Source organism: Scophthalmus maximus, chromosome 11 (genome assembly GCF_022379125.1).
Source record: "Scophthalmus maximus strain ysfricsl-2021 chromosome 11, ASM2237912v1, whole genome shotgun sequence".
Taxonomy (NCBI): Eukaryota; Metazoa; Chordata; class Actinopteri; order Pleuronectiformes; family Scophthalmidae; genus Scophthalmus; species Scophthalmus maximus.
Window position 1 is genome coordinate 13,001,721 of NC_061525.1, and position 69,178 is coordinate 13,070,898.

Below are 69,178 nucleotides of genomic sequence, written 5' to 3' on the forward strand. Positions count from 1 at the left end.
ACTCATTACAGAGTCACTGACTTCCAAACAAAAGGCCAAATGTCGGATTGAATGTCTTCTCTTAAAAAATGTGTCTTTATTTGTATTGGAGCACAGCGCCACTGTGTGGCCACGGGAGCTTGCATTTCTGTCTGGTGATTGGTTATCAATTGTGTCAATCTACTGGTAAGTGGGCGTCCCCAGAGCTCTTATTCGTTACGCTGGAAAACACAATTGGTCAAGCTCGTTCGCTCCCTGATGTGATTGGTGCTTGTGCAGTGTGCTGGCGGATAGAACGTTCCAGAGCTGGGCGTATCAGGAAGTGCTGTTGTAATTTTCAAAGCACTCGCCGAGGCCAGTTTTACCATCGTCACTGGGGTTTTTTTACGCAAAAGTAACGGATTCATCAGGTTCAACTGACTCACTGACAAGCCAACGTTCTTTGAATATCACCGAAGAAAACGCACAGGTTTGTGAGTAAGTATTGCAAACTTCCGTCGCGCCGAGCGCCCTCAGTGTGTCTCCATTGACGATCCAACGTGACTGTTGTGCTGCGAACCGCCTCCCAAACAGCTAACGCAGCCTGTGGCTAACACAAACCAGCCAGCTAGGATAAGGGAACGTGTTGTGAAACTTGAAGGACCACAGCTCGTAGATTGTATAAACGTAAGAGATAAAAAAAAGATATGGCAAACGTCACCACTGATTTCAAAGCTCGGTAGAACATGCGTAGTAGTGACAGAACAATGAAACTTCAACACCAGCTATTACAACCATCTACTGGTTGAAAGCAGGCGTAGTTTCTATTGTTGTGGGTCGTCACAGAGACTTTAAAATGCTAATAAACACATTGAATCAAAGTATAATCATGTATTTATCAGGGATTATATATATGTGTGTAAGACTAAGATGATGCGTCAGTCCTATAGTTCGGTGTGTCACATTATTTGTCTTCCCTTCTCAGTTTTTGACCAACAGCCTGCACGATGGAGGGCCAAATGACAGTAGTGACCAATCCCACTGTGAATGTGCGCCTAACGAGCATCATCTCCTCCTTCGAGGTGCAGCGAAGGTTCAACAGGGGGATCGTTATTGCAGAACTGAAGGTGAGCCTCATCCTGCAACAACTCACACGTTACACACCTTGAAAGATGCACGATTCGACCGCACAATACTTTATAATGACATCATTACTTGTTTCTGCCTTCCTTACGTTATCACAGACCCCCTCGATATCTAAAAATGTTATTTAATGGCGTGTACTATTTTGTTTTTACTGTTATTAGGGAAAGTTGGAGATGATTGTGGGCGCACCTGCCTCCAGCATGGACCTGGAGTTATACAGTGTCTCAGACAAGTTCCTGCAGAAAATGGACGACAATGAAGCTTTGCTGGGCTCCTATCCTGTGGATGATGACTGTAGGATACATGTATGTAGCTGACTATTGTCATTTTGTAGTTACATATATGTAGGCGCCGGGCTGCTGATGGGTCCCTGGATCCAAATCTGATTCTGTTTTTATGTGGGCAAGAAGAAAATAGCCTCAGATATGATGATATACATTCTTAATCTAACAGATTGTGTGAAATTTATTTCATGTGTTTACAAAACAGGTGCCAGTCGAGTTCATGTATTTGTCTTTGAGTTTGCACTTCAACATTCTGCATTAACTTGGTGAACGTAATGAATATTACATTTAACTCATTGTACTGCATGTGATGAAGGTACTGGTAATGTGTAATTTGTTTCATTGAACTGGTGGCTTGAATGTGAGTTTGAATCTGCTGTGTAGATGGTGGATAGTGGATTCATAACACTTATAACTATACTTATAACATTTTAGCACTTCTAAGCTTTTCATTTTGTAAACAAGCAAGAGTCTTGATAATAGTTGCTCCTTACAGCTTTGTCAATTTAATTCAGGGCCAAATCACAACATGCATTATCCCAAGGCACTTTTTATAATAAGGTCGAGACCCCACAATATTACAGAGAAGCCCAACAGTTCCCACAATGAGCAAGCACTTGGCGGATGTGGGGGGGAAAACTCCAGACAAACCAGACATTACATTATTGTTGCATTACCTTGCTTGTTTCGAACTGAAGTGACGTACCTGTATGCTATATATTGACTAAAATCCTTTTTTTAAGTGAGTTTTTTCTTCCAACTCATTTTCTACTCAGGTTATTGATAGAAGTGGAGGCCAGATGGGCGAGTTTACAGATGTTTCCAAAGTGGAGAAGTTTGAAATCTCAGAAGAAGCTTATGAAAAGAAACCAGGTACAATCTGCTACACTAACCATTTTCTCCGATTCCTAATTCTCACAGAATAAACTATTCTTCTGTTCTTATTGAAATAAGACACACAGTACTGTATTCCTTTAAATTTTCAGACCAAATGTGGCTATTGCTATAGCAAAGGATAACATTATAGTTCCACAATTAATTAAGTATTGAAGATTTTAAATGAATTGATTAATTGATGATTAAGTCAATATATTGTATTAATTAAATTCAGACAATAATTGGCAGAACAGTCAATGAAAATCGACTGTTCATTGAAGTCATATACAAAGCATTTAATACTTCCATAAGACAGCATCTATAGAAAGGTTTGTAATTTTTTTGCTAACCATTGAAAATGAGCCGTTCCAATTTTTTTTAATAACGGCTTCTGAAGCATTCACAGTCATATTCATGTGTCCTGTGTTTAGTACAATAATACTTTCACCCCTCAGACTCAGCAAGGTCATTCATGAAGAAACACCGTATCGGTCACTTCAATGAGGAAGAAAAGGCCAAGAAGAAAGCCGAGCTGGCTGCTCAAGAAGAGGAACAGAGGGCTGCAGCTGATGCCATTTCTGTTGGCAGCCGATGCCAAGTGCAGGTCCCAGGGCAACCACTGAAGCTTGGCACAGTCATGTATGTTGGTAAGTGTGAATAAAGCTATAAAGCTGGTTTGCCAAGTCATTCGATGTTGTTCTGGCAGTTCACTTTGGTCATGAGTAATCATCTTCAAATGTATGGCATATTAGCCTCTGATCTTACGTATAACACAGAGAACAGTGTTGAAAAACACATCTAAAGATGAAAAAAAAAATTGGCCGGTTATTAGGACTGATGATTTAGTATCATGACCAGGCAAACTACAAAAAATAAGATGTTGTTACGTTCATTGCAGGTACAACAGATTTCAAGCAAGGCAGTTGGGTGGGTGTGAAGTACGATGAGCCCCTAGGAAAGCACAATGGAACGTAAGAGCACTATCTTTTCTTTTCTTATTTTAAGCAATGCACAATCTCTTTTCTGTTGGCCTCGATGTATCATGTCAATGACCTTGGCCCTTTTTTTTTTTAAATTATGTCTCCACAGCGTTGAAGGGAAGCAATACTTTGATTGTGAGAACAAATATGGTGGATTTGTGAAGCCCCTGAGCGTGACCGTGGGAGACTTCCCTGAGGAGGATTATGGTTTAGATGAGATGTAGGACTGTGTAGGTTTTTTTTGCCCTGTATTTTAAGTGTCAAGCATAAGTTATTCATTCACAAATGTTGAAGGGGAATCATTGTTATCATTTTAACTGATGTCTTTTGTTTGTCTTGTCCTTCTTTTGAAGGTTTCCTCCCAAGGCATTTTAGCCTCAATAACTTTGATGCAACACAACAGAAGTGAATGTCAGATATTGGTCTGTTGGTGTAGTGGATATGATAGTAATACAGGATAAAAAACAAGAGTAGCTCACACAAACAAGTGTTTGATAAAGGAGACTATTTCTTCATGTGAGACAGCAATTTCATACGTAGTTCTTCACTCCACGCACTTAGTAACATCAGTCAATGGTTCAAGTCATTCCAACATTTTCCCAAACAAATTGTCAAACAAGAAATTCACAGTTAAAGAGGGAAAAAAAATACCTCCCTGCAACAGTAGCCTTAATAATCCATAAAAAAACAAAGCTGTTATTGGTATTTTGAGTCAGGGCTACCACCCCTTTAAACAAAAACTCTTGTTCCCATTTGCTATACTTGCAGTTGTCGTTGTTTAAATAGGTGTTAAATGCCTGGAATAAGAGTGTAAACATACAAATGTATACATTTCCTCTGTGAACATCTTTAAATTCCTTAGTTTTCATTTTGTGTTTATTTTTGGTATGTAAAAACAGTTAAATTTTTAGGCTTCCAAGTCGATACAAGATGTAACTCTCCTTTTGTTTTTTTCTGACTGAAAATTAAATCGTCTGCACTTTAATGTTTACCGTTTATATTGAATCTCTGAAATAAAAGGCATTGAAATGGCAGTTCATCTACTTAATGTGAGAAAAGGTCCTCTGTATACAAATGGACTGACAAAATCCAAAAATGTATCCAAAAGTGTTTTCTGGAAAATGTCCATTGCAGTGTCCAAAATAGTTTCATTGGGGGCTGAATCGTGTGAGTCCTTTTCTACGAGAGCTCAACCTGAACTGTTAGATTGTATGAATACATACATTTAAAGTAACATTAAATTTTAAGTCATTACCGACAGGCATTTTGTCTTTCCCTAGATTTCCATATAAGTACAACACATAGAGTTTCATGCTGTTTTAAGCTTTACAATATATAGTATTAGTCTTTGTTCAGGTTGGTGGCTTAAGTAAGACGTCATGTAGTGGAGATGTAAAAGTAACTTTGAGAGTTGTACCACTTTATGCATAGTTTTGATTAGATACCATCAATACCTAATTGGTCATCAGTGTAACATTATATATATTAAAAAAACAATGAACCCCTAAAAACTGTAAAACTTTGAAATGATGTATTTGCTGCTCTTGTATCTACATAAATAACATTATGTCGTGCTCACTCTGAATTTACCAGTTCTTCTCTATAGTCACAACAACACTCAGCGTTTGATTGTGTCCATTTGAACTGAATGACATGCCTCATTAATGATTTATCATATTTTATTTTGTATATAAGTTGAATTCTGCTACCATGCCTTTTTTGTCGTCTAAAGAAAAATGTCGATGAATAATTTGTGTGGTTTCTTTTCAAGGAAATGCCAGTACCACATATACAAAAGTGTGTTGTTCTCTTTTCTTTTTGAAAAGTTCTGATAATCTCAAAGGTGCTGGATTACTTTGTGCCAAAGGGTACTGCATGATAAAAAATAATTGGTCACTACAGTAGCTTATCAAATTGAGTTGATTTGCCTGTATGTGTAATGTAACATGAACCAATTAAACTCTGCCAGAAACTTGATTTATGGCACTTGGCAATATTTTCTGCATTTTATGTTTACTCTTACAATTCTGTGTATATTGTGCATCTGTTGCATGTCTCTCTTCACTATAAAGCGTTTTGTGGAGTTTCCTAATCTGAATTCAGGTTCTAACAATAGATGGTGATATACAGTTTGTTGTACTTGCTGTAAAATCCGTTGAGGCGAATTGGGCTTTATTAACAAAATTGACTTTACACGTTACAGTGCAGGAACATTATGTTGCAAATATGTAGTTAAAGCATGCAAAATACTCTGAAGGAGAAAATAACTACTTACCAATCGAGTTACTGTATTACTTGCTGCTGAGTTATTATTAAAAATGGTGTCATGGCTGACATGACAGAATTTATTATACATTCCAATAATGTATTTGTGGATTGTATAATGATCTGGTTTCCAAATATGCAGTAGTGGAATGGTTGCCCTCCTCCTTACATTGAAGTAAAACCTTATTTTCCAATATTAAGTACAGATGCATTATCAGCAAAATTAGAGTTTCAAAAGTAAAAGTACTGAAGAATGCCCCCTAACAGGGTGTTACTATAATTAGTGCTGTAAAAATCAGTAATGAGCATTTTGATGTAGCATGTTGAGGAAATGAATAATTATACTATTGTTCATACAGCAATTTAGCATTACATTTCATGAACTGATCATATTTGTTTAAAAATTCTGTATTTCTCTTCAAAATGCAATGAAGAGGAAATGTTAGGGTTTGACCACTGCAATTATTATAATAGGGACTCATTGCTTGGCTGAGATTTAGTGTATAATAAGAACAGCAACTTGGAACACCAGCTAGTGCATGCTCCCTTTCCCTATTTAGACAGCTTTCATTACAAGTCAAGGTACATGAAACAGTGTGGACTTTCATGCTATTTCATCAGCCTCGTCACAAAAAGCAGTTTACAATATTTATCAGATGCACAGGAAGTCTAGCCCCACAGCTCTTTTCAGTTGGCCCAATTACGATGAGGTAAACTGGTTTAAGTTTTAAACATGGATGATTCCACACGAGTGAAAAAGGCCTCCCTCAATATTAAAAGTTGATTCTACACCTGTAATGAATTAGTCTTGAAGTGCTTACCTGATGTCAGAAATAAATGTGTGTTTGTCATCTGAAAAGATTTGGAATACTTCTTTTCCTTATTTCCCCATGCAGGCACCCAAATACCAACTACTCTATTTAATGAGGAGTTAAACTTTTTTCGAACAAACTTGCAGTTATTCAAAATATGTAGGCACTTTGCCCAGTTTGTGATTCCAGCCTTGATATTGACATGTTACTCATGTAAATCAGAAAAAGGAAAGGCTGTAAAATCCATGAGATTAACTTGGATTGGGCATTATATCTTAATGGCAATTAATCATGGACTAGATTAATTCAGTCTTTCTTTCTTTTCTTTCTCATTGTCTGTCAACGTGTCCTTTTCTAATTCAGGTTACTTCATTTTTTGTTGTGTGATATTTTTCCTGATTCTCTTATCAGTGTTATTATGACGGAACAGTATTTTCTGTACATTTTCAAATAAAATAAAAAATAAAGGAATAAGCAAACGAACCGCCTCCCATTCTTCGTCCCTCCTCTGGAGAGCCACGTCACTCCGATGACGCGACACGCTGACATCTCGCGAGACTGCGCGCAGTTTCCCAGGCAGCAGTGTGGTGTGGCGTGTGCGCGATAGAGACAAGGAAAGATGGCGACGCAGGAGGGCGACGAGACGGCTGTCGTGAGCAACGGCGAGGTAAAATGAATGACAGTCCTCGCACCACATTCACCGTTCACGTCCGGGCGAGTGTGACCGCTTTCTGTCGGCTCGAGCGTCGAGAGCGGCAACATTTCGACGCGCTGCCGCTCGCGACACGAGCCCCCGTGACGTTGTCAGTGCCGGTTGCTTTTTTTTTTTTTTTACAACGACGAGCCGAGAAACCCCGACTGTTAGCGGGCGACATGTCCGGAGAGCGAGCGGCGCTAGCGGGGGAACGCTCGCCCGAGGACACACGGTAGCGTAGACGCGAGGCGACGTGTGGCGACGTGTGGCGGACTCCGGGGCTGTTGCTGTGCGCCAGCTGGCGGCCGCGCGGTGTCGGAGAGCCACAAGGCCCGGACCCGGACCCGAGCGGCGCAGCTCGTCGTCATCCGCCGGGCTCGTCGTCATCCGCCGGGCTCGTCGTCATCCGCCGGGCCAGTCTCCAGCAGCGAGGTCTTCACATGGACACTCGCTCCCTGTCAACAGGCCCGATGAGCAGACGGCTGCCCTGTTAACATCCAGGGGTCATGCAGCCTTGACGGTGGTAACGAGCAGCCCGGCAATTGTTCCCCACGGTGACTAATGCTTATCACATGCGAGCAGAGGTCGAACAGAGTCATCCCCATTCAAGAGGCAAACCACTGCTCTCCGTCTGCTCTTTATGAAATATGTCTCTGGCCACACGAACCTTTCTAGTGATGCATAACGTCGATCTGATGAAACTGATTACTGTGGCAAGGAGCAAAAAAAAAAGGAGCAAATGTTTTGGTACATCTTTATTTTTATAACACAATTCTTTTAGTCAGTAAAATTAAATAATTGAACAACGAATTATTTCAGGGTTATGTCAGTGACGTCCGTTTGACTTCTTTAGATTTCACTGGAGTATCAGCCTCAAAACAATTCAGTTGAAGAGTGGGCGACGATAAAGGGAAGATGAATCCCTAAAAATCTGAAGAGTTGGTAAACAACATTCACGACCATTAATTAAAACTATTAGTGTACGAAAGATGTTGAGAAATGGGTCACAAATCAATTTTTTTTATTGTTCAGGGAACCATATTTTTTCCAGACAGTGTTGTGTCTTTTAAGATTCTGGAAATACCTTCAAAACATCAGTTACATTTTTTATGTATTATTTTATTTGTTTTTGTAGCTATTGTGGTGAATTTATCTGAGACAAAAAGCAATGCTTGTAATGGTAATACACAAGGGGAAGGAACTAGGGCAAGGCTACATAGTGTGCTTAGTGCCCCCTTTTATATTACATTTGCTCTGTCAGGATAGTTCCGCTGTTAGTTTTAGAAATTGTAGTTATGTTGTTATTGTGACCCACTGCTGATGAACCAGCTGGGAGAAATTTCTGAGGTTTTTAAATTGAGGGGAAACACTTCAGGGGCTAATAATGGATTTAACCAAGGGTGTTTGTTCTGATTTACAATTACTCAGTTTGGTTTCACTGAGGCCTGTTCTATGAAGCAGGATTTGCGGTTATCGAGGTAGCTCAAGGACTGGGGTTTTCAGTCCTGTGAAGCTGGTTCCCTTCTTAAATCACTTTGGTAGAAGGTGAAGTTCGAGATACGAGATCAAAGCCAGTCCAACTACTGACCAATCAGATTACTGGAAAACCAGCGTCATCATTCTACAGGGTCCTGACGGGGAATGATGGAGTTTAGAGTAGCGTGACAAATAATAATTTCTGATTCACTCACTTCATTGACATTTCACAAAATCCCTATATTAAGAGTTTTAAGCCTGGAACCAATCTGCTAAACCAAGAGATGATTCATTACCATGAAACATTTTATTCTGAGCAAAAAACAATGGGAAAATAGAAAATAGGCGTTCATAAGTGTGAAGGAACTACTCATCCAATAAACCATTGCAAATGCCTTTCCAATGACTTCCAAGCAATCAGAGCCTTTGATGTTACATTTTGGGATTGTGGCTACTAGTGTAGTACTTCTCAATATTGCAAATTTTTTCTTAAAACAAGGTTGATTTCATACAGGCTTGTGTCCTCTGCATGTGTCTTCTACCAAGGGTTGACTGAGACAGTCGATATCCAGCTTCGTAGCACAGTTTATCCAGGATGGTCAATGTTAGGTTACTTCAAGCCAGATAACAAAACATATCCTGAACTTGCTTCGCAGTCCAGGACCCAGGATGGCACAACACACAGTATTGGTGTTGTCTAAAAATGAGCATTTTAAAAATGCTGCATGTTTAGTGACTGTGGAGAGACCGTCTGCATGGGTAAAGATTTTAACTTTATTTATATGCCTTTATTTTGCATTGCTTGCTTCCACCTGTAAGGAAACTGTCACTGAATAGCGGTTTACTTACATGAACTCCAGAAACTAGGGTCCAGACCTTTTCCGGAGTTTGCTATTCACATATTATGAACGCAGCAGGAAATTGTCTTCGCCAAGCGTGTTCACAACAGCTGGGTTTTTTATTTTTCCGGAGATATTCCTGCCGTATTCTTAGATGCGGTCACTCTGATCTAGAAAATATCCGCAGCAACATTTGTGGACATTTGCATTCTCACTTATAGCCAATACAGAAAAGCTCAGGAGAATGTCCAGACTTCAGTGTTCAATGAAAGCAGCTTATAATATACATTTAAGGGGGAGGAGCAGTTTCCATTTCTCTGTGAACCATTGTCTTATCTTAACTTGTTGCATTCCTCTTGCTTGACACACATTGACAATCCAGTGAGAAGTATTTCCTCTAAACCCTGAAGAAGGTGGTTAATTGTTAATCCTTGTTCAGTCTGTAAATTGTAAATTATTATCCTCAGCTTGACCAGAACCCATTGACTATTGGTAATGTGTCTGTCTAATGTTTATTTCTTTGATGCCTCCAGGCGACGGAGATCCATTTCTCTGATAGAATTGCCTCTATTTTGACACAACAGGTCACGGCAGCGGAAATGAAAAGCCCTATTCTGAGCAACTCCATGGCCTTGTAATCTTATGTTCATAATGGTGCAGGGACAATGGCTTACCACAAACCTTTACATTTTCACTGTTCACTAATTTCAAGGCCTTATGGCACCTTGTTAAATGAAAAGAACTTGTCAAACATCTTGTTTGTTTCTAAAGGCCCGTCGCTGGTCTCCCTTGTGTTGTAGACAACGGGGGAGATTAGATGTTTAGATAGTGAACGAGTCTCATGACTTGGCATGTGCTTGTCTATTGTGTCACTTGAAAAGAGTGTGGCCTTGCTGCGGGGTGGGGGATATATGGACACACTGAAGCTGTCATGGGTGAAATTGCCTAAAAGAGCTAACTGAGACTTTTATTGATCTTTAATATGCAAATTTGTCTGCTGATGCTCACATGAATGTGGCTGTTAGAAGAGTTATTTAAGATATGTTGGATATGTTTTCTGTCGCAGACTGAAAACTCACCTGTTCAGACCACCTTACTCTATGAATCGTTAAAAAAAATGTTAATGTCTTACTTTGTCCACCCAGCTGTCTAAAGAGAATATTAAAGGTTCTATATGTAGCATCATATAACCTTGTTATTAAGGTGGGCATCAGTGGCTGTAATGTGAACTGCGGTGAGCATACTGCTGCTCTTGAGCAAAAATCCCATTTGCATCCCAAAAACCTCCCCTAGCCCAGTCGGAGTGATGTATTTAACTCTCAGAATCTTGTGTCGTCATCTCACAGACATAATGGCCGTCTCCATAGAAACAGTCTGTCTCAGTAAATTTAGGACAAAGGTCAACCAATCCTTGCAACTACACTAGACATTCTAAGGGTCGGGTCAGAAATGTCCTCAACATTGCCTACAGTTGTGCTGTAGGGGAGAGGAAGAGAAGCCTCGAGGCAAGGCACTCAGGAAAGACCACAAACGTCTTAATTTGTGTCAATACACCGCTTAACGTCAAAGGCAATTGCGTAGTAAATCATGTGTTTGTGTGTATGCCTGTCTGTAGGTGAGCAGCAATGGAACTGCTGCAGCAACAGATGGCCAGGCTGTGCAGACAGCTGGAGATGCACAGGACCCACAGCAGCAGCAACCACCACCTAATGCATGGCAGGTCATTAAAGGAGTCCTCTTCAGGTGAGTTCTTCTTCTGTTTGTGTTTTAATCTGAGAGGCTTGCAGTGAAAAGAGCCAGCCCCAAGATAAAAGCTTACTTTGGTACGGATGTACCAAATTTTGGGTGGGATCTGAATCTCGGGATTGCCTTGACAGGACATTGAAGAAAACCACAAGCACAGGGAGGATGGAAGTTAGAAATTCTAAGATATGTCGGCAATATTTGTTTGTTTGCCGCAGTGTGCTGCGAAGTGTGTCTCTCTTGACCTGATGATTAATGATGCAAGAAAAGCGTTTCTCTAAGTATGATTGTAATGCAGTTTGACTGGATACTATTCAATCAGATTAGCCCCTTTTTTGGTTTCACTCTCCTGCAGCAGCTCTTTGGATTGCCAGAGAAAAGGTCGAAATTGAATACGTTTTTATGTTGTTTTTTCATGCCAATGTATCCATTGTTTGTACATTTGCTAACAAGTTTAATTGTTAATGTGACTCATCGCCCCCCTTTGCTCTCCTCTTTTATATCATCTGTCTTTTATCATTTCTTTCCTTCTTTCCATCTTTTAATTAAATTATTATTTTACTTAATCTCTTTTTCCTTTCGGTTCGGTTCGCTTTTTCTCCAGAATCTTCATAATCTGGGCGATCAGTAGCTGGTTCCGCCGTGGGCCGTCCACGCCTGACCCCAACACACCAGCCGGGGCACCCAGGGTACCCAGCAGGAACCTCTTCCCCAAGGACACCCTAATGGTATTGCACCTGTCCCCTCTTTGCCTTAACCCTATAGCCAGTGGTTTGATGAGATATTTTTAGTTGAAATGATGCTGCTCATCGCTGAATCACCTGTCACACTCTGATCCTTTAATGTATCAGCAAACATATGGAATCTCTCCCTGTCAGAATAATTGTCTCTCTTTCCTCTGTTTCTCTAATCTCATTAACACCTTTATTTTCTCATTGTGTCTCCAGGACCTGTATGTGTATATGTCTCAGGAGGAGGTGTTCTCTGACTTCAACAACACAGACGCCCTGTTCTGGTTCCATAGGGACCTGGTCTACGGAGATTGGAACATGGGGGAGGACGGTGATGGCTGCTACCAGCACAATGAGGAGATGGAGATCCCAGAGGTGGGGATGAGTGAGGATAAAGGGGAGGTGCAATGTGAGAGAAGGGGTTTTAGACAGGATTTATGTGGTGAGACAGGTGTTGGACCAGAAAGACGAGTGGATAATGACCCTGGTAGATTTGTAATGTGGCTGTGCATTTACATGAAATTAATATCTTTCCCTGTACGGTGTGCATGCAGCAACTACTGAAGAATGGTTCCCTTTACATGCACGTCTACTTCACTAAAAGTGGATTCCACCCAGATCCCAAACGCAAGGGGCAGTATCGCAGACTGGCAACAGTTCATTCAACACGAAGTAAGCACAAGTGCAAAAAAAACATACTACTTGAAACAAAAGAAATAGTAACAGAAAAAAAGTGTTAACCATTTTTTATTTCTTTGTCAGTGCTGAATAAATTCAAACGAAGAAAGTTTCTGAAGACCAAGAATCTACTAACAGGAGAGACAGAGGCAGATCCCGAAATGATCAAGGTTGGTTTATTTTGTTTTATTATTTTGTAGAGCTAGACTGATAAATGAGCCAATTTATTGCAAGAACAGTTTTGCAATTTATATCGGAGAGGGTGTTTATGACCATGAATACATTACAGAAAATTATAAACTAGGTTTGAGGTCATTTAGAAATTGTGCCTCCATTACACTGTTTGTTATGAAGAATACACTGGAGATTTTTCATTGACCAGTTGTAAGACTACTCTTACAAGAATAAACAGAAAAAACCTCTCTACACTCTTGAAAAAGGACAACATGTCTTACATGCATCAGATATTCTTTTTGGAAGGAGGGTGTATGTATAAGAGGGTTGCATTATGGGTGTCAGTCTACAGTAAGTCTACAAGAGTTCAACTTGCAGGAGGTTATGACTAAAAATGAGTTGATGGTGTATCCCATTTTCTTCATTGACCTTTCACTCTAAACCCTGAAATGTGTTTGTTCACAGCGAGCAGAGAGCCACGGTCCTGTGGAGATCATTTCTCATTGGCATCCCAACCTCACCATCAACATGGTAGATGACCACACAGCCTGGGTCAAGGGCTCTGTTCCCCCTCCTCTTGACCAGCGTAAGTTCATCTTACTGACCTTTGAGTCGTTACTGCACAATGCCGTAAATGTAGAAATGCTTTTTTTAAACAGAAATTTAACCTCTCCCCAAAAAAAAAGTTTTCTTTCATTTTTGTGTCGAACAGTGTTTGACATCACTACTTTTCTACCCCATCTATCACTAGATGTTAAGTTTGATGCAGTGAGTGGTGACTACTACCCCATTGTGTACTTCAATGACTACTGGAACCTTCAGAAAGATTACTTTCCCATCAACGACACCCTGACAAAGCTGCCACTGCGTCTCACCTACTGCCCCCTGTCCTTGTGGCGCTGGCAGCTGTACGCTGCCCAGAATGCTCGCTCGCCATGGAATTTCCTGCCCGATGACACCTATGAGCAGTCCGACGAAGACCAAGACTCTGTCAAGGTAAGAGGTCAAGGGTCACACAGACAGAAAAATAGAGCCAGATAGACCAGACCTGATACTGTATTAAAATTGAGATTGTTTTAAACCTATAACTTGAGATGAAAAACACACTTTTTATAGGTGGCCCTTTTGGAAACCAACCCATATCTGCTGGGAATCACTATAGTTGTCTCCATTGTGCACAGCATCTTCGAGTTTCTTGCCTTTAAGAATGGTAGGTTAACAACAAACCACTCTGGATTCATCAAAACTGCAAAATAATAGTTTGACAATGTCAGTCCATCTCATAGCCTCACCCTCTCCACCATCTCCTCCTCAGATATCCAGTTCTGGAACAGTAGACAGTCTCTAGAAGGCCTGTCTGTGCGCTCCATCATATTTGGAGTGTTTCAGTCTCTGGTTGTGCTGCTGTACATACTCGACAACGAAACCAACTTTGTGGTGCAGGTCAGCGTCTTCATCGGCCTTCTTATTGACCTGTGGAAAATCACCAAGGTCATGGACGTCAAAGTAAGTCAAAACAACACTTTGTTTCCTGACTATGTCCTATTGCAGTGCGTCTCACTGCTGAGCTCACATTCAACCAAAAAAGTGGCAGCTAATGAAGTCTTATGTTCTACGACCTCAAAGTCACATTTTTTCCCAACTTTCCTTTGTTCCACTTCATGTCAATCCAAATGCTCACCATTTATATCTGTACATGACATTCCTTCTTCCTGCTACTGGACCATAATTCAAGTAATGTCTTTCTTTAGCTGGACAGAGAGAACAAAATCGCAGGGATATTCCCAAGATTGGTTTGCACAGACAAGTCAACATACGTGAAGTCTTCAACCAAAATCTACGATGACGTAAGTTAATCAAATACTCAAGTGCAGCACTTAGAAGCACTGGCCACGTTCAAAAGACATTGCATCAAACAAATATATATAAATAAACACTTTTCAGAAAAGTTGAATAATGATGATTTTGTTCTCTTGTCATATGAACAGATGGCCTTCAAGTACCTGTCATGGCTGCTCTACCCTCTGTTTGGCTGCTATGCCATCTACAGTTTATTGTATGTAGAGCACAAAGGCTGGTACTCATGGGTACTCAGCATGCTCTACGGCTTCTTGTTAACCTTTGGTAAGTTCTTTCTGAAACATTCATTTTCTACTGCAAACTTTTATGCTGAATATCAGTTGAAGCTTTAAACATGTGCCAAAGACATCGGATGTATTTTACTGTGACACTCTCACTTGTTATTTCACTGTAGATAGAATTAGACGTGGACTTAAGTAAGTCAGAACAGGTAAAAAATCCAAACTGGGCACATATGGTAGATAATCCAAGTAAAATAAGTGAAACCAATTAAATAAGATTTTTGGCTTTAAATACATTGAAAATTAGACCAAACTGAATATTTTCATTCAACATGTCTAAATGTTCTAAATGTGTAAAGACGGACATTGGACAGGAATTCAAATTCTGACTAATAGCAATTTTATCATTAACAGATCAGAAACACTTTAGCAACCCAAAAGTGCAGTAAATCCCCAAATACATAAGTTTACTAGAAATAATGGACATTGCTTATCAGTGTTGTCATCGATTCAGTAATATGTTAATTTTGAAAATATGAGCCAAGCAGATAACGTACATGAGTATAAAAATAAAGATTGTTAAGATGAATGATCATTTCAGATGAAGCAGATTTTACTTTATCTCTAATATACAGTGTTGTTTAAAATTCAACATCTCATTCTAATTCTAAGCCCTCTCCTTTGAGATCCTTCTATTCCCCTTCTGTATAATTGATTTTACTCTGTGGTAACTTGACACGAACAGATTTTGTTCCTGTTTATGTGAATCAATTTTTTAAGGCTAGAGTTGCGGTGGGTGTACACACTGCTCGTGTTTTCATACTTGCATCATGCTTACGTATAATTCCCGGTAGCCTCTGCCACCATGTCCTGTGTATTATTAGACTTCATAATGGCGCTCTCAGTCCTGTGGCCTGCCATCTCATTCACTGCCTCTGGTTTAAAAAGTCTTCATATGATCTAACCAGCTCTTTCTTGTCCACGTTTGTTTTAGGTTTCATTACAATGACGCCACAGCTATTCATCAACTACAAAATGAAGTCTGTGGCCCACCTCCCGTGGAGGATGCTCACCTACAAGGCTCTCAATACCTTTATTGACGACCTGTTTGCCTTCGTCATCAAGATGCCAATGATGTACAGGATAGGATGTCTCAGAGATGGTACGTCTTCTCTTAACCAGGCGTTGAGATTATGTGTTTTTCTGTGAATTTACCAGAATCAGGGGCGCTTGATAATCACCTCAATCAACCAAAAGTTGTTCAGTAACCTTCTCCTGCCAACATTTGTGAGGAAGCCATGTTGAGTTTGTAGATTGATCTAGATGAGTTTAGATGTGCAGTGTTTTGCTGGAGTTGGTTTCAGATTTGACCCATTGCTCAGCAGTGTGGCTTCTAAAGTAGGCAGACAATAATTCATCCAGAGAGACTCTGTTCTTCCCTCTGGTCCTTCTGTTTGGACTTGAGCACATTGACTTCATAGAAAATAGACTCATTTTCACTCCAGACCAACTGTCCGCATCACCATCACCCTTCGATGTCTGTCACATCATCTTATAAATGATCCCTTACCTCCACCCGGTGTCAGTCACTGGATCTCACTGATTTGCATAATGAACCTTTCACCTGATCATTTATCGGGGACTGTTTCTGTGTAAGTAAATACTGTTTAAACAAGCTAGAGTCAGAGATGTTGGCACGAAATACAGCTCAGTGGAGTTATTTGCTTTATGTTGAGGAAATAATTAGATTTACTTGTTTGGCCCATATGATTTTTGTTCCTTTCATTTTCTTTACCTTGATATTAATCGCACAAGGTTTTTGAGATTTCAGCTCATTGTCTGACCTCTTTAAAATGTTTTCTTTTACTGAGTGGTCAGTGAAGTGTGCACAGTCAGTCAGTCTTGCGTCGTACAAAAACACAAAAGGTGAGAAATTTATTGCAATAGGAAAATGATGGTGAATAATTTGGAGAGTATAAGCAACTTTATAGTTCTATTGCAGTAGACCTCATTAGGATTAATAATGACTGCAGGTAGCTCCGGATTCTGATTGGTTAAAATGGGTAAGATGGAGCCTGCAGAGCAAATTTAAATATTTTTTGGTTTGAAGAACAGTTCAAATAACGAATATTGACAACAGTTTTGTTTTATCATGCGTCAAGGTTATGCCTGGACTGAACAGCTTAAGTGGGCATTGCCACTCCCAAGATGAAAACACGGGAAACATTTTTATACGTTTGAAGACAGCATTCAACCATTACAACTAAGTGGGTTGTTACTTGATGGAAATTTGTTATTACTTACTCATTGGACTAACCTCCGTCTCCTCTCCGACAGACGTGGTGTTCTTCATCTACCTTTACCAGCGCTGGATCTATAGGGTTGATCCCAACAGGGTCAACGAGTTTGGCACCAGCGGAGTGGACCCGACCAAGAACAACACAGATGCGGCAGATGCTACAGCTGCCGCCATCACAGACGGGGATGCCGCTGCCATCACAGACGGTGATGCCACGGCCATCACAGACAAACCAGACGGGGAGAAGAAGAACGATTAAGCACGACCACGCCCTCACTGCCGGGGCGAAGAGGACTTGTGAGAATTGGGCAGGGAAGGGAGTTGTTGTCGTGGACACCACTACAAAAAAATGCAGTTCAACTGTTCCCTCTGATTTCTGTGTTGATCCACAGAGAATCCTATTCAGTGTAGACTTGGTAAATTCTTATTTCTGTTTCCTGCCCATCCCCGCCCTCTCGTTTTGCGGTTCAAGTGAAGTTAAACAAAACGTGATGTACTGTATTCTGTATGATTTTTCAGAGGGTAACAATGTCTTGGAGTAGAGATTTGGAGGGGAACGGGTAATACTATATATTTTTTTTATACAGGGAAGAAAGAGGCCAAGTGCAACTTTAGTTCTTTGTGTAGATTCCTTGTGAATTTTTCTTTTCATTCCATGTGAGCACCATGTTTCCGATGTCTGGAGACTGGTGAGTAGAGCTGGAGGAAAACTGGAAAGGTCCTGAGTATCAATGGGGATGAAGAAGAATGGTGGTGTCTCGAGACAAGATGGACGACTCTATAGGACACTACCCACAAGACAGTGACTACTACCCTCAATTTTAAACAAATGGTTAATGTTCTAAACTTGGAACATAAAAAATAACAGCCTTGTTGGTATTAATATAAATATATTAATATTGTCAATGACTTAATTTTTGTTTTTTGGTCACTGAAGCATTCTTTTGTATGTCCTCAAACTGTACAGAATCTCCGCTTGTCATGTTAATACAGATGTCAAAACAGTTTAGCAATATCTTAATTTGCAAGTCTAATTTTTAACCCCCCCCCCCCCCCCCCCCCCCCCCCCCCCCCCCCCCCCCCCCCCCCCGTTTGATGCCTGATTTTCAAATTGTTTCTCGCTCTGAGCCAAATCACCTCGACAGACACGGGAGAGACGGTCAGGTTTGTGCTGGGTGAATGACAGTGTCTCTTGTTGTCGAGTGCTGTGAATCCTGAAACAAAGAGGGTTTGTTGGTTGGTACATATTACGTTTTGAGCATTTATGTTTATAGTAAAAGTTAAGTGTGATTTAAAATGTCTATGCAAAGATCTGTTGATTTATTTTACTGTTCGCGCACTTGAGAGTATAGTAAACTATCCTGGGGCCTGTTCCAGGAAGCAGGTTTTGCTAAAACGGCGTCAGTTACCATGGTAACAGCGTCAGTTAATTCGATAGAGGTGACCAGAACCTTTTACCAGGATGTGTGTGGAAGAACTTAGAGAAAAGCTTGCAAAAAAACACTAAATACCAGATGTGTGTGTAGTGTAATTAATCAACTAACCTTTCTCAGAAAGCAGATGTTATATTTGTTCTACGTAACGTAAAATAACCTTAAGTTAGTCTGGTCATCGGGCTGAAGGCGTTGAGTGACATGAGGGCACATTAAAATGTTAGATTTCACCTTCACAACTGAAGCATCTACCAGGTGGTGGGGTGCAGATGTTGAGGATAGAAATTTCCTCCTATCTACAGAGATGCACTGAAACTTCCATCATCAGGCTGATGCCAGGTCTGTTTTTGAGCCACCGATCGTACATAGAGCAATATACAAAACAGTGTTTAGCAGTGTTTTTTTTTAATTCTCTGGTTATTTTGGCTCTCATCACTTTTTGTCTTTGTAGTGTTTTTGAATCTTTTTCCAGTTGCTTTTTGATGCATGGTGTCATTTTGTATCAAATTTTCTTAGACTTTGTGTCCGAAAGACTTTATTGCTAATATGAACAGTCACTTCAAACACCGACTCTGGTCCAGGGGCCCCCGGGGACGACTCTGGCCCCCGGGACTGTCCTTGTGCCTTGCTAAAAGTAGAAATTGCAGAATCAACTAGTGTCACAGTTGTTCCTTTCTCATCTGTAAAACCTACCATAACCTACAAATATGTTAGGATATTTGTAGTTGTACTACTTCCTCTAAACGCCTCAACTTTCGGTTTTCGTTTCCTCTAAATTGGTCCGTTCTCCCTATGACCACCAGGTGTCACTGCTGCTCTTCAACAAGCTCTGAAGGGTTTTCAACCAATGTTTTTTTACAGAGGCAGTTACTAAACGTACGGAGGTTATTTGGTGCAGGATCGTCACTGACCAATTATACATTCAGGAATTTCCACTTTCTTCCTCAGTTTGACGGTAACATGAGTCGCAAATGGACACTGGCGTGAAGCTCCCAGGAGGAATCTATCGGTTCTCCTGGGGCTCTGGTATGAGGTTCACGAGTTGATCCCGAGGCTCATTCAAATAAATGTAAATTGCTTTGCATATTCAGTGCAGTGGAGTTAAAAAAAGAAAGAAAGAAAGAGCACTGAGTCGTGCGGGTGAACTAATGGAACAATTTCAGGGGTCACGGTGTCTTTATATACAGTCTATGGTTGTCACATTTGAGTTGAATATATATTGAATATTCAAATGAGAAAACCGCCGCCTTGAGTTTGCGCGGCTGTAGTCCGGCACTTTCTGTCCCGGAGGGGGGGTTCCCGTGTGGGATAGTGATGTGACGCGACGCGACGCCGAGGGGATTTCCACTCCCCGAACCAGCCAATCACAGCCGAGGACACACGGTATTATTAAAGTAAAGCAGGAGCGCACATCAGACATCGCTCAGGACATGTTTTCACGTTAGTGGGACACCTGTTATGCGGGTCGGCACGATCACTCGGAGCCGGTGTCTCGTCTGACGAGTCCGCGCCAGAGGCGAGGCGACTGACAGCGAACAGGAGGTTTGACCCGGGGACCGAGTCCCGACAGAAGGACCGGGCGGCAGAGTTCATGGTGTTCAACGGACCGATTACATGCGATGAAAGACATGGACATCTTCAGTGGGACCTCTGGTAGGTGTTAACTTTTGTCTTTTAATGCGCGTGCGTGTGCGTGTGCGCGTGAATAAGAGAGAGAGAGAGAGAGAGAGAGAGAGAGCGCTGACGTCATCCTCAGACATGTGATTTGTAAGAGCCGAGGAGCCAACACCCATGCCCGGGAAGTCAGCCCTCACAACAGTTCCAACACTCCCACAAGTGTTCACTGACACATAGTCTTTCTCTCTTCTCTCCTGCAGAGCGAGGACTGTCAGACTTCGGTGAGTGTGGCCTCTGACTTGTGTTGTTGTTTTACGTCTATGCTCGAAACAGAGTCACGCATGTGAGCGATCACTGTGACCTGACATGACCTTGTGCAGAAGGAACGAGTGAATGGTCATGAACACTTCTGCTTCCTCATCTCGTAGCCTATTGGGACGTTTCACACGAGCTAACCACTTCAGACAACCAATCAATAAACAAAGACTAAAGATCTTTTTAGAAATCGAAGCTTTATTAAACATTAATTCATTTAAAACTGAAACCAACTTATTTATTCATTTCACATTTTTATGAATTGGTTAATTGTCTTAACACATTATTAATCTAGTGCCGATTCGAGTATGAAAATAACAGCAAATATTCACAAGTATTCACTTTGGTTTGCAAGTGTCAATCACACCTGAACCACAAGGTCACAAATCAGACTGCAAGGTAACCATGACAACAAGACCTGCCCTCTGTTTGTTTAGTTTTTTTCATGTTAACTTTCATTGGTGGATTCAACAGTGGTGGGGGAAGTGGTCAAGAATGAGCGATTATGTTAGTCGACAGTAATAACAATTTTTGAAAATCTGTTTAAATTCTACGATCAGCTCTTGGATAGAACCCCCTATTGAGCCCCCTGGTTTAATGTAGGGCCCCCCTGGTCCCTTATGTGTGGGGCCCACAATGCACACTGAAACACCCCTGTAAATTAAATTGTACCTGAGCGTTTCCATGTCATGCCACTTTACGCTTCTACTCCACTATGTTTCGAAAGGAACAAAATCAATTTAAGATGGATACATTTTTAAAAAAACGTAAGAAAATGTCACAACAAATTCAAAGATTGGAGAACATATACAAATGTGTGTGTGTTTTTTTAGAACAGGGCTTTTTTCTTCTTTCCTCCTCCTCTGATAATTTCAGGACCCCTCAGATTTATCTGGGGCCTGACCCCTAACTTGGGAACCACCGGACTAAACTACAATGAATAAGATCGTTAAAACTTCAGAACAAGTATTTTCACTTAGATACTTTAACTGCATTTTGCTGGCAATACTTTGTGTAATATAGCATTGGAACTTTAAATTTAGCAAAGGATCTTCCACCCCTGAGTTTCAAATTAAGTCACAGTTTGACATGATCCCATTAATCTACAGGCAGAAAACACCACTTTGTTCTGGGTTTTAGTTTTTTTATTTGATAACGGTTTATTTTGCAGGTCCACACATCCCAGTCTATTTCCAAATAATCTCCTTAGAAGTTTCCTAGAAAGAACCATATCATTTGGTAATAATTGTGGGTAAAATAGAGAATGATCAGTAGTTTCTAACTGCTAAGCTAATACAACATTTAGCATTTAATTCAGAGGCTAAACATTCAAAATGTGTCTACAAACAAACAAACAAACAGTTCCGAGTAAATGAAGAATCAACTTTCTAGTGATAATTGCAACAGAAATAAATGCTCACTGGGGTAAATGGGGAAGTGTCTGTGATGGAAATTCATCTGGATGAACTCACCACAACAAGTTGAGCCAAGTGGAGAAACAGTCCTTTACACCAATCAACATGGTCATTTCTAGGGAAGTTTCTCAAGTTTTGTTCTTGTTTGTCAACAATCATTTTTTCTTCTTCTGCAGAGCTCATTGAGGAAATCATCACACAGGACGGTGAGCAGCCAGTTGTCGCCCTCCCGAGGCCGTGTCCCCCTCCCGCCGACCTCCTCTCTCAGCTGCCACGCAGCCAGCACGTCAGGATGCACCGACAGGGCCCGTCGCTGTCGTCGCAGCCGGTGCTGGTAGCGAGAAGCACTGCACACCCGGTAAGTGGGTTCAGATTCATCCCTGGGTGTGCTCGTAAGAGTGTTGTGCATTTTTTGTGCCACTGTTGTCATTTGTGTTGTTGTCGTTGGTTTCCTGATCGCTGGCAACAGGTGTGAGTGGTGTGTTGAAAGAAGTGGCCAGCGTGGGCAAACACATGACACAGTTTAAAGCAGAGTATCTGCAGGTCTCGGAAAGTACTTTTATTTTTACCAAACAACTGGTGTGGAACAAATTATTGTTGCACAACCGTGACCTTGTGAAATCCAGAACCATTCATTTATCCATCCAGTTTCTTGCTGCTTTTTCAGGTCGTGTGATACTTATTTTTACATACAGCTCGGAGATAGAGGCAAAATATCAGTGACTTCATGCACTTTCTGACCTTTTCATCCCTGCTGGTTGTTACTGATTATATTAAAGGTATTAAACCAGATCCTACTAAGTGTTTTTATATTTTTTAAACCTGGTGAACCCTGCAGAAATCATGTTAGTCATACACAATAGTTCCTTTTCTAAAATATTATTGTAAATTAATCTATTATATTTTTGGTTTAAGCTTAAGACTGAATGCAGGGGCCATTTTAAATTTTTGTTTCTGACCCTTCCTAAACAGACAGTTGATTCAAAGTTGATCAGATTTGTAGGCAACACATCTGATACATTGATTATCTGGTTCCAGATTTGCTGCTTCTTAAAATACTATTGTTAATTGAATATCTTAGTCTTTGGACTGGTGGTTGGACAAAGCAGCCATTGGCCTTTGGGAACTGGTAATTAGCATCTCTTAAGATTTTTTGACTGTTTATGGACTTGGGGATCAATCCCAACAATAATCTGCAGTTTAATTGATTATGAAAGTAATCATGAGTTTCAGTACTGGATTACACACATCTTTCGCTGTCAAGGAAACAACCTGTGCAGGTGCACATGATCCACATATCAGTGTATTTCCTTCACTTATTTTATCCATTCCCTTCAACTTACTACTAAAAAAGCAATAATTAATATTGCATCGAAAACAGGAAGCTTCTGTTGGGTTTCCTCTCTTTTTCTTCAGTACATTTTTTAAAGGGTTGAATATTGGTGGAACAAACTGCAGGGTGGTGCATGTGTAGCCTTCAGATGCTTGTTTCTTTTGTTGGCATACAGAGCAGTGTTTACGCTGCCAGGCAGGTCGGGCTCTGACTATAAAGCACGTGGTTTTTATCAGTGCTGGGATCTGATAAGACAGTATTGACACCTGCACTGACGGGTACAAATACATGCAATGTAGGGCACCAGAAAACAGCTTTAGCTCTTTATTGGTAAATGATCTGTGCACGAGTGTTTGATATGTTTTGGGGGAGAGTTTTTTAGAACATGATTTCACAGACGAGCGTGCTGTTCTGTGGGAGGAGGCCGAGAGCGGAGAAGAGGGAGGAGGAGTGGCTGGGACGACTTGGAAGAACTGTAATCTGACTCCTACTTTCAGTTTGCCGTCCTTACTGTTTACTTGCCAAACCCACTGGGGGTTAGAGGTTGCATTCTTCGCACCACTCTGCGTCTTCTTATTGGTTGGTCTATGTCAGGTCTAGTGGACTCCTTATTTCCTGTTCACTGGCTCAGTGTGCCAGGCTTATGTTTAGCTTGTGTGTTTTAAGGCAAACAGGTATGCCTAGATTGACACGCTAACCAAACAGCGAACATCTGTGGCTCGACAGGAAACTGTGAAATATGATCTCGCGCAGAGGCAGCGTCCAGATTTCTGCAGCAACGGTTTAATGAGTCCTCGGCCTGGTTTAACTGCTACACCGGTGCGAAAGGAGTCAACTTCTTTACTTCTTTGTTCCCTGCAGGTTTGATCAGTCCTCATTTGTTAAACCGACGGTAGCATAGACTAGAACCTTGGTGTGTTTTGTGAAAATTTGGTTTGTGTAAAACTTGGGCTTTGTTTTACTTAAAGGCCTCCAGAAGCCTTAGGGGAAATACTGTATGTGATCGGTGATGGGGAGAGAGTCGCAGATAGAGAAAGTAAAAGAAGCACAGAGAAAGAGAGAGAAATTAAACGTTGAGTTTGTGTGGGAGTGTAAAAGCCTGTGGTGTAACGGAAAAGTCTAAGAGCACGTGGTTAACTCTAGGCACTGATACAAAGCACATGTATGGAGGAAAAACATGAAGTGAGTCAGTTTTGCTCGTTATTCTCCGCAGAAAGCTTCACCGACACTGTCATCTGCTGTAACGGCGGCAGACGTCTGCTTCTCTGTCATATACTTTAAAAACGCTCCTGAGACAGAACATTTCTTTATCTGAAATGCTGTGGGGAAGCCTGTTGGACCTACTCAGAAGTACTTCACTTCATCACATGCATTTTCGTAGTTCAACGCAGTGCTTCCCAACCTAGGGGTCGAGGTGACATGATTAATGGGAGAGCAAAGAAGAAAGTTCATGAAATCTTGGCTATTTTTATTATCTCTGATCCTCAAAGATGTTTAGAGGACACGTCTCTTTGGTCAAACTGCTAAGTGCTCTAGAGCTGGTACTGATGATGATCTTTTTTTTTAATCATCGGCTATTCTTTGTCTTTGTTTTCTATGCCAATTAAATATGTGAAAATTGTCAAAGAATTTGCCTAACATGAGGTGATATCTTTAAATATTTTTAAATATTGTTTGACAAAAACTCCAAAAAAGACCCGCCATATATTGGCTTTTTCCCCTACTTTCAGTATGACAAAAGAAATGTATAAATTATCAATAAAACAATTTTTCTGTTAGATTAATTGAATTATCGTTTTAGATTAAAACAACTCGTACATCATGACTCTTCTGATCTGTTTCTGTTCCTAGCCTTAACCCTTGGTATCTGTTTATGCTGCTGTCTTGAACACGTGTCCACTGCAGAACATGGGGCTCAGTGGGACTGTGTCTAATGGTGCTGCGCTGTTCTTTTTGTTTCCACAGCCCACCTGCACCTTCCTTCCGTCCCTGCTGCGGCCCAACAACACCAGCGAGATGGCGTCGGCTCGTCCTTCCCAGGCGACCACCTCTCCAGCCATATCCTCTCGCCCTGGTCAAGGTGTTTCCTCCAAGACCCGGGGCGACACTGAGCTGCTGGAGCGGATTCTAGTGAAGCCCAGGCTGGTTGTAAAGGAGGAGCCCAAGGACAGAGGCATGAGGTTTCGGTATGAATGTGAAGGACGCTCCGCCGGCAGCATCCTGGGGGTGACCAGCACTGACACCAACAAGACTCAGCCTGCGATAGAGGTACGCTCCTCATCAAGTCGATCTCTCTTTATGTTGAGTTAAATTAGTTTTTTGTTTCTTACCTTGAAGGGATTTACCAGCTCTCGGAGGCTGGCAGGTTTTTACCCACACTTGATTTTCTTTCGTGTGTACACTTAAACCCCTGTGCAGACGGTGTTGATGGGTGGAGCTGGAGGGATGTGGGCTGTTGGAGTCTATTAGAAAGTCCCCACAAACCCAAAGTGTGGTCAATGTGATGGGCGGTTTACAACCTGCCTGCATACGAACAAACACTCCTACACATTTACTTGGTTCTTAAGACAACATCAGTCAATACGGAAGACATTAGCAGCATTAGTGCTATTTGTGTATCTGAATACATAATATTGAGTTACTTGAGACAAATATACAGAGTGATTTGGTGGGTTGAATTTCTTTTGGCGTGCCTCTTTTCCACGTTTTATTCTACTTGATAAAATTGGTACCACATTCACTGATGTTCAGATTTGAAAGAAATCCAGGGTAAGTGATAACTATGCACAGGAAAGGGGGGCGACCTAAAAGTCTTAACATTTAATATTTACAATTACAGACAGTCAAATGCCAAAATGTGAGAATGTTCGGCTTTACTTTGACAAATGTGATCTTAAATGATATATCTTTGGGTTTCCCACTTTTGGCCGGGAATTTGTGATGGGTTTTTTTTTTTAAATAAAAGAGAATAATCAGCAGGTTAGTTAACAGTGAATATAACTGTTATATACAGCCCTACTCTTGAATGAAAGGCATTTCAATCCTGTCTCTCGTCCTTCTCAGGAACATCTGCTGCATATTTTAAAATTCAACATATTGAAGTTTCTCGCCTTTCTGAATTTAGCGACTCTCCTCCTTTTCTGTGTTTGATCATTATCCCTATTTTCACCATGTTGCAACACTTAGCATGTGATGTATTATTTGTGATGTGAGATTACAGGCATATCTTCTTTGTCCATATGTAACAGGTTAGATTTGAACATACCTAAAGCGAAGATGCGTCTCAACATTGCGTAGTGATTCTCAAACTTACATTGATTTGCCATAATGTCAGGTAGAAACAGGATGTTTCTTGGGCTTCTTTTATTTTCTTGTCTTTTCCCTCTTTCAGATCCAGGGTCCCATTGAATACATAAAGAGGGTCACAGTCACCGTTTCCTTGGTGACCAAAGACCTCCCACACCGGCCCCACCCCCACTGCCTTGTGGGTAAAGACTGCCCTACCGGTTCAGGGATCTGTGTGGTCACGTTCAACCCTCACAGCAACCGGTGTCACAGGTGAACATCCGTCTATCATTCATTTCTCTTAAATAACTTCAAACTTTAATATCTTCATGTCGCTTAAGCTTTTGTGTTTCACAATTTTTTTTTATTTTGCAACACGTTTTACCTCGCAGCTTTGCCAACCTTGGTATCCAGTGTGTGAGGAGGAAAGAACTCGACTTTTCACTCCAGAAAAGGAGAAGCCAAAATATCGACCCCTTTCAAAGTGAGTTGGATTGCTTACTCTCTCTCTCTCTCTTACACACACACACACACACACACACACACACACACACATGCACACAGACTTGTTCACTGTGATTCCTCGTATCAAATTTGTTTGTGCATCTCGTCATCCCCCAGCTGGTCACACAAAGGGAATTGAAGACCTGGACATGAATGCTGTGCGTCTATGTTTCCAGTGTGAGCTCGAGTGGGAGGACGGCACAAAGGACAGTCTCAACCCAGTGGTGTCCAACACAATTTATGACAAGAGTAAGACATCGCCAAACACACGACTCTTGGCCACGGTATATAACCAACGGTACAAAAATGTTTCTCATGCATTACTGCATGTTTTTCTTTTCCCACAGAGGCCACGACTACTTCACAGCTGAAGATCACCTGTTTGAACCAGTGCAGAGGCACCTGCATGGGCAAGACAGAGATCTACATGTTGTGTGACAAAGTGCAGAAAGGTGAGAGGAAAAACTTTCTGCCTTTGGAGTTTTTATTTGTGTCTGTTCAAGGAGAAAGAGGGACAGAGGGAGTACATTAAACAACCTCTGACCCGAGACTAGAAAACATCTGCTGGACAGATTGATGGATTCACTAACAATATAATTATTTACGTGGTGTGGGGTCGGAGGTCTGGAACAATAGCACTGGTCATTTTAGGGTTTTTACCCTAAAATAGATACCCTGAAATACAGTATATGTTAGATATAGTCAGCATTGGTGATAATTAAATGAACATGTGTGTACCCGGGGCCATTGATCCACAGATGACATAGAGATCATATTCAGGCGAGGGTCGTGGAAGGCGAATGGGGAGTTTGCCCAGACGGACGTGCACCGGCAGATCGCCATCGTCTTCAAGACTCCACCCTACCAGGACCAGAACCTCACGGAGGAGGTCGAGGTCAACGTGGCGCTGCGTCGCATCTCAGACAAGATGGAGAGCGAATCAGTGGCCTTCACGTACCTGCCACACAACCTAGGTCAGTCCAGACTGTATGACACTGACAATGAGCTCTTTGGGGTCATTTTACGCTCTTACTCATTTTAAATCAATGTGGATAATTTAAGAATCTGCTTCCATTTCAGATCCGTATGAGGTGAAGCGGAAGACTAGAATTAAGTCGGACATCAGTTTCAGAGAGAAGACTTGTTTAACAGGTAAGGCTTGGACCTTTCTTTTCCGTCTTCCTATTTTGATATTTTCATGTTTAATTGTCCTGGTATGTCGAAGCATGTCGAAGCAATGCAACATTCCTGCAATTAATCCTCCCTTCTTGGTTATAGTGTTAGCGTTGTTTTTTAATTCTACTGAGCAAATGTATTCTGACCTCGAGGGATGTTTGTGGAGCTGTTGAATTATATTGCTGTATTGTTGTTCTTGTTATTTAGCTTTTTTAGCTTCATTGATATAAGTGAAGACCAAATATTACTGTCAATATAATGCAATAAAATTAAACAGCAGCACAACTGCACCAACAGCTTCCTTCAACAATTTCTGCAGTACTAAACCTTTATGATTTGTTACAGGACTGTTGTGTTGGACTGTTTTAGATGAGTGCACCTAATGAGCTGTCAACTGTATGTGTGTTACAATCTTGCATGTTAAGTGGGTTTCGTTGCCACACACACATTTTGTTCTCACGCCAGCAGCAGAATTGCCAAAACTTCTAAGCGACGCAGAAAGATGTTTGAATAATTACGTTTTTTGTGGGGCAAAATTGAAACAATATCAAGATTCAAACCGTCTCTTCACCTATTACTGACCTTTCTTCGTGTTCTCACAGGTATTTATTGTCTCAGTAACACAATCTGTTTCTTCTCCTGCAGCAGAGTGTGCACCTGCAGCAGAGCCGCCCTTGCACTTCCCACAGCCTCCGACCTTGTTGGCTTCAGACAAGAGGCTGTGTGCTTCCCAGCCTGTGGCCTCCGCTATGGGGGAAGTGTGTTATAATGCGCCCCAGGACTCGAACAACCGCACCGATGACACAAACCTCCTGAATCAATTGCTAGAAATACCTGCCGTATGGGAGATGTTTTCCAACCCCAACATCGACATGTCCTGTGACTTTGAGGAGGAGCCCGATGGCAACTCCACATTTGCCAACATGGATGTGAACTTTAACCAGAACTTTGGCTCGTACACTCAGGACTTCTCTCAGTACAGCGACTTGCAGTTCAACATGCTGGTCAACGAGAACCAGACTCTGCAGTTGGAGCCACAGGACAGCCTGTCCAATGTGCTTCAGGTGAAGAAAGAAGAGGCGCTATGAGGGAGAGGGATAGTCGGCACCATGCAGCACCATTACCATACTCTGCCTTTGTTAAAGGAGTAGTTTGACATTTTGGGAGAAAATTCTCTTTCCTCACAAGGGAAGCGTTTAACTTAAAGCCGAGCTTAATGTGAAGGCAGAGTAAAACAGCTAGCCTGGCTCTGTCCAAAGGTAAAAACATCTGGCTAGCAGCCCCTTTTAATGCGCAATAATTAAAATGAACTTAACCCTCTATCTTTATCGGTCCCTGAAAGCCTCGCTGGTCAAGGCTTTAGTGATCAAGAGCAGGTCAACATTCCAAAATTTTTGTCCAAAAATGCTGCTGCTATTGATTTTAATGCTTAAAGCTACAGTGTGTAACATTTGGTGGCATCTGGTGGTGAAGTCACTGGTCCCGAGCGCTCAGAACCAGAGACATTCCCCAAAAGAGACCAAACTACTTGCCACGATTTTGTGTTCTACAACAACGTTGAGTGTTGTCCTTTTCTGTCGTTGCCAGTCATGAATTCGTTCTGCTTCCCATTCTTTCTACCTTTGTGACGAGGATTCATGCCCTCCTACCTTCTTTTCTAATTAATAATAAGTATTATCCGCCACTTCTCAAACTTGTTAGCCTGCACTGTCGACCGACACAGACACACTGAAGATGCAATGACAATTCAACACATATGCCGGAGTGACTTGTCCGTTTCAGGCAACCGTGTTTAACATGAGGGGGCAAACATGGTGGCATGTGGAAGTCAGGTCCACCTATGTAACTATAATTTACCCAAAAAAATTGGTTCTTTCTTGCAGGTGATATACATATGAACGCAGTAATGGACAATATATTCAATTTGGTTAAGGAGTTCTCCTCAATATTACACACTGTAATATCAGAAGGAGGTGATTCTCACAGTTAGAGTGGAGCTTAAAAAAAGAGAACTCACAGACTTCTCTCTTCAACATGGGAACAATAGAACCTTAGATTAATATGTGTTAATGTGTAATGTTTGTGTTTGATCTGTTTAGTTTACTCGACGAAACCCGTCCTCATTTTCATAGTTCTCTCTGTGTTGGTTCCTTTTCTTCTGCAGTTTCACTCATGTGCTATTTCAAATTTCCACTCGCACTTTGTCAGTCACGTGTCCAACTCTGCTCCCTTGCTGTAGCACTGAAGTGTAAATATTTCAAAGAAAAAAATAAAATGTCAATGTGTTATTTTTGTCACATCATTACTTCCTCTGGAACAGACTTCTGCTTTTGTGATGATCTCTTTCAAAGACGTCAAAACAAAATAGGGCGGAGAGAAAAGACAAAAGGGCTAACAACATGTTTGAATGTGACCTGCCTACACACATTCCTGACCTGCACACTCACATATAAAAACAATGAAACTTGGCAACAGCAAGTTGTAGAAGGTGGTTTCATGCGTTTCTCATTCAAGTGTCAGCAGAGAAACGCTCAGGATGAAAAGTATCCTTTGTTTATGGTTACTGGAAACCTTGGTATGTTACTCACAGCGTCTTAACCTCACAAAATCATTAATGGTTTTTATTCTCCAAAAACTTCCCGTCTCATTTAACACTAATCCAGGCTGAGAAAAAAAAAATCTAATTCCTCCTTCCCTCCTCTGTTTGTGTGGTATCTTCTGAGTCACCTAGGGTTTTGTAAGGCCACATATCCTGGGAAACTTTTTACGTCAGTTTAGAAATTCTCACCGATTGAGACATATTGGGAATTTAGCAGCACTATATTGAAAATTACCTCTATACATTTCTTTGATGACTTCTGTTACCTCACAAATTCAGATAACAATAGGAACTATAAGGAAATTATGATAAAGATAAGGTTTTATTGAGGGGGGAAGTTCACAGGCCACACAAAAAAAATTAGTCCCATCTACCAGTACTGCCATATAAATAGATTAATAATTATAATCCAACAATGTAAGAAGATGTACATTATTCTGGAATATGCCTTTCTGCATTTTGAATACTTTTACTTTTGGTACTTAAAAATATTTTGATGCTAATACTTAATACTTCTATTAAAAAACTTCTGAATATTACTTGTTGTAATACAGTTGTATTGCTATTTTTGCTTAAGTAAAACTTCTAAATACTTCTTCCACCACTAGGTACATTGATTTACTTAGCTAGGACTATTACTTTAATGTTGAGGATGTCCATCATTTCTTAGTCTATAACAATATATTTTTATTATAAGTAGCAAATACTCACATTTAAGAAGTGGAATATAGTTAATATTTAGCATTTTTGCTTGATCATCTACTTAAATAATAATCAAAAGTGCGGATGATTCATTTTATTTAGTTCGTGGACTATAACTGTTTCAGCTCTAGAGCTTGTGATCACATTTAATTCATATTACTCAGCACTAAACAAACAATGGCAACCGTCCTATCACAACAATGGTGACCTTAATTAATATATTTCCTTTTTCTCAGTTTTCCATCTGTGTGGTTGCTTCATGTGCTGCTCGTGGGAGTGTTTGCCTGAGCAGGTGTTACCTTTCCTGGCTCTGCCCATCGCTGTTGACTTGATCTAAACACAGAGGGCTTCCTATCCGTGGGAAAGTCCACACTGGGCCTCTGTCCAAACACACACGCACACAACAGCTGGTTAGTTTAGCTGAGACAAAAATAAAACTTCTTTGTCAGTGAAATATGTATGCAGACATATTCAGGGATGTTTAGGAACCTGCTCCTGATCAGTAACATGGTGTATGCTAAGATAACCAAGCTAGCTGTTTGGCTCCATTGATTGCTAGCCTTTAAACAATGCAATGCTAATCAGGATAGCTGTTTGTCTTTGCTTTTAAGATTTTATGCTAAGCTAAGCTAACCAGGCTAGCTGTTTCCAGTCTTTGGTACTACTTTGACTCACATATACATGTTTACATTAATCCGAAACAGCAGCAAATCCTCATACTTGAGAAGATCGACCCAGGTTATTGAAAAATATGTTTATGATTGTGTCACATTTCTTTCCTCAACACAGTAAAATATCAGTTTCAGACCGTAGGAAGAAGCCACCACAGTCTGGTTCAAACTTCAGTTTGGTGATTTGCGGAGGTGTCTGTTGGTTTGTGGACACTCGGGGGAATACTGAGCTCGCAGGATGAGTCACATGTATGGTCTTATGGTTTTTAAAACCTCTATTTCCCTGAGAAGGGGTGGTGTAACTTTCAATCAGATGAAGTCACACCCGCTCTCCATGAAACTTTGTCACACCCTCTGTGAGGTGATCACATCTGTTTACCAGGATCTGGTGCTGGCACTGTACACCTACTTCCCCATGCCAAGGTGAAGAAGGTGTAATGTTTACCATCAACATTTTATTTTTGATGCTAAACATTACGCCCAATTAATTCAGAATCTATTTGGTAATTAACCGAAGTATTGGATGAGCTTAATTTCCATTCATCCAAGAACTTGCTGAGATATTTTCCTCCAAACAACAAATGTCAACTTCATGGTGGTGCCTGAGGAAAGGCCAAAGGATCGCCATAGACATTATGATTTATCCTCTGGGAAATAGGAATGTCTGCATCTGAGTAATATTTCAGTCTGGACCAAAGTGGTGTAATTATGCAGATAGTGTGGTTGAAAACCAAGATGTCTTTTTTTATGCATGAGGTTTCCACGGGTATGAGTAAATCCTGGGATCAATACTTTAACTCGCTGACTCTTTATATTGGCCAAAGGTGGACTTAAAAACAGATTGGAGAAAGGAGACACCTATCGAAATAAATATTTCCCACGAGTAAAGATAAACAGGCACGGGAAATAAAAGAAAGCAGCTCAGCAGGCAGGTCAGAACTAGTTTCCGTCAAGATCTTCCCACTTTATCCCTCCTGGTCACAGATGTGGATGAAAGTTTCACACTAATCAGATTTATTACTGACTGATCTTCATGGCCTGTAAATATAAAAATGGGCCTGAAAATCATGAATGTTTAAGCCTCATTTGGCTATCAGCAAGATGTTCCTTTGTGATCTGTCTGCCTAAAAGGCAGTTGGTGTCTTCATTTCAGTTTGACTTTGAACATGTGCACAGTATGAAAGGGTAATTCCAGCCTGTGGTTGTATACATATAAGGAGTCTATTTACAGGTGTCATTTTTGTGTGTTGCAAATAACAACGCCCACGGGAGTCCCCAGACCTGAGGATCCTCCAACGTAGCAGAATAGCACGTTGTTGTAACCACAGTTACAAAACACCCATACAACTGATACAGAACAGACCACAAGTGCTGAAAGTGAAACCAGGTGAGAAACTGTTCATATACATTTTTTTTTCTTAATAAACCTCTGTTATCCTCCAACATCCGTGGACTCAAACATCACGAGGATCTTTGCTTCATCACGGCCGACTGATGGTTGATGGTTGTACTACTCGTCATCTCTAAATAGGGAAATGCTGAGAAATAAACAACAGTTTCAAAGATTCAGGAGATATAACACAAGCAGCTACAGTTTGGAGGTTGGCACTGATCAATTTAAAGTTCTATAGTTGTAACTTCATTTCAATAAAGACAAAGCTGGCTTCATCATCTCCCTCTTCTCTCAAAGAGGATCGATTCATGGAAATGTTCATTTTAAGCACTTTGGGTCCATCTGGTGGTTATCACAGATATCTGCATTTTAAGTTTGTAAGTCACTTACTTTGTCTGCTAGTTTGTGATTCCAGCAATGTCTCATACTTGGCACTGATGACTGAAGCTCACCAACTTTAAACTAAAGAATAATACCATTCACAAAAACTCATTCTTTACTTGTATTTTTACATTAGATTTTTATTTGATTTACTTTTTGATTCTTAGATATCCCAAACAAGTGTCTCTATCTCAGCTGGTCCGGGAGTATTTACACTGATTGACGCTGTTCCCCTAATTCCTGAATGTCTTGTGCAAGGATATTAAATGCAAGGGAAAAAAAGAGAACTAAAAAAATAAATTAGCATTAGTCCAACATGACCAGGTCCTTTGTGTTGCTCTCAGATGCACCTACAAGTTAAAACTGCAGAGTTCTCCAGGGTCTGCACTCGGAAGCAGGAACCAGGTAACCCAAAATCCCACCGCCATCAGGAAAGCTTGACAGTACAACCTACTTAATTTTTCAGTCTGAAATGCGGCATCTTGTCCCGCTCAGAGTTGTCACTTCTTCTCCATAACGTGCGGCTCTGACAGTTGTTGAAGGCGTAGCTCCTCCACCAGCTGGTCCACACAGGCCTTGAAAAGAGGCTCGGGCTCCTTGAGGACAAGAATCAGAACAAAATGGGATCAGAATATACAGGACCCACAACGGGCCACGTGCAAGAACATTCAAAGTTGGATTCCTCAAACGCTTCTATCCTCACAATTGTGTAATTTGCATGCGTACATGATGAATGCCACCTGTGCGATTTTGAGCGAGCGTGCACGAGGATAGCAAATTGGCATAATCAACACCCCAAAAATACCATATAAGGCTACGCTTCCGGCCCGTGCCAGGAAGTGCTCATTCATAAAAACGGCAATTAAGCGTAAAAAGAAGAACTTTATGAGATAAGAGATTGAAGTTGGCATCCAGAAGGACCTCATTGATCGAGGAGTAAGGACGGTCAAATAAAGGAATAGTAAAGTGTCTGGAGTCTGGGACATTGCCAAATATAGGGATGGGAAGGCAGTTGTGTTTGACTTTGTTACCTTGTGCTCAAGCTGCCTCTGTTTCTCCACAGCCTCCTCCAGATTCAGACCCAACCACTCTGCTTCCTCCTCTGGGATTTCAAACTGCTACTCAGACAGAAATATAATAAATATGTCAATTGTTTAAAAAAAAATTACAGCTAAACTTCCTGTGCATTAACTGGGAAAACATAAGATTAGTTATTACTGTTATTTCATTTATGATCAATCAGTGGATTTAAACACATCTGACTGACCTTGTATTTATTGTAAACCTTCTCTCTTTTGACCGAGTCACCCGGGTAAAGCTCTGTGTTTCTGCGTGCCAGGCGAAGCAACATTGCCCTCTTCAGGTCCATTCCCAATTTTGAATTCAGGTCTTCCTTCGATGTCTAAAAAGAGTTGAACAATAGAGTCAAATAAAAAGCCCTTTTGAAAATGTCCCTTTTTTTTAATAGAGGTACTGTTGCTTTACTTGAAGAATGTAAAAGTCTAAGCCAAAGGCAGCATCAATGAGGTCCAGAGTGCGGGCTGTGACGGTGATGGTGAAAGTGTGTTCAAGGATTTCACTGTACAACTCTCTTTTGAACAGCTGTGGTTTCCAGGTCTTCTTCAAACGAGTGGACATCTATGGAAAGAGACAATGAAGAGAGACGGTTTAATGTCTAGAGCTACTAGTGTCAAATATCTGTAACTTTGTGTACTGTTGAGTATAGGCTATAATGGAGAATCAGAATGGTTTCTGGACTATAATACAACACTTTGAACTTTACCAAACAGCATAATATGATATCTTTTTTCTGCAATATTTTGAAATTGCGCAAGTATGCAAGTGTGCAAACAAACTTTTCAATGCACTCATTTGATTTCTGTGATTGTGTGTCCTCTTGATCCCCACATAAAAGGCTCAAGTGTTAAAAGTTTTTGTACCTTGTACAATATCTTAATGGTTCAATTAGGGGGCAGGACATAGGAGATTTTTTTCCCTCACATTTTCTTTTCGATCATAGACAACATAAATTAGTTTTTTTTTCTTTGATAGAACTAAAACTAGCGTTTAAAATTGAAACAAATATCACAATGTGGTTCAGTTATTTTGAGATTATTGTTATTAACACTTAAAATCAAGGCTGGAAAAAAACATTATTTTTAATATTGATTAAACAGCTTATGATTTATTTTAATACTTAGAAAAACTGCCTTATATTATTATTATATTTAATAACAAATGTTGTTCAATACCACCAACTTTGAGAAGATCAGTTTACTATTATTTATGACAAAAAAAGGCATGAAAGCTCACTTTGTCATTGTAAGCGTATCTGAAACCACTTATCCATCCCTCTCCACCCCACAAGCCGTCCTGGGATTGTGGAGGGTAATAGATGGGGATTGGGACGTCCTGCACCCGTTCCTTCTGTCCACTGACTGGGTTGGCTCTGTACTGTACTCCCAGGGGTCTCCAGTGGACAGGCGTGGGCTCTTTCTGCTCGAGAGACTTGAGGTAGTGTTTTGGGAGACGAGCATAAATGCCCTGCTTCATTTTCAGGGCTTCCCAGACTTTGGGAGAGTATTTAAGAAGAGGCATGACCGACCGTCTGTGAGAATAAAACCTGTAACACACAGTGAGGAGAAGATGAACAGTCAACACATAAATACAAGTCAGGCGCTGGCTGCAAATATTAAAATAAAAAATTCTGAGAAGGTTTTCTGCACATCAAAACTTAGCTCTAGACCCGACTTAAAAAATATATCATTTTAAAAGTTTAAATTATAATTCTTCCATATTTGTCCACTTGTATACAATAATCCAGAGCTGAAACAGGAAATCCTTTCAATACTTGATAAAAATTCATACATTAAACAATCAATTATGATTTTAATATTAAGATGCTTTGTCAGATGAGATTCCTGGTCACTATCTAGATCACATCAGACCAGGTCAAGCAAAAGAAACAAGAAAAAAACGTTACACTTGGATTTTTAAATCTGGACAAGTTTAAGAGGGATAGGTTACACATTTCATTAGGTGAGGGAATCTAACACGTAGTGAACATATTCTAGTGTTGTAGCTGCAGCTTTAGACACACGATGAGATGCAGATGACTCGTCTCTAGCTGGTTATTGCTTGATACAAAATGTGTTATTAATCAACGAATATCTCGAAAGTCACGAGAGTAACTTTGAAAGCACTTCTCGTTAGCAAGGGGCTAACTAGCACAGGCAAACAACACAGATGTAACTGGGCTTATTTGGCCGAACATTGTCTCTACGACTCTCATATAAGACTGGAAATGAATCCAAAAGTCTTTTCTTACCCGGTGACAAGAAAACTGTGGCGGACAACAAACACAAAATGAGTTTTTAATCCACGTTATCAAGCAAGGACACACGAATCCTCCGGGTACAAATGAAGGGCCCGCCCACACCAACGAGGGACTTGATTGGATAGCAGACCGGAAATCGTCATTGCTGGTTGTCGTAACTGTTTGGCTTACATGGTTGTCAATTTTGTTTCACATCCGGGCACGTCGGACGTCGATGATGTATTTTTTTTTTTTTAGCATTTGGAATTTCATTTATTTTAATTATTACATTTTATTTAATTACTCTCAAACAAACATAAATTCCTTTCAAAGTAGTAATTTGCTGATGCAAAAAAAATTATCGCTGGCAATGAAATGTATTGTAATAATATGAACATTATACGACGTTATATTATCATGTTACATAAGGGGCGATGCAGTATGTGATGAAGCTCAGAAAGGCGGGGCCTGCTTTATCAGCTATGTTGGATAGTTTAACCTGTGATCATGTATGATGATTTATGAGATGATCATATGTTTTAATTATGACAATCATATGCGGCATGAAATCATACATTATATGTGTTCTATTTTAGCAATTATTTCATTCATTTATTCATGTATTGTTTATTTTTAAATGAACTCTGAATACATTTATACCCATTTTCATCTCTAAAACCGAAGATTAAAAAAAAAAAAAAAACAGGAAACAGAAAACCTATTTACATCCATACTATTCCCAACATCTTTAAAACAACAGACATAATTCCACCCACACCCTGGCTGCCAAAACTGTAAGGGAATGTTGATGAAATTTATAAAAAGCTGCACAACGTGTCATGTATTGATTTGAACTTTTATTGTGAAGCGTATGGATAAAGCTTGATAGGAAGTGGGCCTATAGTAACATGTGTCGCTGATAGAGGTATTCATACAGAAGGATAAAGGATGTTACGTCGCCCGAAAGGTGGAATTGAACCACTCTGCCGCTAAGCAGCTACAGGTTTGAAGCCTGCACACCGGACCACCGAAGCTCATCCGGGCATTTATAACGAGCGACATCAGGCCTATATTAAGCACGAACCCTGAACACTCATCTCAGTAAGGGTGTCGACAGTAAAGATGACCACGGTTAGTTTCGTTTCATCAAAGAGAGGTTGTGCAGACACGCACCAACCGTATGTTTCTTACTCTAAATCCATCTTTTTGTCGAATAAACACGTGGAGCCACAGGCATTAGCGACTCTGCTGTATTATGTTAAGCAGACGCATTGTGATTGGCTGTGTGGAAAAGAGGGGTGGAGTCAGCCTGCGTCATTCAGGAAAGGCACAGATGTGACTGACGACAGTAACAATGGCTTCCTGCCTGTTATTGTCAATGTTGAACCATCCAGGTTGTTGTTATTGACAGTCAGTGGTGGAGGTACTGTATGCAGATCCTTTTAAAGTGAAAGTACTACGAGCAACACAGTAAAAATGTGAAAATGTTATTAAATAGAAGTATTAGACATAATTGGATAACGTATTCAAGGTATCACAAGTGATAGTACTCACTGATATAATATATCATTGGATTATCATTACTCATGCATGTACAGCTGTATTTGAGGTGCAACCAATGTTTAAATGGCGATGAACGTCATCACAATGGAAGTGGGAAATCTTTTTTTCTGTATGAAAAAAAGTACTTAAACAAATAATCAGCAATTAAAATTATTACCTAACTCATCGTTTTAGCTCGAATATTATATACGATTGTGAAGTTTAAAAATACATCACAAGGTCTGTAAAATTTTCAATCTCGATTTGTAAAATAACTAGTAACTACAGCCTCATAGAGTAATACATTACTCATCCATATGTATTTGTTGTACTTTCTTTTTGCTGAGACATTTCAGTTTCAATGCTATTCTAAAAGGAAAATGACACACTTTAGAATTATTCTTCATTTTATTTAAGTGCATTCATGAGAGAGTTTACAAACATTTCAGGCTCAAATAATGTGACATTAGATATATTTTAAATAGAGCCTGATGGAGTTGACCGATGAAAATCAGCCCATATGAGCCCAGACAAATCAATATCCGCATTTGGGTTTTATTTGTGATTCCTTTTATTTCTTATTTCTATAGTTTAGTTTTTTTTTAGTTCGTGGTAAAAACTGTAAAATATCAAGAAAAAACCCAGTCATAACAGTTACATAATGACATCTTAGAATCATTGCTATTTAAAAAATTGGCAGATAAAGGGGTCTCAGAATGTTTTGTTCCTTTCAAATAGTAAAGGCATAGACACCCAAAATTCGGTCAACCCTAAGTTTTTTTACACAATTTAATTTGCTAATACTTAAAAATCTTTGGTGTAGGGCTGTTCCGTTGTTTTCCCAGCTGGTGGTGCCAGCGTGCTCCTGCACTCCTCTTTCAGGATAGGGCAGCACATGCCTGCAGAACATGGAGCAAACTCTGGCTGCACGGTGCAGCATCTCACTCCGACACTCTGCAGCACCTTAGTGACGCCCAGCATCAGATCAGCACACCTGTGTTCACAATGTGAAAGATTCTGCATTAACAAACCATCTAACCAGTATATGATAAACAGTCAGTAAACTCCCCAAGTAGCTAAAACAATGCTGACAGGTTTGACTGTGAGTATGATTATCTGTCCGTATTTGTCAGCCCTGTGAGCGACTGTAGACCTACAGGATGGAACGCACTGGTCAAATGAGAACAAATAATAAAGGTCTGATCGATGATGATACTTTTGGTCTTGTCTACAACTTCACAAAAGACAGACATTGCCATTGTCCTTTTGTAGCTGATAGGCTACACTGTCTCCACATAACTCCAAAAGAAACCATGAAATAATTTTCAGGCATGAATAATCAGGCTAAGGATATAATGTAAATAAGAACAGGAGTTTTATTAAGTTCATCACTCAGAGAGTATTGTTTGCCTTGTGTCTGATGATGAACATATTAATATGAAGGTGTGTGGCAGATAAATAGCAAAAAGGTGAGAAGTAGTTGATGTGTTATGAAGTCAATCTGTCTGTCTTCATAGCCACAACCAGACCAGTGGCACTTGATTAAACCTTTCTTGCAACCCCTAAAATAAAAACTTAAACAATGTATTCATTGTAAAAACCTTTCCAGATCACCTGTGAGTCGGAAACCTGGCATGGCACCGAACGTGGACAGAGGCCACCACGAACGATTCGGTTAACTGCCAGACGTGGAGGTCGTGCACAGTCTCCACTCCGGGGACACCTGCGATCCTTTGTTCAAGATCAGACACACAAATGTGTGGAGGTGTGGCCTGTAGCAGCAGCAGTCCATACCTGTGCACCTGGAGGGGACATGTGTCAGTGAAACAGTGGAAACAGTATAAGTCTGGATACACCTGCAGTAAATATGAATAGCATGATTAATCACTTCCTGGACACTTGTTGTTACAACTAAACGAGATAAGTAAAACAACTGGGTGAGAAATATGAATTTAGAACCTTGGACTTTTAGACTCTGTGTGCTACCCAGCACATATTGAATAAGCAGACTTCAATGTAGATATATTATAATTACGTGACAGGGGTGTGTGAACAACGGAGCACTTTATTTTGAATCATCATTTTAAAAAACAGAAACACCGCCTGAAAAACTTGTAGTATCAATACTTGTAGCATCAATTCTGATTCTAATCATTGATTACTTGCAATGATGGCTGTAAAGGCACACCCCAGCTCCCAGTCTGAGCCTAATGTTTTGTTCCCCACCAAACACATGAAAAATATAAAAATGACCTGAATGATTGTAAATTATATCGCTATTCTAAACAAAGAAGACAATACAAATAAAAATCAACACAGTTACTTCCTGCCTTTGTTAGACATTAATAATAATATTGGAACTTTGCGATAATTAGTACTCAGTTATTAAAGATACATACTGACTAATTTGATATACATATCCAATAAGTATTTAATTCATACCGTTATTTGTAATTTTCTGGGCTTCAATCTGAAGCATTACCACATTTTCTACAGCTGATCCTTTCAAGGTTGCTTATAATCGGTGGGTTAATCTATCGACTTGATCTTGAAACTGAGCTTCATAAATCATTTAACGTCAATGGCATGACATGAACACAGAGGCCGACCTGTGGCGTAGCTGTGGCGATCAGCATAAGCACAGCGAGTAGGGAGAGACCAGGGTCCAGGTAAAACAGGAGGCCACAGGCTTCAGAGCCAGGCAGGCACTGTGGGTCGACCCGCAGCATCACCAGGCCATTGAACAGAGCCAGAAGTGAAGTGAAAAGGCCCTGAGCGACCACGAGGAGCGACTGCAGGCAAACTGGCTGCTGGCTGTTTGGAACAGGGCTCGCAGAGGGATGTGAGGACTTGCAGACTTGGAAGGTTATAGATGCATTTTGAGTGTCTAAAATGGAAGAATGCAGTAACAGATCATTTCTTTTTACAATTTTAGGGAATATCAGGGATATTTAGCTTACCCTTCTATAACAGACAACCCATGCAAGTAAAGAAAAAATCGGGTAATACCAAATAACGTCTGAGGAGTAATGCAATTGTTAAAATTTCCAAATATTGATTTTGTGTTGGGAGGAAATTAGGATTAATCATCTGTCCACTAAATTGGACATAATGCATTTTATGGCTATATTTCAACTGCAATTCATACTATTTCTGTTATTGGAATGTAACTTACAGTTTTTGTGACAAAGACAATATTTTGACCAGATTAGCAGATTAACCTGACTGAGGTGATCATAATTCATAAGTCATATTTAATGCATGAAAGGGATAATAAACATAACGTAGACCTATTTATTTTGACTGAAAATGTGTTCTTGAAATTGGAAAGCTCCTGTTCTGCCAGTATGTATTTAAGGTAAATAAGAAATTAATAACGCATCTGCAAAGTGTGAGAGGTGACAGAAAAAGGAGCTGAACTCTTACCAAGATGTCCCATGCTGGTTTCGTCTTTAGACGTCTCAGGGATGTCTTTTGAAAGACTCTCACACTTGCAAACCTCCAGTTCTGCAAAGACTTCTGGCAGTTGTTGTGGGCTTTGAGGGTCAATGTCAGGGACGCTGGAGGCTCCTGGGTTACAGAAGAGAAGCGCCCCGTTGTGCAGTGAGTCATCTGCAGCGGATTGGACCAGGCTAACGTCATCAGCCGGGCCTTTGGCTTCTTCTGCTGCTAAGGCTGTGGGAGAATGCAAAACAAAAAATGTTTGATGTTCCTTACAGCTGGATAGTCGGACGCTCCTTCAAAGCAAACACTTTCACACTGACTTACTCTGGGCTGCTAGTTCAATCCACAGCGATTCAATTCTGGTTGTCATGCTGACCAACAAGACGTTAGACTTTAAAATCCTCAGGTATAGTGAAAAAGTCAGGTCATCACACATTAGATTAGACTGATCAGATCTCTAGTGTCACAGATTCCAGTTGTGAAAATCACAAACTGGGATCAAAACCACTGTATCCTATTCTCACTGTGTTTTCTTAGACCATGAGTTTTTTTTTACTATCAATTCCATGTATTTTTATAACTTTTATCCAGCACTTTAAAAATTTCATTAAAAAATGAATTTGTCTAATTATGCATGTACAGGCTTGCGGCACCCAAAATGTCACTGTACTTGCAGGGGGGACAATGGACATCTCTATCTATCTATGTCTGTTTCTTAAATATGAATCTATGGCTAGCATCCCAACCACGGCCTGTCATGAGGTATTACTTAAATATTTTGACCCAGATGACATGCAACTGACGTGGTCTCTAAACTATACAGCTAAAAAGGTAAAGTGTCCTGCAGGAGGAGGACAAACACCAGCAACAGCCTGGCAACTGAAAAATGTTCTTTTCGTTAAAATTAGTAATTGATTCACCAACCATTTAATTAATAAAGCTATGAGTTAGAACTTATAAACCTTTCACGAAGATGTCTTATTAGAAAGTGTCACACATCAATATACTGCCTGTTTGTGTATTGGGACATGTGCAGCCCGTAGGTAATGTTACCTCTGTGGTTCACTTCAACATGACAGTGGGTTTCTGGCTGTCGGCTGGCTCCAGTCATCTCCTCCTGCAGCTTATCCCAGTTCAGCCCCAGCCACAGCATCTTAAGGAGCAGACTGAAAGATCCCACCACCACAAGCAGCAGGGGGAGCTGTACTGGTGCTGGCATCAGGAACAATTTTAAGCTTTGCAGTAAGTAGGAGATACCCAGTGAAGCCAGGAGGAGACTGGACATGAAACTCCCCACAGCTGGAATCCTGCTGTTAAAGAAGGACACTCCGCAAATGAGAGCTGGAGGAGAGACTGTCGGGGGGCAGAGTGGATTTGAGTTAAAAGGTGAGGCTCCATCATGGAGTGGCAGAGGAGTGGGACTGGTGGCATCGGTGGCAGCGTCCGAAGAGGAGGGGGCAGTTAGAGGATGACGAGTAGCCATTTGCAAGAGGATGAAGAGTGTGTGGAAACCATCCAACAAGGTGATGACGGACTTGCACAGCTGACTGATGGCGACCTCGCACGCCAGAAGTAGGATGGTAACGCCCAGCATGCACCAGTGTGTCATCCTCATACCTGCAACTGAGAGTATAGTTTCCTGTTTGCAAATATTACTGTGTGGGGTAAACCACTCTGACAGCTGTCACAAGATTGTCCTCAGCTGATAAATGTGGAGTCCCTGGTTAAGCTTTTACACCAGCATTAAGTAACACACAAATTATTAGTAATAAGTAATTCAAAACCTCACATAAACATAAAGATATTTACTTTCCATCACCAGTTGTTCAATGCTTCTTATTTAGTCACGTTTCGGCCATTCTCCCAGATAAAAACATGAAACATCGTCAACACTAATATTCATTCATTCATTCCAATAAATGTACTCAAGAAAAGTTTAATCTTTTTGAAATACAATAATAATTTGGTTTTACGTAAGCAAGTCAGTTTAAGTTAAACTTACTTTGCCAATGTATTTTAATTCACATGTATGATGAAAATGTTTGGAATAAAGCATACATATTATATTTTGCACTATAGTAGAGTAATTCGATTTTTATTCCATTTGAGGTTTGGCTAAAAACAAATACTAATTCCTAGGGGAAATCAGCATTACATGAAATAATCACATTTTGTCCAATATGAACACATCAATAACTATTATTCAACAATATAATAGACAATATTACAAAATGGACCAATCTGCTTGATGAGTATTTTTTAAAATACTTTTGTTGGTTTAAGTATATTGTGATGCAAATACTTTGACATAAGTAACATTTTGAATGAACATTTTGACAATTCCATTTTTACTGGCCAGTGGAATTACTTTAGGTAAAAGGTCTCAATACATCTTCCCCCCACTGTCTGAAAGTCAGGAATTAACATGAACATGCATCACACAACACACAATTGCAACAAATGCAGTGTACATCTTTCATTCAGCCTAAAGCTTATTTACCCTGAAAAGTAGACGACGCGCAGCCAGCAAAAAAAAAAACAGTGTGAGGTCCTTGAATGTGATCTGTACGCCCAAATCTGAAAAATGCCACCTTGCTCTCCATCTCTCCCACCACACTCCTCCTCTGCTCTAATCACAGTCATGTGAGCTGGGTGGTGACATCCTATCCTCGGTTATCCATATTTGCATTCCCACCTACGCATTTCCACCTACGCTCCATGGTGGGAGAAAATGTCCTAGTGGAGGATCACACAGCCCACCCACTCTTCATTCGCTCTCAGCATGACCGAGAGGAGTTCATTTGCACTAAACAAATCCCTGTTGTGTTGTCAGTATTAAATTGCGTCAGGACCATTTTTAGCGTTAAGAGCCCTCAAAGCATTTAGGATATTTGCATTCAGTGTTCTCAACCTATTATCAAATTAATAGAACAAGTCTTGAGAATAAGAGTAAGAAAAATGTATGAGAAAATCACACTATAGGAAAATAGCCCTTCAAGTTTGATCTGTTGACTGTTAAATACGTCTAGTCACACTAACAGCCCCTTTGTAAAAGGCTGGCTGAAGCCTATGTAGTTTTTGATGATCAGCAGCCATGGCAAGTGTACATCAAAAATAAAAACCCTGAGCATGGGCTGCTGAAATGAGCCAATCAAGTGAGTGAATTCAACTCTTGGAGGAGTAACGAGTAAGCCCCTCATTCCCTAGGTTATATCCTCTCACATTAAAGCAACTTCAAAGGGGGATTCAAATCAATATTTCAATTGTGCTTATTCTTGTTCTTACCAAAAGTGAGATGGGAAGAGTGATGCCAGGGGAATTTGCCAAATGGACTTTGTCTTTTGCATTCACTGGCACTGTCAAGTTCTGTTGAGGGGGTGCAACCTCTCGGTCCCCCTCTCATGTACTCATGATCCCACGGATGATCATGAGTCCCGTGAGCCCCTGCTTGTGTGTGCCAATGTGCAGGCGGTTGTTGCAGTCCACTGGGCTGCGGATCAACAGGCCAGATAGGGGCTGACACCTCGGATAAATTCCTACTGTTCTACCATCATTCCAGCACATTCCTGAGGCTAGGAAGCATTTGATCACTTACCACTGTCCCCACACAGAGAGGGAGGCTGCAGACCTGGCAGTCGGTCTCAACCGCTTGCACCCGCAATGGAATTTTTTCCCAGTTCTGTGGCACTGCCCGCTCCTTTATCTCAACAGAACCTCCTCGAAGCCGCTACAATTCATTGTTTTGGTCACTCAACAAACACGGAGCAACCAAGCAATTATTTGGGGGTGAAAGTTGGTTTTTTAACTCTGATCTGACTGATATCCATTCATTTCTGATAAAAATATCTTTAATATCCATTTGACTTCCGGAGGTCCTGGGGGGACATGGTGGCAACACCAGGGGAGGCTGCCCCTTCTCACAGCATGATGAAGAAGTGGGCTGCTGAATTCAAACATGGCAGAAAGATCCTGAATGATGACTCCCGTACTTGAAGACGTTTCACCCCACATCCAAGAGTCTCGCTCAGTTCTGACGGACTGATGGGAAGACCCAGGTATTTCATCTCTGTGGGATCAAAGCCATTGATCACTCGGTTCATTAGTCAAGTCGCGTCAAGTTTATTTACAAAGCACATTTCAGAATTGAATAGAATAAAATACAATGAAATGAAATGAAACAAGACCTAACAAAATTGAAGGTTTCATGAGTGAATAAAAACAACTAACTGGACAGTCACAACCTGAGGACATGACTCACAACTCGAACAACCATTGCTACAATAGCCAGGGGTTAGGTACATGAGATTTACACATATTCAAATACATAGAGGAATAAAATTACATAATTTTCTGTGATCCTAACAACCAAATATAATATCTCTACAGTAAAAAGCAAAGCCAGAGAAAATGTTGTTAACTATAAAAGTGTTAACATCTCTCCATAGCCTGTGTATGTAAAGACCAAAATAAATGAGAGACGGTTTCTGCATGCAATTCACAGAAAGAGCAATTTACATCGATGTCACTCTTAATCTTGTGCAAAAAAAATACTTAACAGGGTGAAATCTATGGAGCAACTTGGATGAGACTTCTTGCTTCTTACTTTGTTTAGAGCAACTTTTGTGGTAAGGACCATACTTTCTCCAAGTCAATGTAACTAACAAAGTTACTCCAATAGAACGCTGCTGTGGGAGTAGACATGACTGCAGCCCTTCTCATGATGGCAACACTGGACCGGCTTGTCTTGTACAAAAACATTTAGTAAATCAATTGAAATTTAAGTGTAAAAATGAAACATTTCCTTTTGAATTGTAGAGTACAACCACAAAGAAGCACCAAGAGAAAACACTCCTGTAACATACAAGTATCTAAAATTGTGTACGAGTACAGCACTTGGTACAGCAACTGGTTATTATATTAAATATTAACGAATCTCCAGAAAAAAATGATCTCCCATCTTCTAATGAAGGCTATGAGATGTGTTCGTGAGAATATACTGTCGAATTGCGGTTTACAACATCAAGATTGAACCTTCACACCACATATATTTATGTCTTTATTTGAAAATGACTGACATGATTGATTGTCAGGATTGTGATTCTGTGTTCCTCTTTTATATCTGAACAAAGGATAAAGAGAGAATAATATACTACTAATAATTAGAAAACTAGTTTGACTCTGCTGAGAAAAGACATCAGTCAATATGAAAATGAATTCCAGCTTCTTCCTATGGTCAGTTGAGAAAGTTAAACCGTCTCACCGTCTGACATCTGTGTCAGAAAGAAAACTCTCCATTGATACACTCTTCAGCCGTTCGCTGAGGTGCACAATCACGATTAATGTCAATGTTACATAAGAATGTGTAAAGATCCCGCTCTTCAGATGAGGCACAACCACATAACATTAGGAAATGTTTTACTTCCACCGGTTCTACGGGATCCCCACGGCTGGAATGAAACCAAAATCCTGTGGCTCTCAGGCGAATCCCGAAATACTGAGGAGCCACTGAAGTGTCCCAATGTTTCTGTGTCCAGACAGAGAATCGAGACTGAAACAGTGAAAGTGTGAAAGTCTTCAAAGTGACCATGAACAACAGAAAAGTGCACTCGCTGATATGGCTGCTGTAAATGTGTGACTATACGCATACACAACGCGAATGGTTCCGCTCTCCTTGGTCTTTTGCAGCATGGATGTTTTGTGTACGATTATAAAAAAGACAGCAGTATCACACAACCTCCTTCTAAACCAACAGCTACAATAACATCAACCCCAAACACACTATCAATGATTTTAGGTGGAAAAAAACTGAACAAAGGTGGATAAAGAATAGAGGCCAAATGAAGTTGATTTACATTACTGTGATGTTGATATTCGACCATTTAGGCCAGTGGGTCCCTGCAGGAAGGTTGAAAAACAGTCAGATATTTGTGAAATAAACTTATTTACAGTCTTATATAGAGTGAGATGAGAAGGTCAAGTGATACCATAGTCATGTCTGCACACTAAATATGGAACAACCTCCAGGGTTGAAAACAATAAAAAATAAAAAAGCACCTCAAAAGCTTAGTGGATAACACATTTTATCTTTTTTATTCAACTCCTGTTAAAAACCCATATGTTAAAAAACAAAAAGGTATTTGCTTGATTAAACTGGAGGCAGCAAAGTGTTCTTGTTGCCTGTCTCCAAGAACATTGCCAGTAAACATATTTCAGGCAGCAATTACCAATTAGCAGCAAAGATTTGATCTTGAGAATTGCCAGGACAAGGTTGACACGGCAGACGCTGCTTCATTTTGACGTTAATAAGAGAAAATTGTTGAGGACGACGGATTTAGGCTTCTCGTACAAGACTTAGTTAGAAAAACAAAGGAGCCAGTGACACGTTATGCACGTTTCATCTGAAAGCGTTGAAGGAAACTCACTTTTTAACGACTTTCTCACCATCTCCTGTATTATTGGGAGCGTTGTGGGGCGGGGATGGATTAGTGCAGTCTGGAATTCCTTCAGAGGAGAATTACAGTGAGATGTACAGAGCAGATCAGAGCAGAGCTCCCACCCTGTACTCAACCCCCCGCCACTGCTACACCCCCTCACCCACCCAGGAGACGTGAACCCCCTCACCCCTCACCACCACGCCAGCTTCAGGGGGGACGTGTCCGTGAAAACGTCTCCCCGGCTCTCACGTGTTTTGGCCTCGTGACCCCTTCAAGGGAAGCAACATCTTCTTGTGAGCAGTTCAAATTAAGAGAATATTATTTTTCAAGACATGGAACCACCAATTTCCCAAAAGAAACGTCACACGAAACAAAAGAAAAAAATTAGAGGAATGATTTTGTGCAATAGCTCAACGCTGGGAACCACTTCAAGGAAGTTGCTTTTAAAAAACCAACATGTACAGTAGGCTATTCTTTTGAGCAGTGTTTCCACCATTTCAAATTAGAATCAAAATATCTCTATCTCTAAATAACTATCAAGAGGGAATGGTATGGAATTACAGAGATTTTCATGGTGATGATGAATCCTGGTGATTTCGGTGATCCCCCCACTTTTCCTTTTTGCACATTTGCAGTTTTTAGTAAAATATCTCAACATCTATATTATGTGAATTGCCATGGAATTTGGTTCAAGCAGCCAAACCCTCCTCAGAATGAGTGACAATAAAGTTTCTTGACTTTTGATCATCAGTGCAAAACAACATACCTGCAGAACTAATGACACGTCCATCAGCCTCATTTGTGCCCAGTGCTAATGAGCAATGTTATCTGGCTAAACTAAGATGCTGATAATTAAAAAAAATAAACAAAAACTAAATGCAGCTACTTTGCCTTCATGTCAAACTGGATGGTTGATGAGGGATGGAGACTATTCCCATGTAATGACATGCGACCGTACAAAGATTAAAATACACAACGCTGTGCTTAACAGTATACTGTATAATCATATCCATTAAATATGGGTTTTAATTACAAGGAAGAATGGACTCCAGCTGATATAGTCCACATCTTTGCTTTCAAACACATCCATATCTGCTGAATCCAACTTATCAGAGCTATCAGAAGAAATGTCCAAGTTGTGATTATGATTTGAATGTCGAGTGGGAACTTAAATTAGTTATAGTAACTCAGCAGCTTTAGGGTCAGTATTTCCTTTGGCAAGAAATTGTTGAGTTTGAATGAGAATGATTTAAATTATTAAAATTTGATCACCAAAAGGTTGGTGCAAATTATGGAGCTGTGAGAATCTTTGGAAATGTAATCAACGGTCAAGTGTGATTTTGAACCAGCTGTATGCAGCCATGCCAACCAAGCCTGACCTGTACATATTTTTTTTTCTCTGATATTCATGCATTCACACTGTAGTGCTCAGACATCCTGAGTAATTTCATTGAATCATTCAGTCTTGTCATTTGTCATTACATGCATTTATTTGAGAGGAACAGATTTCGCCATACATATCTTTGTGATTTCCGGCACATTTCAATTAAGTTAACAAATAATTTTTAAAAATTTCTAAAAATTAAAGCATTACAAACAGTTGGGGGCTAAATCTCTGTTGGGGCGGGGGTCGAAATATGCTCCTTTTAAGAAGAAGAAAAAAAGAAGAAAGGAAAAAAAATATCTGTATCTGTCTCAGAAAAAAGAAAAGAAACAGTTTCTCTTCACAAACATACATGAACAATGACGTTTTTTCTGCCTTGCTTTGGAAAATTCAGGACAAGAAATGGATTTGAACGGAGACGTCAGGGCCCCAGGAGTCAGACATGATGCTGTGAAACCCTTTAAAAACACGACCACCAGCGCCCCCCTGTGGCCACACATTCACCCAGCACAGAAGCATTAAAGCAACAGGGATTTGGTTACGTAACAGCGCCATTGTGTTTGCTCTCATTACCCCGATTGCTACCAACAGTCAACAATTCAATCATGTATACCTTTCCTACCAACACAGACTAACCCCCCCCAAAAAACAAACCAAAAAAACCCCCAACTAAATATTTGCTCTTGCTTTAATCTGAAATATACATCACAAAATGAGGGTCACCTTTAAAGGCAAACCCCTAAATGAAAAAGAGATGACATGAGGAGGGGGAAATAATCAGAAAAGGCTCATGTCGCCATAAAATAAATAGAAAATAATTGATTTCTCAAAGCAGCCAAAAGAAAAAACAAAGAATGAATCTAAAGCGATGAGTTTGAAGGCAACATGAATGATGAGCTGGGGCAGAGCGGAAGACTGAGGGAGAGGAGGAACAGTGACTGAACAAAGCAATAATAATGGTGTCTGAAGTTCCAGAGAGTTGAGGACAACAACTTTGTTTCTTCTTTTTACTGTAGACAAATGAATCAAAAGCATTCAGTATTACTTTTACTCAAGTTCTTTTTCAGCTTTGTGACAAAAAGTGGTGTGGTTGTAGCGGTGGACAGGCGGGAGGCAGCTTCAGCAGATCTGAAGAGACTGACTGCAGGGGTGGGAGGTGGGGAGGGGGACACTGATTCCTGAGGGGCCAAAGTGAGCAGAGGACAAGAAAACAGACAAGAGGATAGTCACTTTGGCAAAAGTCCCTTAGAGTTGTGTTTTTTTTCCCAAACAGGGAGAATCATTTGGAACGGGGACACAAGACGTAAAACAGCGACATTTAAACAAACGTGAACATCTTCTGCTTCCGTGAATATAAAAGCCTTTGTCGGTGCCTACACCTCTAGAACAAGTGTTTAAAGCCAGCAGGGTCCCCGACTATCAACGTGTCTTCAGTGTGCCACCAACCATACCTTTGTCATTATCGTCTTCATCGTCATGTGCGTCGTGTTTTAAGAAGAAGAAAAAAAAACCTTGAATTGCTAGTTATTTCCCCAACTACAGTGGAAATCTACAGAAGAGAGCAGGTGCGGATGGAGGGGAAGGTCTGTGTTCTGTCTTTGGTTCAGGTTTCATCCTCCACTCCTCTCTTCTTCCTCACTCACCGGCAGTAGCTTTTTGTGTAAAGACTGAAGATTGACAAAATGTAGTGATAACAGGGTGATTTTATTTATTTGGTGGATGTAGTGTGGATGTAGAGGATTCCTTATTCGTCACAGCCGAGCTCGACAGCAGTTGGATCTTTGTCCTTTGTGTCCTTTCCATAAATTGCTTGTATGTTCGTGCACAGAGCTTCACCAGGTCCTCTGTCCTTTATGGGAAAGTTATGTTGGTGGTAAAGTCAAAGGTACGACAAAAAACATTGTAGTCACATAGTAGAGTGCTGTTTTCTCCTGTGTCCTCGCGGGGCCTTGTGGAAGCAGAAGAGAGGAGATCAATTAGTCCTGAATTTAGCAGAAAAATACTTTTTAAAACCAAGTCAATATCATATCCAATTATCCACGATTGATAAGCCATATGTCATTGATATTTGAAAAAAAAAAAGGCAAGTGGGCAGAGAACAGAGCGAGTCACCGCCTCATCTTTTTCAAACATGGCGGCCCAAGGTCAACAGTGGTGAGTACATGGACAGAGGGTGGCTGCGCTCTCGTGAACACACATGACTTCCTCTAGGAGGTTTAATGGTTCTACCTTTTTTTTGTTTATAGCCATGGCAACCACAGAAATCACAGAGAGGAAAACGACGAAGCAGCTGATTTGACTACAGCTGTTTTCAGACATGAACTCAGGTGGAGATACGTTCACAACAGCAGGAAAACCTTCCGAAGATCCTGTGGCGTCTGGGTAAAGCATGCAGGAGGCAGGATATGGTGATAATTTTGTTTCCACTTGCTCGCTGAAAATTCTCCAGAGATTGTCCCTCCATATTCGTACATGGGCCGTTCGGACATCTACTAACAGGCTGGCAGGAAGAGCTCTGACAAAATGTCCAGACTTCAGTCTGATAGCAGATTCTACACACCACAGCTTTGCTAAGCATGCTCCCTGGCTTGTTGAAAGTGTGCTGTTGCCTCCTCAGTGTTTTAAATTTTTTTAAAGACACTGACACTGACAGGAGCTCCGACCCGCAGATAAGTCGGGACAGGTCAATTTTATCAGTCTGCACAGCAACTAGCTGGATGATTTTTTTCTGTTGGGTGTCACTTTATTTGTTATCTGTTTAGGTGCTTCTTTCACTGGGGTTGGTGCGAACATAAAGGGAAGGGGAGTTGTGGCAGACGAGGCATTTGCTTTGGTCTGAGATGCTGGTTCTGGTGCGACACATTCATCAGTGTGATGATGAATCTGTGACCAACCATGATTTCTATTGTACACAGATATAGACACACGTTTACCTCACAACCTCATGGTGCGTCTCTTCCTGTATCCAAACTGGCTTCTAGCAGCAGCTCCTCCAGGTCCTGTCCACAGCTGACACTCACTACACAAGCGACATATAACACACAATATCAAACAGGGTTTTTACACCAGAAACAAACTACACGTGATGCAAAGATCAGTGATTAAAGCGTCTCACCGTGCTCCATCACACAGCTGCCCGGCTTGGGGCTTTCAGCATCGAGGAGATGGAGGGAGAACTCGGGCTTGAGGCCGTTGGGTAGAGCCAAACTGACCACCTCTCCCTCCAGAGCCTCGGAGAAACATTCGGCCTCATCTGCAGAGCTCTCGTCAGGTGAATCGTCCACTTCGACTGGGGAGCCGGTCGTGGCAGATTCGTGACTCTCTGAGGCTTCTTCTGCTCGAAGATTAGTCTCCTGAGCTTCACTCTGAGAGTTGGATGGTGCCTGTTGATCAGCCAGGACAGGGATAACAGACTCTACTCTCTGTTCATCGGCCTCTGTTTGCTGATTTGGACTTGGTTCCTCCTTGTTTTGCGGGTTTTCTTCTTTCTCTGATAAACTGGGTTCTTTGATTTCTGACAAGCCGGCCGGTGCTTCCTGCCTCTTTTCTTGTGGAAGTGCCTCCTGTTTGTCTTCTTCCTCCGTCCACTGTGATGACTTGGTCTCCTTTGACGCGGACTGGAGCTCATTCTGTAGCTGGTCATGTGCAGACGCTGACCGTTGTGTATCGACTGCAGCGACACAAACCTGGGTTTGACTCAGTTTGTCAAATTGTTTGTACTCTTCTTCTGTGCTATTAGGGGACATCACTTCTCTGTTATCTTCTCTAAGACCTTCCTTCTCCTCCTCTCCTTCTTTCTCTCCTTCGACACAAGTGGGTTCAAGTTGGGGGCTTTGCGTGCTCTGTACGACCTCCTCAGAGAGCTGAAATGCTCCAGCCTCTACTGGTGAAGAATCTGAAGGCAGCGCTGGTGCTCGTAGATTTGGATCTGTCACTTCTGGGTCGAAAGTAGTAGCTGTCACATCCTCTGTGCGTGGACTTGTAGACTGTGTCTCTAGTGTGTGGGTCTGTGTAGTATTGAGTGTGGACTCTGAGTGTGCTATAGCTCTCTGCTCTATCAGTTTACAGTCTGTTGACGGTGCAGGTGCAGGTGAGAGCTCCTTCCCGTCCTCATATGTCAGCGATGTTTGTGTAGGAGTCTGAGATGCAGGCGGTGGCTGTGTCCGCTGTGTCATGGGCTTTTTGGAGACATCTTTAACTTGGCTGTGAGATGCCAATGCACCTATCTGGAGTTGTACCTGCTGCTGCTTAGGGGGGCTTTCCACTCGGGTAACCATGAAGATCTTATGACCCCTCCCCGGGCTTGAGACTGATATACAGCGGCCGGGAGATGGAGGTGTGCCAGTAGGAACTGTGGCTTCTGTGACGGTGATGCCGGAAACGGCACTTGGCCCTCCGGCAGGTGAAGCAGACGGGGACGGGGACATCCTTGAGGCAATGAGGGGGGGCTGTGCAGCCCCATGCTGGGTCTGAGAAGCAGCCTGGTTTGAGTGGGTGGAGGAGGACTTTGTTACCACCTCTTCTTCCTCCTCATCCTCAGTGTCTGAGTCCGACTCCACGTTTGTCTCCGAGCTTGCTCCTGACTGGCTGCTTGTCTGTTCTTCAATTCCTGTTGTTTCAATCCCCTGCCCTTCTTCCTCTTTCCCCTCGCTGTCACCTATCTCCTCTGGCACTGGTTCTTCCTCCTCCCCTTCTTCTCTGGTTCCATCCTCCGTGGCAATTTCAGCCATGGAGACCGATTGCCGCATCTTCTGCTCAGTCTCCTCCTTCTCTTTAGCCAGGATGAAGTTCCTCTTGCAGCCATTCTGGATGTCAGCCAGCAGGTCACGCTGAGTCTCAATGAAGCTCTTCACCTGAAAGACAGATGACATGTCTGAAACATCTAACACAAACTACGAGAATATCAGAATAAGCTTAAGTTATTTTCTACCCTGCCTGTAACTCGGCAACAATCTACATACCCTGGAAAAAAAGGCAGAATAATTTCCTAAAATAGCTGTAAACAGCTGGTCTTCAATAAAATGTAATTCAAACAGAAGTCAACAGTGCTGATGTTGGGGATTAATCTGATTTGTGTGTCATGTCAAATTCGTTTGAACTCACAAATTTTGGGACAAACTAACAGTACTGGTGCTTGCAGCTGAAGGACAGTGTAGGTGGAATTGGCTCAAAAATGTAACTCCAGTGTGACTCATTGATTCTTATAAGGTTTTATACATTAACTAAGCTCAATGGCAGAGTATTAAGTTACAATAGGTGTCAGACACCTTGTTGGTGAGATTATCTGGTCTCTAGTTTTAGTTTTCTTTCAAACATTTAGCAAATTGCCAGACTTGTTTCTTTGCCAGACTTATTTCTCAAGTCAAACTCTGCATGGAAGAGTCAGTTTGACTTACAGACCCAGACTCACTCCAAGGGAGTGAGTCTGGGTCTGCTCAAACTATATACTATATCGGGGCCTTTACCTCCTCTCCTATATCCCCGTCCCTCATGCCTTAACCCCATGCTCACAGTTTCTTTCTTGGGCTCCCGGTCGAGATCGAGACGCAGCAGAGAGGTGTTGACTTTTAGGGCGAGCGACAGTGCCATCAGTCCACCCGTCTTAATCTCATTCTCTCGCAGGTCCAAGCGCAACAATCTCGGGCTCTCTGCGATGAATTCTGCCACAGCCACCGCACCTATAGCACAGATGACAGAAAGACGTGGGAGTCACAAGACTGCAAAAAAGATCTGCAAAAAACAGAACCAATGGCTCACGGAAACTAGTTCCTACCTTCGCAGGACAGTTTGGTGGAAGCAAGGCCCAGTCTGAGCACAGAACGGTTGCTAATCAGTCCGTCTTTCAGCTTGTGGACCCCTTCATTACCCACCGAGTTATGGCCAAGGTTCAGAGTCTCAAGACTCTGGGTGCATGGCTGAGAGAAAAAACAGAATAGAACGACAAGTTAAAAAAAAAATGCAAAGACATTTCCATATTTATTGTTCATAATAATACATAGATTATTTCTTTAGCAATGGGGGAGATTGGTTTTTTAAAGTTTTCACACTTGGAACAACATTTGTAATGTAATGATTAACTGAGACAATGCTGATATAACAGTAAGTTTAAAATGTCCAAATGTGTTGTTTTTTGTTGCCGTGCCATCGGTATTACTGGTCTTGTATGCCAATAATATTGTACTTTATGCATAGTTTATATTTCTTATTACTATATTTCTGATGGTCTGTTTGTGACTTTGCTGAGTCACTATGGTACAGACTGTATTTTCATACAGGCCAGTTTACTACTTAGTGATTTATAATTATCCTTCCTGTTAGCTACTGCTAATATGTTGACTTTGTCAGATGTGAACATATTTTTCACTACATAAGAAATCTCCATTTCTCTGTTCATTTTGGAACCTTGTTTGCCTTTAAGAACCAAAGATTACAATCTCATAGCATTCGGCTGAACCTGCTTCACTGTGGTTATTTCCAGGATTATTAATCAGGACAGTCATGAGATGAACTTTATCAGTATAATCAGAGACTTGAGAGGGCAACATCTTACTAGCCTCAAACCCTCAGACCGGTTTCCTGGAAGAGTTCAACATGCAGTTCTTCAACAATCACGTGCTTCTGATAATAAAGAGAGCTGCATCATAACTTTCCATAACCAACAACATGTGAGAGGTTGAGGACATATTTTAGGTTATAGATGTCAGATTTAGTTAAATCGTCCTAAATCTTCAGTAATGTTCAGACACTTTATCTCAGTTTCTCCCCACGTGTGATTTAATTTACACACACACACACACACACACACACAGACACACACACACACACACACACAGGCACACACACAGGCACACGCACACACACACATTGGGACAAAAAAGTAAGTGTCTGTGTTTGTGTATGTGAGTGTGAGTATGTGTACCAGTGCAGCAGCAAGGTAGCCCATGCCATTGTGTGTGAGCTGGTTGTTCCATAGCACCAAAGTGACGAGTCCTTTCCTCTGCTCTTTCAGTCCTTCACACACGTAGGCCAGACCTGAGATGAAAAATAATTAACTTCAAAATATTAGTTTTAACAAATATCCTGTGAGCTAAGATAACTTGTCTAACATAGCAGCAGCTTTCTGAGTTGTTCTAGGACATCATTTAGTTCAAACAACAAAAAAGTTGTTATCTTGCAAGGGAAACTGTTAGATATTTGAATAAATGGTGACATAAAATTTAGTTAAAATCCCTTTAAATTGGTCTGTTTGTATTTCTCTTTAAAAATCACATAACAATAAATAAAACTGGATAAGCCTTAGCTATGATTTAGGTATAAATCAGGCTAAATTACATAAATTTAATAATCTGTTACACAACATGAAAAACTTTGGAGGGGCAATGCATACCCATATATTTCTCAATTTCACTGAAACCAAATAATTAGACTTGATAACATTGGGATGGAGAATAAAGCAACTATCCTAACAAATCTGTCCTATCATACTAATCCAAAACATCATGTGAAAAGATGATAAAACTTATCATTACTTTAGCTCAAAGGACATAATTTCCCCACAGGGGTCAATAAACTTATCTGAGTTTATGAAAATATATTGAGTCGTACACACAATAAACAAATCTATTTTACAAAACTATCCAACCTTGAGAAAACATGCAGGGCTATAAAATAGTACTGTTACATATGTGATTGTGCTCCATCATTGCTGCGTACCAGAGTCTAATATGTGATTATTACGCAGGTCCAGGATCTGGATGTTACAGTTGAACTTGAGCAGGTTGCCGAGTTGGGCTGAGTCCTGCAGGCCATTGAGTTTGTTGTCTGCAAGGTACAACTCCCGCAGGTTCATATTCATCTTCAGAGCCGTCGCTGACCAGACAAATAAAGCATAAATGAAGGTGAGGGAAGAGACAGGGATATGGGGGAAAGAAGGAAAAACAAATATGACACTGAAAACGGGGCTGGACGGAGAAAAAAAAAACCTTTTCTTCCTCTTGTACATCCCCTCCCTGGCACTTTTTTTCTTCTCTTACCTAGTAACATGAGCGGTCTGCCAGACAGGCCAGAATTCTCCAGGTGGAGGACTGCCAAGCTGCCACTGATCCTGAGCGCTCGTGCCACAAAGGGAGCAGAGTGGTCCAGCAGAGGAGTGTTACGTGCGTCGAGGTACTGCAGAGAGCTTGTCTGAGGGGGGAAACACCGGCAGAGATGCAATAAATTTCATATCCACAAATAAAAGTACAGATCAATAAAATAACTGCATTGCTAACTAACATTTTACTTTATCCAGTAACCTCTCATTACAGCTGCTGTAGTACAACAACGTGAGCTAAAAAGCTTCATTTGACTCCATAACATTGTCTTCAAATGACAAACGTTGTTAAGAAAGTAACATACTCTTCATTTCATCTGTTTAATCCAGGACCTCACCAGAGGGATTCAGGTAAACTCAGTTGTAAAAGCAAGTGTGTTAAGATCAATTGTTCTATGGTTAAATGAGTGACCACCTTATTATTTTATTTTTTACAAACTACAACACAATAAATCACAAAACTGGTGTAAACTTGTTTTCAATGCTTGTAGACTGGGAAATCAACCAATCATAGTTGTGATTACAGTGGAACTGTGGTACTAACATTTTATACACAGGTATTGAATCATTAGTAACTGTTGTTTTCCCCTCTAGGATGGTGAGTAATGAACCAAATTGTAATAAAATGAAGTAGGTCACAATATTAAAAATAAAGAGTGAAGTAATTTGTGGCTTGGATAAGACATAAGTGTCGTTGACTGTGGAACACTGCCAAGACAAACTACAGCCCAGTGAGCTTTCCCCAAACCAAAACATCCACAAACTCCACAATCGAGAAACCTAATGTACAAATAAAATGGACAGTTTTTTTGTTAATTATTAATTAACTGCATTTATCTTACACTATCTCTTATATCTTGAGCTGCTACACAGTATGAAATGATACAGTAAAACTATTAAATCTGTGTTTGTAAAGTGGTTTTACCATTCACCATCAGTTCCTTCACATTTGTTTGATTCAAAAAACGAACACTGTTCAAATCCACCACCAGCTGTTTGTATTCATGCGTTTCTCACACATTCAACTAGAAAGGTGATGTATTAATTTGTTTGCCTGCCCACCCATTTGTATTCTTAACAGTAACAAGTGATGACTGATGTCAAAGTACACGAAAAGGGCAAGAGCGTGATTTTGGAAGAGCAAGAGAACAAAGGCCAACTCTTATGTCCAGGGAATACAGCAGCGCTGCACACACACACACGCAAAAAACCAAAAAACTTGGTCTTCTCCTCGGGCCCCAAAAAAACAATTCCATAAGTCAGTGGTATTTGAGACCAAATATATTGCACAACTCTTCTTTATTCCTACCCAGTCGTAATCCTCTGCAAATGACACAGCAGGAGAATGAACTCTCACCTTTCTCATCATGTGAGCCGCGGCCTGCCATCCTCGCGTGCCAATGTGCTTGTTGAAGGAGATGTTGAGATGTGTGGCAGACTCATAATACTCTATCATGTCAAACAGAGCTGATGCACCCTGGAAAGGAAAAGAGAGAGAAACTTTAATTTTTATCGCGTTTCAGAATAAAATCGGTCAGTGTCAAAAGAGGGAACATAAGAAAGAGATGTTACAGAGAGCAGCTGCTGTTGCTGAGGTAACAGCCTCTCAGGCTAGGTGAGACCTGCGGAGGTGTTTTCAAACCTCTCAGTTTAGGTGGGGGTTAAAGAGGCACCTTGTTGGGCTGCTGATGTGTTTGAAGGGTCATGACATGAGATTGCTTAACAGAGACGAGAGAAAGTGTTTATCTCAGCAAAGGTCATACAATAAGTATGCAATCTGATAATCTGCACCAAATTATTTAAACAAACAAAAGTTTTGTATTTCATAAACTCATATTTTCATGTAAAGTATTAATCTGAAAGAATTTTTTTTTTTTTTTAAAAATGAAGCACTAAAGCTGTTTTGCCTATTTGATAAATTCTTATGTACTCGCATGATTCTTGCACTTCTTCAGTAACATCTTCATGGTTGAATGCAATGTAAGTCGCTTTGGACATAAGCGTCAGCTAAATTAATATAATGTAATTGTTTTTTCCAATAAAATATAAGGAAATCGCTCGTTACACTTTCCAAAGTTTAAAATGTACTTTTTGTCTGACCAACAGTCCAAATCCCCAAAATATTCAGTTGAAAACAATGCAAAATAGAGCAAAGCAGTAAGGTCACATATCTGAGTTATGTTAGGCATATTTTCTTGAAAAATGCGCTAAAAAGTTAAGTGAATATAAAAAACAGTTGCTGATAAATTTGATGTTGAGTAATAAGTTCAGTGGTTCGTCAAATTGTCATTTCAGCTAAATTCTGGAGGTAATGTGACGATTAATCAAAGGCAAAAAAATTGTGCTGAATCATCAGTGCATTCAAATTGTAAAGTTACAAAGCTGTGTTTGGTCAGGAGCAAGTGTTATATCAGCTGATACAGGATTACATTGAAGTACACTTGTGATTAGAATGTTTTAATCTCATTTAGATTCTTTTTTTTTTGCTCTTATGCACTTTTTGATTCACTACCATAACATAACAAATATTAGAATGTTTTGACAGAAAAAAACTAGTTGGGAAAATAGGTTTCCTCCATGGATTCTGTGTTAAACACCAATGAAATCATGAGCCCGTGATTGGCTTTACTCCTGTGCTGCTGGTTTCAGGATGTTATACAAAATGAATGGGTGTACGAGCTGCTACTGAGGCTGAGCTGTAACAAAATCAGGCAGGCTGCTGCAAAGCATCTCATAACCTTTTCCCCTATGTGTGTGTGTGTGTGTGTGCTGGCAGACATTACTGAGTATACACAAGTGTGTTTATCTACAGGGAGGGGGAAGATGAGTCACATTCAGTCCAATAAAACCAGCCTGTGTTAATACTCCCCATGTTTCATCAATCTCCCCAAAACTATTTATCTCCTTTCATGTTCCCATATCATTCAAAACCAGACGCCACTATACTGAAGATATTGGTTTCTGCCAAATCTACCCATCCACTGAAGATCTCCATCACACATCCACTTAAAACCACCCATTCACAGCTCCATTCTGCTCCTTTTCTATCCACCTTGCTCCATTCTCACCTCGACCAACCACACTTCCTAAATACTTTCTTTTTTACTCTCCTTTCAGTGTCTCATTTTATCCGAGCCCAAGGCGAGACACTTGTCGCAGATGCTGCTCTGTGGTGATTCAGTCCATGACTCATTCAGCAGCGTCATTCAAATTTCCGGGGCAGTGTTCCATATTGGGTGAAAAAAAACTGCACTCAATTTGTTTGGATTATGAGAAGCTCTAATGTGTGTGTGTGAGTGTCTAAGAAGATATATATTCTAATAAAAATTTGCTTTGTGTGTGTGTGTGTGTGTGTGTGTGTGTATGTACATACACACTTATATATAAGACCTGCATGGCTCCTCTTCAGTATTAGGAGCATTTCCATCCTCATGTTAATCTGTACCTTTTCAAATTGAACATAAAATAATCGTGATTGGAAATGCTATAAAAAAGTTTTGTGTGAGGAGGAAAAGTTTCTGTATTGATAGAAAATGGGAGAAAGTACAATGGAAACTAAATGAAATTCACGTTCTGTTTTATTAGAGTTTATGGGGGCTTCAAGTCTTTTTTTATCTGAAATCTGTGGTGTACGTGATGTTAGGAAGTACAACCACCAAAAATGCTGATGCATGTTCCCAATTTTGAGAAGTGTAGTGTAGGCTGTCTGAACTGGCCCGGAGCATGAGTTTGTACTGTAATGGCGGGTAGTGAGCAACAGCAGTGAAGACACCAAACCAGAAATGAACAGATGAAAAACAGGGCATGCCAAATAATGTCAATAAAACCTTCAGCATTGGGTACCCTGTCACCTGTGTGCACATTTATGAGTGTCGTCATTCACATGTACATGATTAAGAAAATATGGATGACTCTTTAAGACATGCTTAATAGTGCAACCAGTGGTCAAAAACTCCACAGGATACCTTTAATTCATCACTCTAATGGTAAGAAATTAAAAGGCACACCTAAGTGACCATCTGAAAGTAACATAATAGCTGCCCAAATTTCCACAAGTGGCTCTGAGGACTGGACTAAAATGATCTTACATCTATAATTTTGCCGAAAAACAGCAGGAGACTGTGGTGTAAATTCACTCTGTGGTTAAAGGTTAAAGAACTTACAAGCTTTTGCTAGACAGGAATAAAATAATGAGCAGTAATTCTAAGTGACTCTTCCAACCATAAAAGGAATGTATCCTGAGTGACTCTGGCTAAAAGCAAACCTCATGTCCGTGTGTGATACAGTACTGTGCAATATATTTGGAGCTGTGTGTGACAGGAAGTGGTCAGGGCCCGTGTCCTTCTGCTCCACACTGCAGTGCTGTCTCTATCTGAGCATGTCTATGGCCCCAAAGTCCCTAATGGTGTTTACACAATTGGACATCTGGAGTAATCAGAAAAACCATGGCAAACACTCCACATCCTGCCAGCGCAGCAAGAGCGAAAAAGAAGATCAGACTGAAACGGAGGGTAGAACGCAGCAGCGATAGAGAGAGAAAGAGCGATAAGAATAGAGGTATGAGTGGATAAGAGAGATAAATGACATGAGATCTTCTTACATCTTCATCCAGGTTGGTCTGCTCCAGGTCTATGACTTTAAACTGGACCCTCTTCAAAATCTCTTCCAGGGACTCACATGCTTTATAGTCCAGCTTCTCACCTAAAGACACACACACACACCTCTGGTCAGTTAACATCTACGTAATTTAACAGGACAAAGTGTCATTTTACATAACATAAAGAGTGTGAAAATTATAAAATTGTCGCCACACATTACTAACATTTATAGTGCCGACTGTAACTGTCAGAATTTTGTTTTGGTGCTTACCTTTCAGATCCAAGCATTCGTTTCGCTGTGTCAGGTCTTTCAATTCCTACAGAAACAAAAAGCAGCAATTTCAGTCAGAGTTCGTGAGCCTGTGTGTTTCCCCATGGAAGCAAACTTTGCTTTCACATGTTGAAACCTTCACATCACACAGGGGGGGAAATTTCATTAATCAGTACTGGAGACAAAATACAGATCTTGTGTAAACTAAGATTAACATTTGCTGCAAAGAAAAGCCTCTGTGGGACACATTCTTCAACTCATACTGGTGTGTTCCCACTACATCGATATGCCTTTGACTACCAGTGGTAAGTTTTGTTAAGTATTGAATGAGAATACTGAGTGACTCCCAGTGATGTTAACTTTGATAGGAACAGTGTATTAGATAGGAGGGCCTCTGTCATTCAGTGGCAGTGAAGCTTTGCTAACTAGAAAAATAGATTTCATTTCAAAGCAGCTGCTTCAGAATAAAAGGTTGTCCTCGATTTGATGGTGGAAAACTATGACTTATAATCAAAGCACGAGTGGACACACTGGATAGAATCTTAACTCACAGCCACAGAGATTCATGAAGAAAGGGCAAAAGTACAGATAGATGAACACAGAGACTTTTAAAAAGCAGTGACTTCTCTTCTGTCAGCAGGAGATGCAGCCTGTTTTGTGGATGAACGAAGATCCTGGGCTGACAAAAAAATTAAAAAATAAAAATAAATGCACACACCTAATAATGGCTGGTCTCAGAAACATTACAGCAAGTCTCAGAAACATTACAGCAAGATAACCCGGGCCTACGGAAATAAGACTTGAATGTGCCTCGGCTGCTCAAATTTTGAACCTGTTCTGTGTTATCTAAATCTGAACATGGACTCCTCTCAGTGTGTTACACCTGACCATGTCATCTATCCTGTGATGTCGTCCGACGACACGGCATCACAGATCAAAGGGTGGACAGTTATTTGCCCTGGTAAAACACCTGCACAAACATAAAACATACTGTAGAGAATGCTGCCCTCAAAACGATGTACCAGCAAATCCCTCTCTAGTTGGCTGGCCAGCCCATTCAGCATGAACTCCATCACCTCTGCCCTCTAGCCACCGATTCTGTGTGCGGCTAAACATATGGATGCTGGTTTAGTTGTAAGGAGGGTTGAGCACCTCCTGCACGATTCATGAGATTCCAAACACATTGTGATACTATCTGACAAAAAAAAAAGAAATAGGGAAACAAGTATACCAAATAATGCACTGCAGGTTTTAAAGATAATTGTTATACCCACTGAACAATTTATTTGAAGCAGGATTTCAAATTCAAACCAGTGTCCCCCGTGTTTTTTGAAAAATCTAAAATACTGTAGTCCACGGTGTACTGTGAGCCTCTGCATGAGCAGTGAAATGGTTTTCAACAAACCAATTCTAAATGACAAAAAATAAGAATATCTTTTGCATTTGTCACATACTGTAAATTTGTGCTTTTTTATTGTTTTACATCCAGCTGTTTTGGGTATGGCCTCAAATAATAATTTATTATGTTTTTTGGTACATTCACCTGTATGTAATTTTCTGTTTGCCTGTAATCAATGATATCTGAGTTTTTATACCAGAAAGGACAGGTAGAAATGCATGGGAAAACCTTCCTGCTCCCTGTTGTTATGACATCATGTCACACAATTTGATGCTCAAAGCACACATTGGACGTGCCATAAAGACAAGGTAAAAACATCAACAACAAAAAAAACACCAACTATTAAAGCTGGAATGGCCCTAAGTGGAGCTCATACCTCCATTAAAAATATGATGCATTTTATGACGTCTATGACCTTCCAAATACACAGCAAAATACATCCCTGTTTTCATATCACATTTGCAGGAGCACTGTACGTGTTTAAAATACATGTGGATTTTACAAAGCATTTACTGTATTTTCCTTTAAGGAGAACATGTTTCTACATGAAAGCAAGTATTCACCCTAGTAGCGTTCAAGACATTACATAGTAAGGGAAACCAGTTTAACCCCGGGGAGCTGCAGGGGCAGAAATGTGACACAAGGCTAACAAGTGTCCAGGTCTTAAGACCTGGAGTAGGTGCTGGGCAGACATTTAACACAAAGCTGTTAAAAAGGCGACCCTTATAAACACAGACACACAAACAACTGGACAGAAATGTATATGATCTGCAGGGGCCATTGGCAGGCTGCCACATGTACAGTACAGTTGGACTTAATAAAGAAAGCATTTAGAGCGATAGAATCTAACCTCTCTCTCACTGGCCTTCCATTTGGTCTCACTGGCTTGTTTATGTGGCTGGTTACTGCAAGGATGACTAAGCAGAAATAAGCTGGGGATGTAGAGGACCAAAAGACTACAGTGGAAGGGCGGGATGGAGGGAGGCCAGACATGAGCAACCATGAGCAATAACAAAAAATAAAGCAGAAAACTAGGGAGGGAAGACGGGGAGAAAGATGGCCACCAAGACTCAGTGGAAATGTACCCAGACCATAGGACCAAATGAAGCCCACAGCAGCAGCTTAGCACAATGATGTGCATTTCCACAAGTAGCTGAGATGTTGACAGAGCTTCTCTCTATCAGCTGACCAGGCGTGTGGGGATTTCTGTCTCGATAAATGTGTTTCCAGCCGAGGCTCACATGGCGACACACCCGCAGGTACGAATGTGCAAAGCTTCAGCAGAGGGGCCCAGTTAAGGTTGTATAAGTGTGTGCTGCAGCAACTGACCAACAGAAGAAACAAGAGAAAGTGCTAATGTGTCTCCGCTACAGGGGATAACACCGGCAGTTGCGTTGAGTCCTGTCAGTATAACTGGGGCGGGAATTGGTTTCTTGATAGGACTTTCCCACTCAAATACAAGAGGTTTATCATTTCGTCTACTCACCCCCCGTGTGGTACCACAGCTCATTTTTCTTTCTTTTCACTTTAAATGCTTTTTACTTTTAATTCTGTCTCAACTTGCTGCAATTGGTCTGAAAGTCCGATCTCTCCAAAACATTGATTTCACACAGCAAACGAAGAAAACCAAGGTTCTGTTTGATTCCGGCTAAGAACATCTTCTTTGGTCCGGCATTATTTTTGGTCCGTTATTCCGGACCTTGGTCCGAGGCACCTTTCACACTTATTATTTCCATTCTGACAAAAGTGAAAAGCCCAAAGGTCTGGACCAAACAAGGTAGGTGTGAATGGGCCCTTAGTAGATCCAGGATCAAACTTTCCAGTAATGTCTGGGGCCCTTATTTACCTAAAAGGAACAACAAAAGCTCCAAGTCTTTACTAAAGACAAGGTCTTATTGAGAGGCCATCATTTCTTTTGTCATTGCCAGTTACACGGTCAGTTCTATTATCTCGAGGCAGGACAAACATCACTTGTCTCCTTCAGCCCACAAGGACACAAGAAACCAGTTCACATTGCTCCATGGGAACTCTGCAAACAGGCCTCTTTAAATCCGCTTCACATGTGCCAACCTCTAGTTTCAGGTTTCCCACCAGGTAATAAGGGGAGAGTAATGTCATGTTTCCTTGAGAAGGTTTGCTTTCCCTGCCCATTCTTTCAGATTTCACCTCCATCCTACTCCCTCTGATACGAACATATCTCAAATTCAATAGAAACAAATCCCACAACAGGAAAACTTTTGAACAAGTTAACAATCACCAAGTCAACTTGTGCGCACCAGTGCACCAAATTCACATACAAAGGCATGAGTTGGCCATGAATATAAAAAAAGAGAGCCCAGAGGTTTCCTCAACTGGATATGGAGAACTGCTAATACAGAGGGATTATGGGGCACATGACTATGCTGGCTAACCCACAAGAGGAAAAAAAGCACCCGTCTGCCTGTTGGGAGTCACAACCACCCTTTTTGAAAAAAGGAAAAGGCCTCCACCTCTTCTGGTACTATATCCACAGTCATGCTATGTGCATCCTGTTGTGCCCTCAAACCACATTCAAAGGCCTCTGAAGTGTTCATCTCACGAACAGGAATCTTCACAGTTACAAAGAACTCTTAGGTGGCACTAGCTGGAACTCCTTACTGTTTACAGACTGGACAGTATAACCACGAGTTTCTGCAGTTGTATATGTTGTAAAGACTTGTGTGTATATATATTCACGGATATTTTTACCATAGTGGTTTTGAACTTGTACAGCCTGTACATTTCAGCATTCTACAAACAATTTCTGTTCTAATGTATTTTTAAATGATCATTGAAGGGTCACTCTCCTCGAACCAATGGGCATATATGACAGGATATAACTATTTAAACCCGTTTTTAATTGATATAATGATGTGATAAGACCAAATAAATATAATTTACTCATCTTGGCCAGAGGTTATCCAAATAGTTTCAGGGGAGATGAATGGAAGATAAAAAATACTCTATTAGTTATTATATTGATTATCACAAGAAGATTGTTAACCTGCAATTGTGGTCTGTTGGGGTATCTGGGGTATCCAAATTTAAAAATGCCAAAAAAGAAAAGAATCCCCCAAGCTTTTAAGTTAAAACAGTCCTTCATCGTTCAACACCTTTTCTCTGACATTGTTCTCATTATTTTACCATTTCCTCAGGGGGTGAAACAATATTTTTTCCTTCCTTATAACAGCCTGACTAAACTATGCACGAAAGAAATCTAAAGAAACTGAGTTGCTAGTATTGGGCTGACTGTGTTAAGTTTATGTAAACTTGGGCATTACCTGTATCTGTTTGAGCACTTTGGGTATAGGTTTACAGTTGAGTTTCTGACAGGCCTGTTTGTAGGAAGAGAGGATCTCGTCCACCGTCACATTCTGAGCTGCAAAACAGAAGCAAGATGAAGGAGGTTAGGATTGCTTTTAAAAATTGTTTCACATTTTTCCCTCTAGGAGATGAGGTAAACACACAAACACACAAACACAAACAATCAGACAGAGAGAAAAATCTCATAATCACATTATTTTCTTCATCATTAAATGCAATCAAACTGAGATTTGCTCATACTGTGATATCTGGAGGATTTGGACAGGCTCTCTACATCTCTGAGGTTCAAAAGTACTTTAAAGGTGCATGCACTTGGACTTTGAGACTAAAATACATGCAGAATGTTTTTAATCTTAAACGGCTGTGGTCAAATGGCTTACTGGTGTACACTGTCTTATCATTAGGTTAACTGATGCTCATTAATTTTGTGAGCTCTGCAGTTCACTTGCAGGTCCCTTGCTTATAAAGCTGTGGCGACACTAGTGCAACGGTGGTTCTGGCAGCCGCCAATTGCAGAGCAAACAGATGAAACTATACAGGGCTTCACCTTTGAAACATGGCTGAATCTGCCCTGATGCTGATCCTGCATTTTGTCTCTGTAAATTATCAGCATAATAAAGTCTTTGGAATGGGACACACTGGGAAAATGGTCTATTTCATGTGACCTGTTTGTGTGACTGCCTCGAGGAGGACTCTCCTGAAAGAGAGGATGATAAACTATAACCCCTTTAAAAAGGTGGTATTGTTCTGTGTGTGTGTGTGTGTGTGTGTGTGTGTGTGTGTGTGTGTGTGTGTGTGTGTGTGTGTGTGTGTGTGTGTGTCGCCGCCGCAAAAAATCAACACAGTGGAAACCCCCATCAATGTTCAAATTGATAACGCAGACATCAATGCGGCTCTATGACAACCTCCGCTGCCAGCTTAACGGTGGAATAATTCCATTCCAGATCTTGTATAAAGGAAAACATGGCAAAATAAAAGTGTAACATTCCCACCTTGAACAAGCTGTAAAAAAAAAAAAAAAGTTCTTCATTCTGACAAACAAGTTGCGCAGTTGCCATTTTAGATCTGTGTGGGCTTTTCTGGACAGCACCATAAAGTCAAAGTCCATTCTGCAGGCAAATTCATGTACTTTGTCTACTGTATATACCTTCCAAGTTCTCTACATTCTTAAGTTCACCACCCACACAACTGTAAAATAGGGACAAACAAGCCTGGACTAAAAAGAATTACACATTTTCTGTCTTTACATAAGGTAAACATCATGTAATGTTTAGATTGTGAGAGCCTCTTCTGGCGTAGTCATGTGATAACATGCTAATATTGGTGAGGTACAGTATAGGACATTGCTGAACTGGAGTGCAGCAGCACCAGCAGTGTGCAGATTTCGCTGGTTGAATCTATATGTTTGAAAAGCACAGGTCAGAATGAATAACTTGCTGTTGGGACAAAGAGGCAGTTTGAAACCTACATGAGCAGCCATGCATGTCTGACCAACT

The 69,178-nt window shown here is 40.7% G+C and overlaps 6 protein-coding genes and 1 non-coding gene across 16 annotated transcripts in view; 3 read left to right on the forward strand and 4 right to left on the reverse strand.

Moving 5' to 3' along the window:
• The first annotated feature begins 284 nt into the window (after positions 1-284).
• On the forward strand, positions 285-5,240 carry tbcb (tubulin folding cofactor B). Of its 4 annotated transcripts, none has more exons than XM_035623915.2 (7): positions 285-456; positions 958-1,085; positions 1,266-1,409; positions 2,165-2,261; positions 2,720-2,911; positions 3,163-3,235; positions 3,354-5,240. In XM_035623915.2, exons 2-7 carry the CDS (start codon positions 966-968, stop codon positions 3,466-3,468), a joined length of 741 nt encoding a protein of 246 aa, XP_035479808.1. In that variant the 5' UTR covers positions 285-456; positions 958-965; the 3' UTR covers positions 3,469-5,240. The 4 variants fall into 4 exon arrangements, with proteins under 4 accessions (XP_035479808.1, XP_035479806.1, XP_035479807.1 ...); XM_035623913.2 differs by having other exon boundaries at positions 286-456; positions 944-1,085; XM_035623914.2 differs by having other exon boundaries at positions 288-448; positions 944-1,085.
• A 1,597-nt stretch (positions 5,241-6,837) lies between these two features.
• On the forward strand, positions 6,838-18,051 carry clptm1 (CLPTM1 regulator of GABA type A receptor forward trafficking). Of its 2 annotated transcripts, none has more exons than XM_035623904.2 (14): positions 6,838-6,988; positions 10,946-11,073; positions 11,678-11,801; positions 12,021-12,179; positions 12,359-12,476; positions 12,567-12,652; positions 13,122-13,242; positions 13,408-13,652; positions 13,773-13,866; positions 13,972-14,162; positions 14,408-14,503; positions 14,645-14,780; positions 15,732-15,899; positions 17,075-18,051. In XM_035623904.2, the coding sequence occupies exons 1-14, from the start codon at positions 6,941-6,943 to the stop codon at positions 17,293-17,295; spliced, it is 1,935 nt and encodes a 644-aa protein (XP_035479797.2). In that variant the 5' UTR covers positions 6,838-6,940; the 3' UTR covers positions 17,296-18,051. The 2 variants fall into 2 exon arrangements, with proteins under 2 accessions (XP_035479797.2, XP_035479796.2); XM_035623903.2 differs by lacking the exon at positions 6,838-6,988 and adding an exon at positions 9,146-9,250.
• Positions 18,052-19,832: 1,781 nt separating this feature from the next.
• Positions 19,833-30,400, forward strand: relb (v-rel avian reticuloendotheliosis viral oncogene homolog B). Of its 5 annotated transcripts, none has more exons than XM_035623906.2 (11): positions 19,833-20,122; positions 20,347-20,367; positions 21,993-22,174; positions 25,115-25,417; positions 26,541-26,707; positions 26,827-26,918; positions 27,056-27,187; positions 27,286-27,390; positions 27,697-27,912; positions 28,019-28,090; positions 28,763-30,400. In XM_035623906.2, exons 1-11 carry the CDS (start codon positions 20,089-20,091, stop codon positions 29,200-29,202), a joined length of 1,764 nt encoding a protein of 587 aa, XP_035479799.1. In that variant the 5' UTR covers positions 19,833-20,088; the 3' UTR covers positions 29,203-30,400. The 5 variants fall into 5 exon arrangements, with proteins under 5 accessions (XP_035479799.1, XP_035479800.1, XP_035479798.1 ...); XM_035623905.2 differs by having other exon boundaries at positions 19,835-20,122; positions 28,760-30,400; XM_035623907.2 differs by lacking the exon at positions 20,347-20,367 and having other exon boundaries at positions 19,834-20,122; positions 28,760-30,400.
• Positions 30,401-31,467: 1,067 nt separating this feature from the next.
• On the reverse strand, positions 31,468-37,323 carry mrpl28 (mitochondrial ribosomal protein L28). Of its 2 annotated transcripts, XM_035623912.2 has the most exons (7): positions 37,189-37,323; positions 36,174-36,483; positions 35,346-35,498; positions 35,128-35,262; positions 34,892-34,978; positions 34,315-34,456; positions 31,468-31,795 (listed from the first exon to the last, which is right to left on the reverse strand). In XM_035623912.2, exons 2-6 carry the CDS (start codon positions 36,456-36,458, stop codon positions 34,361-34,363), a joined length of 756 nt encoding a protein of 251 aa, XP_035479805.1. In that variant the 5' UTR covers positions 36,459-36,483; positions 37,189-37,323; the 3' UTR covers positions 31,468-31,795; positions 34,315-34,360. The 2 variants fall into 2 exon arrangements, with proteins under 2 accessions (XP_035479805.1, XP_035479803.1); XM_035623910.2 differs by lacking the exon at positions 31,468-31,795 and having other exon boundaries at positions 33,980-34,456.
• An 810-nt stretch (positions 37,324-38,133) lies between these two features.
• Positions 38,134-38,220, reverse strand: trnastop-uca. The gene has a single exon. It is a non-coding gene; the product is annotated as a tRNA-Sec (tRNA).
• An 887-nt stretch (positions 38,221-39,107) lies between these two features.
• On the reverse strand, positions 39,108-44,779 carry LOC118299314 (zinc transporter 1). The gene is made up of 6 exons (XM_035622917.2): positions 44,663-44,779; positions 43,216-43,785; positions 42,145-42,393; positions 41,328-41,605; positions 40,333-40,520; positions 39,108-39,712 (listed from the first exon to the last, which is right to left on the reverse strand). The coding sequence occupies exons 1-6, from the start codon at positions 44,763-44,765 to the stop codon at positions 39,523-39,525; spliced, it is 1,578 nt and encodes a 525-aa protein (XP_035478810.2). The 5' UTR covers positions 44,766-44,779; the 3' UTR covers positions 39,108-39,522.
• A 5,288-nt stretch (positions 44,780-50,067) lies between these two features.
• ppp1r37 (protein phosphatase 1, regulatory subunit 37) overlaps positions 50,068-69,178 on the reverse strand; it is a 32,369-nt gene continuing 13,258 nt past the window's right edge. The window contains exons 3-14 of the mRNA XM_035622460.2: positions 67,640-67,737; positions 62,942-62,987; positions 62,673-62,773; positions 59,430-59,549; positions 58,014-58,164; positions 57,694-57,849; positions 56,900-57,012; positions 55,754-55,895; positions 55,492-55,658; positions 53,096-54,833; positions 52,914-52,999; positions 50,068-51,928 (exon numbers count right to left, since the gene is read on the reverse strand). Of these exons, the coding sequence (XP_035478353.2) occupies positions 52,923-52,999; positions 53,096-54,833; positions 55,492-55,658; positions 55,754-55,895; positions 56,900-57,012; positions 57,694-57,849; positions 58,014-58,164; positions 59,430-59,549; positions 62,673-62,773; positions 62,942-62,987; positions 67,640-67,737 (2,909 nt within the window). The 3' untranslated portion in view covers positions 50,068-51,928; positions 52,914-52,922. The remainder of the gene's footprint in view (positions 51,929-52,913; positions 53,000-53,095; positions 54,834-55,491; positions 55,659-55,753; positions 55,896-56,899; positions 57,013-57,693; positions 57,850-58,013; positions 58,165-59,429; positions 59,550-62,672; positions 62,774-62,941; positions 62,988-67,639; positions 67,738-69,178) is intronic.

Excerpts from the sequence above, each read along its gene's own strand:
- tbcb (XM_035623915.2), top strand. The coding sequence starts at position 966 with ATGGAGGGCCAAATGACAGTAGTGACCAATCCCACTGTGAATGTGCGC. Across the intron at positions 1,410-2,164 it reads ATGATGACTGTAGGATACAT|GTTATTGATAGAAGTGGAGG; the intron begins GTATGTAGCTGA and ends TTTTCTACTCAG. Across the intron at positions 2,912-3,162 it reads TGGCACAGTCATGTATGTTG|GTACAACAGATTTCAAGCAA; the intron begins GTAAGTGTGAAT and ends CGTTCATTGCAG.
- clptm1 (XM_035623903.2), top strand. The coding sequence starts at position 9,161 with ATGGCACAACACACAGTATTGGTGTTGTCTAAAAATGAGCATTTTAAA. Across the intron at positions 13,243-13,407 it reads TCCCCCTCCTCTTGACCAGC|ATGTTAAGTTTGATGCAGTG; the intron begins GTAAGTTCATCT and ends ATCTATCACTAG. Across the intron at positions 14,781-15,731 it reads CGGCTTCTTGTTAACCTTTG|GTTTCATTACAATGACGCCA; the intron begins GTAAGTTCTTTC and ends CGTTTGTTTTAG.
- relb (XM_035623905.2), top strand. The coding sequence starts at position 20,089 with ATGAAAGACATGGACATCTTCAGTGGGACCTCTG. Across the intron at positions 20,368-21,992 it reads GCGAGGACTGTCAGACTTCG|AGCTCATTGAGGAAATCATC; the intron begins GTGAGTGTGGCC and ends CTTCTTCTGCAG. Across the intron at positions 28,091-28,759 it reads AGAGAAGACTTGTTTAACAG|CAGAGTGTGCACCTGCAGCA; the intron begins GTAAGGCTTGGA and ends CTTCTCCTGCAG.
- mrpl28 (XM_035623912.2), bottom strand. The coding sequence starts at position 36,458 with ATGCCTCTTCTTAAATACTCTCCCAAAGTCTGGGAAGCCCTGAAAATG. Across the intron at positions 35,499-36,173 it reads GATACGCTTACAATGACAAA|ATGTCCACTCGTTTGAAGAA; the intron begins GTGAGCTTTCAT and ends CTCTTTCCATAG. Across the intron at positions 35,263-35,345 it reads TAGACTTTTACATTCTTCAA|ACATCGAAGGAAGACCTGAA; the intron begins GTAAAGCAACAG and ends AACTCTTTTTAG.
- LOC118299314 (XM_035622917.2), bottom strand. The coding sequence starts at position 44,765 with ATGGAGAGCAAGGTGGCATTTTTCAGATTTGGGCGTACAGATCACATT. Across the intron at positions 41,606-42,144 it reads AACCAGCATGGGACATCTTG|ACACTCAAAATGCATCTATA; the intron begins GTAAGAGTTCAG and ends CTTCCATTTTAG. Across the intron at positions 40,521-41,327 it reads TCGCCACAGCTACGCCACAG|GTGCACAGGTATGGACTGCT; the intron begins GTCGGCCTCTGT and ends TGTCCCCTCCAG.